Source organism: Pristis pectinata, chromosome 13, assembly GCF_009764475.1.
Source record: "Pristis pectinata isolate sPriPec2 chromosome 13, sPriPec2.1.pri, whole genome shotgun sequence".
NCBI lineage: Eukaryota > Metazoa > Chordata > Chondrichthyes > Rhinopristiformes > Pristidae > Pristis > Pristis pectinata.
The window spans coordinates 14,115,162-14,187,250 of NC_067417.1; the positions used below are offsets into that span (position 1 = coordinate 14,115,162).

At 39.6% G+C, this 72,089-nt stretch overlaps 1 protein-coding gene across 1 annotated transcript; it reads right to left on the reverse strand.

Annotated features, from left to right (window-relative positions):
* Positions 1-6,722: 6,722 nt before the first annotated feature.
* On the reverse strand, positions 6,723-46,699 carry mthfsd (methenyltetrahydrofolate synthetase domain containing). Its single transcript, XM_052028682.1, has 9 exons — positions 46,553-46,699; positions 37,239-37,342; positions 35,085-35,198; positions 34,941-35,054; positions 26,552-26,665; positions 19,274-19,364; positions 17,550-17,662; positions 9,570-9,695; positions 6,723-7,250 (listed from the first exon to the last, which is right to left on the reverse strand). Exons 1-9 carry the CDS (start codon positions 46,578-46,580, stop codon positions 6,723-6,725), a joined length of 1,332 nt encoding a protein of 443 aa, XP_051884642.1. The 5' UTR covers positions 46,581-46,699.
* Positions 46,700-72,089: the final 25,390 nt, after the last annotated feature.

The window sequence follows — 72,089 nt, forward strand, 5'->3', positions numbered from 1 at the left end:
TGGTATAAGAAGGTGAGGGGAGGGGTGGAACAAGAGCTGGCAAGTGATACGTGGATCCAGGTGAGGAGGGGTGATAGGCAGTTGGAGGAGGCAAGAGAAGGAGGGAATAAATCTGCATATGGTCAGACACCCAATACATTAGAACTTGCCTTGTTTCATTACAAGTGTACCCAACTTACTGTACATTTAAAAGTCAAAAAGTCAAGTTTACTGTCATAGGCACAAGTACGTGTGTGCACAGGTGCAATGAGAAACTTACTTGCAGCAGCATCACAGGCACATAGCATCAGTGACACAACATTCATAAAAAAATATAAATTAAACATAAATTATATAAAATTATACGAGAAAGAACACAATAAGAATAAAAAAAACAAGGCCCATTGTAGTGCAAAGTGGTGCTATTATTGAGGTAGTGATTAGGGGTGTGCAGGTTGGTTCAAGACCTGAATGGTTGAAGGGAAGTAGCTGTTCTTGTACCTGGTGGTGTGGGACTTCAGGCTTCTGTACCTCCTGCCTGATAGTAGCTGCGAAAAGGTAGCATGGCCCAGACGGTGGGGATCTTTGATGATGGGCGTTGCCGTGGGGCAATGCCTCATGTAGATACTTCCAACAGTGAGGAGGTATGTACCAGTGATATACTGGGCTGAGTTCACTTCTCCCTGCAGCCTCTTATGTTCCTGTGCATTCAAATTTCCATACCAGACCATGATGCAACCAGTCAGGATACTTTCAACAGTATACCTGTAGAAGTTTGTTGGAGTGTTCGGTGACATGTCGAACCTCCTTAACCTTCTAAGAAAATAAAGACGCTGACACACCTGCTTTGCAATTGCATCTATGTGCTGGGCCCAGGACAGGTCATCCGATATGTTAACACCCAGGAATGTAATGCTGCTGACTCTCTCCACTGCCGATTTTTCCCCCAATGCAGATGGCGTGTGTTCACCTACCTTCCCCTTCCTAAAGTCAACAATCAGTTCTTTAGTTTTTACTGATACTGCACAAGAGGTTGTTATTGTGGCACCACTCAACCAGGTGTCCTATCTCACACCTGTACACTAAGTCACCACCTGTGATTTGTCTAAGAACAGTTGTATCGTCAGCGAATTTATAAATGGCATTGGAGCTGTGCTTAGCGACAGTCATGTATGTATAGAGAGTAGAGCAGGGGGCTAAGCATGCAGCCCTGAGGTGCACCTGTGTTGATGGTCAGTGAGGAGGAGATGTTGTTACCAATCCTCACTGATTGAGGTCTGCAATGAGGCAGTTGAGGATTTGGTTATAGAGGGAGGTACAGCGGCCCAGGTCTTGAAGGTACATTTCCATCACATTCTGGTTTTATTTCAGATATCCAGTATTTTTTTTATTTTCCTCTTCCCTACCACCCAAATTGTGTATTGCAATGGTATCTATTCTCATATCCCGCACTAGGTCAGGCACTGTAGGGGAGGATTTCCCATTCTTCCTCGCACAATGCCAGGAAATCCCATACCTTATAGTGCTTGGCTTAGCTTACATCTCCAGAAACAGCTGCCAGTGCAGGACAAACAGGCAGAAGACTGTAAAACTGATGAAGGTCAAAGTGGTAACCAGGGTTGCCAAGGGTGGAAAAATATTCCCACAGCTTGTGTTTGGTAATATAGTAGTTATACATCGCTACATGACTTGGCTGGCCTAATCTCTTTCTGACTTTCAAACGCCTTCGGGCTGCTTGACTGAGATGAACTTTATACGTCATCCAACACCTTTTCATCACTTTGAAGCCTTTGTGAAAACTCATTCACAGGCCATTAAGCTCACTAGTTGCACTTCTGTGATAGCAATGAGCATAAAAAATTAGTGACATTTACCCACTGCCCTTCCCCTCCACTTCTGCTCACTTCTGTAAAAGTGGTGGGGTTACCTTTCAGTCCCAACAAAGGGCTTGTACCCAAGACGTTAATCTTTCTCTTAGTTGGTGATTATATTTCCACCATTAAAAGCTGCCTAGAAAACAGAGTCTGCGTCTACAATATCTGAAACCTTCTGTTCTCCTTTGGATAAAACATATTTATGTATAACATGAAAAATCTGTTCTTTATGAACACATAAACATAGAATGACTTTTTTCAGAAGCATTGGCATCATTTTAAGTGTCTGCAAAATTTAGCTGCAAATATAACAGTAAATTTTCTAATACTGATATCATTGTTTTGCAGCCTATTCTATAAATTGCCTCAAAGATAATTAAAATCATTTAATGTCTAGTTCTTTAGAAATTAATGCATTTACACAAACCATTGTAACATTAAACCATGACTCTGCCGTCAACATTGAAAATATTTCTGTTAAATGCACAATTTAATCTCATTTATGCAAAACCACTCAGAAAAATGTAAGAATTTATTTAAAATTATTAAAACATAAAAACACGAGGTTGTTATGGCTGTTTACTCATTTCACTAAGTTGGAGGAAAAATTATCTGTAGAAGCAAAACACTTCTTTCTTCATTCCTTTGTTATGAAATATTATATAATGCCCTTTGTAAGTGGTTATTATGGATCATTTAGAACATCAGGTGCCAGTTTATCCCTTGGGCACAGAGCATGGTACCACCACTGTGCTTTGGACTGGCACTTCACACTCTCTCTCTCTCTCTCCCTCTCTCTCTATGCCTTGCCCAATCACATTTATTGCTCTGTGGACCTGACCCAAGCCTCAGTTCGCCCCTCGCTCAAAAGGATTTGGGAACTGCAAGAAGAATTTTGTGACGGTGACAATGTAATTATTTTATATTAAACAGTAAAAACTGAGAAATGGGGCTGATTATATTGCTCTAATGGGGAGATGGCAGAGGTTCAATGGAGTGAATGACTTCTGTCCATGCTTTAATGATTCTATGTTTGTAATTAGAGAGTACAGCTTATCAGTCAATGCTTCAGGGGTCACCAAGGGCAGATAGTGTTAAGCTATCCTAAAATGGAAGTCAGCACCCACCTGAATATAAGTAGAATTTGGATAGGAAAGAGTTAGAGGGATATGGACCAAACATGGGCCAATGGGACTAGCTTAGATGGGCACCTTGGTCAGCATGGATGATTTGGGCTGAAGGGGCCTGTTTCCATTGCTGGATTACTCTTTATGACTCTAGAACTCAAGAAGAATCTCAAAACTCTTTGCCATATTGAGTTTGCCCCTCTAGATCTTTATTTCATTCATCTGGTATTCAGCTTTAAATCTCTTCTGTCCATTAGACAGGGATGGAATTAGTGTAGATGGGCCAATCAGTTGGCATGGATGTGGTGATCTGTAGGGGCCACTTCTGTGCTGCATAACTCTGGAACTCTACACAACTGCAAGAGGCTCTCTCTTGATCCACTGCTGTGAACTAGAGACTTCAAGTTGGTGAAACAGTGTTAATGGCTGTTTTTGGCATTAAGCAGACTACCATTTTTAAACTGTTTCTCTGGGGCATTTGCCAAAGTTGCAGCAGTAGAGAGGAAAACACAAGTGAAAATTTCAGACACAGACATAGCTCATTGCACTTGGGTAGGAAAGGATTTAATAGCAAGGTGATAAAATGGCTCCCAATGGAATTCACATTGATTTGATCTGAAGTTCGAGTGAGTGCTCTTAAAGAAGTTAGATGTTTTTTTTTGCATGATCTACCTTGTGTTCAGCTCCTGTACATTCCCACTTAATTACAATGATATCAAGTGAGTGTCTAGAACACGCACATTTCCTGATAGTTAACATTAGAATAAACAAAGTGATATAGCACTCAATTTCTTTTGCGAAGGGAGATTTCATACAACAGTAAATAAATCTGTTAAAGAAATGAAATCCTTTAAAAACTTAGAGCCATTGAGTAACCTTGACTCTTCCCTGTAACTTACTTCCCCCTGGTGGTAATATTTGGTAATGCTGTGGGGGGGAAAAAGAGATAAGTTGCATCTCTCAATATTTTAGCTAGCTAGAACAGAGATGACTGGATGTCAATGAGCTTGGTGACTACACTTATGTGAGCGACAGATTGAGCAATATCAATTTTGCTGTAGAAGATTTGCTTGCTGTCAGTCATACACCCTGTCCAACCTCCTATTCCTTGGCTGACACAGGTTTTGCAATAAGAAATGTTCTAAAAATAAAGCTCAGAAAGGGGAAAACTTTTTCACAAGAACAGCAGATAGTGAAAAACAAATCAAATGCTATCAAAATTATGGACATTTTTAAGATGGCAAAAAGAGGGGGATTATTTACACTGGTTGGCAAGTTAGTAAAAAGGGGCATAGATTCAGGATTTTCCAGAGAGCAAACACGAAGTTTGAAAATATTTTTTACAGAGTTATTAAAAAATGGAATGGTTTGCCACAAGTGACTATTGAGGCAGAGTCTAAACATTTTTTAATAGAGTCTGGATAAATATTTGAAATGGAAACGGGGAAAAAGACAGGTGTGTGAAATTAACTTCAACTCAAGCAAGTACTATCAGATCCGTGATGGACCAAATAGCCTCTTTCTGGGTTATAATTTCTATGTTAAAATTTCTCGTAAGCACACATTTTTCAAAGTTGGTGGAAGGAATTGTACTTCTTAAGTTCAATAGAACAGCTGACATTCTCAATATGATTATGAGAAATAGACTTCAATTTAATTTGTTTTGGGAATTTCAGACAAATTTTGTTTGCATGACACCTGTTCAGTAGTTATAACAGAAAAATATCTTCATTGTTTTGACAATGTGATTAATAGTTTGTATTTATGCTAATTGCAGTCAGTCCTGTCAATTAGCTGTTTAATATTCAATGCATTTGCTCATTGGTTTGTTGCCTAACAGAAGACAAACATTCACATTTGATTTAATATTTTGGGTTGCAGACAAAGCTAACTAGACTGTATTTGTTCTTCCTTCCTGTTTGCTTAAAGCATTAAGAATCAAACGTTGCAATATAGACTAGTGGACTGGGGTCATACATTAGCCCTTTATCATGGTACACTGGCTTTACTCTGATGAGCTGTCAAAGACTAGCAATTTCTATGCAAGTGCAATATGTATTGTTCAGCATTAGACTCACATCCCGAAACAACCTCAGTTCTTGGTCAGTGGAATGTTCAGGTGTTTGTCAGGGACCATCATGAAAATGCAAATCTTAGGCATAATTGGCATCTTAGTCTGACAATTACTGTATATCATTTTCTACCTAACATAAAACTTTTCTTAAACCTGATAAAACTATCCCTTCCCAAGGGTCACTTGCTGTGCTTAAAAAAAATTCAAGCTGTGGGTAAAACATGTTTATCATCATTCTGAAGTAGTTATCATTCTGAAGTGGTGGAGCACTCAATAGTTGCCAGAACATCTACCAAGAGAATTTTTACAATGCTGCAGTTTTGATAGTGATTTGATCCAGAGCCACCCATAAATGCAAAGATATTCCTGAGTTCAATTTCACAACTTGTCTTGGTGAAATCTGAACTCATGATCTCAGGTTACTAGTCCAGTAGCATAACCATTTCCTGACTCTTCCTACAGCAGTGCTTCAAGATCAGTCAATGAACTGTGACTTTCACTGGGCCCATTTTTTGCTGTATGCCATCCAACCGGGGTATAGAGTTCTGTGAAAAGCAAACAAAAACTATAGATGCTGGAAATCTGAAATAAAAACAGAAAATGCTAGAAATATTCAGTATGTCAGGTAGCATCTATGGAGATGTGTACTATTTCAGTTTGATAGCCTTTCATCAGAACTAGGAAAGTGGGGAAAATAGTGTCCAACTTTGTTTTTACGTAACAGTTAACATACAATGTTACTGAGTCCATTCCCCTACTGAATTCCCATTGGCTCATTTAACATATTCTTTCTAGTTCTTAAACTTTTCCTAACAACTGTGTCTGACCAGGGACCTTGTGCTCAAGGTGCATCTTTACTGTACTTTCCCAACATGATGGTATGAAGCCCATGTGACTATGATCCTGTGTGTCCCTTCTTACTTTTCAGGATTACGACAGTGAGCCTTCCCTGAGAAATAGAATTGATGGTATCTTTCCTGAGTCCTGTTTCCTTGGGGGGAAAAAAAGCTGCTGGAATGGTCCATGCCCAGTTCTTAAATTACTTACAAGTTTGTTGACTCCTTAAAATGTCAGAAACAAGTGTTACCACAATTAACTTCAAACGGACCAAATCTTGACTGTTAAAAATAAAGTTGACAAGTTCCATTAATTCTGATTACACAAAAAGACTTTGTAACAAAATGGAATTAATGCAGTTAAAAGTCCAAGAAAGAGAGAATTTAGTACAATCACTATCAAACGTAGAATATAAACCGGGTGTATGAATTAACCCTGTGAGTAGCCATGAATATTCACTCAATATTTTATAAAGGCCAATAAGGGGGAGAGATACAAAGCCTGCTGCAGTATTTTATATGGTATTTCCATTAGAGGGTCATTAGGTGAAAGACCACATATTATCAGAAGCATGCAGAATACCGAAGATATTATTTCTGCATATCAGAATAGCACCATGTTTATATAGACCAAGGTTTCTTATTCAATTAACTATTTGTGAATTGAAAATGTTCCTTGATGTTTTTCACCTGTTTGAATTCCATCTTTTTCAACAAGGTAATAAAAGCAAAGGCAATGTGTACAAGAGCTGATTCCACTCTAAGTATATATCTGAGTAAGAACAATAATTTTTTGGCATTTAGAGTTTGATATTAACATTTTATTATGTGATCATGTTAAAGACCGTCTGTTCACATATACATTTGTTTGACTTCTAAATCTGTTGTCACCCTGCTTGTTGGCAAGTTCAACTCTAACAACGCTCCCACTTAAATTTAACCCTGCGAGTGAAGTTACAACTGCTTCTGCAGTTACCTCATCCTTGTAGTCAAGAAAAGCTCGGTGTTGAGCACCCTGCCAATTCAGACGTAATGGAACTGCATTGTGATATCTCAGAATATTCTTCAATTCACTGACTCTCATACATTGAGGTATATTACCCATATATACTGTAGTAACTCTGCTTGGAGCATTAGACTGTGTTTTACAGTCATCACAATTTCCAGTCATTTCAAATGGATGATTTTCAATCCGTGTTGTAGTTGCACCTTTCCTTGACGTCCTTTCATCAGAGAACTTTTGCAGTTCTTTTGTATCGATGCATTTTTCATCCTTCAGCGTAACATCCTTGCCGCCTTGCTTTTCCCTGAAGCGAAAGCTTTTAAGGATAGGAATTTTTTTCATCGTCTCTGAATCCACCTGCCCCCAAGAGAAAAAGGTAAAGCAGAGAGCTGAAGTAATTGGTTACAGGATGTTTAGTGTGATCAAATTTTTTTCTTTGTTTGACGCAGGAGAGCTTTTGGTTCAAAGAGCTGAGAGGTCAGAGGTCTAACTCATGCTCAAGCCTCAGCACCATAATTCAGGTGACCGGTCACCGAGAATAGGACAGCAGATCCCAACATGGTGGCGGATAGGATTGGTGAACTAGCCAACGGCTCTGATGGGAGCTGTGACAGCAGCAAGCCAGGACATCAACCTACAGCAGCCTACTTTCTTCTCTGCATGTCCCTCCTTTTACATAAACAAAAGGTTGGAGGATGCTTTTGGAATAGCAGTCTTTTGAAAGACATTTGGCGAGGATGATCAACACCTGGTCCAAACTGAGAAAGAATGAGCTACATTCAACTTGCACTAGTAAGTTGGCAATTTCTGTCTACAGCTGGTGTTAAGTCCTTCATTTGCTGACCAATTCTGACAATCATTTAATGCTTCCATATACTTGACAATTATATAACACTAGCTCAGGGATCCAATAACATAGCTGATCATTTGCCTTTGTCTTAGATGGGTAAAGTCAAGCTTGTGGCTCAGTTGGGAGTGCCGAAGTATTGAGGCTGTTATGACTCCAAATTATTTCACAGCTGGAAATGCAAGTTCAATGGGTTAAAACTTACTCAGATGAAGCAAGTCAACTGTTTGCTGCCTTTCAATACACGATAATTAATCTGCTGAGTTTGCAGAGAAACATCCATGCTTGTTCACTGAAATAATAGTTCTTTTCCTCTATCCGCAGGGCCTGCAGTTAAACACTAATTTAAACACTGCCAGGACACTTACTTTTATGTAACTAGCCATCCTTGTCATAGGGTCATACAACACAGAAACAGGCCTTTCAGCTCACCTTGTCCATACCAACCATCAGGTACCCGTCTATACTAATCCCATTTGGTCAGTGGCTTTCAATGCCTTGGCAATTCAAGAGCTTGTCTAGATACTTGTTAAATGTTGTGAGAGTACCTCCATCTACCACCCACTTAGGGAGTGCTTTCTAGATTTCAACCACCTTCTGGGTGAAAAAGTTCTTCCTCGGATCCCCACCAAGTCTCCTACCCCTTACCCTAAACCTATTCCCTCTCGTTCCAGATACCACTCTTATGGGTTAGTTTTCTACTAACTACTCTATCTATAAGATATGAGATATTTTTATTAGTCACATGTACATTGAAACACACAGTGAAATGCATTTTTGCGTAGAGTGTTCTGGGGGCAGCCCGCAAGTGTTGTCACGCTTCCGGCACCAACATAGCACGCCCACAACTTCCTAACCCGTACGTCTTAGGAAAGTGGGAGGAAACCCACGCAGACATGGGAAGAACGTACAAACTTCTTACAGACAGCGGCCGGAATTGAACCCGGGTGACTGGTGCTGTAAAGTGTTACACTAAGTGCTACACTATCATGCCTGTCCAATGTTATGCACCTCATTATTATACACCTCTATCACGTACCCCCTCAACCTTCTCCATTCCAAGAAAAATAAACCTAGCCTATCCAGTCTCTCCTCATAACCTGCTTCATCCCAGGCAGCATCCTGGTGAATCTCCTCTGCACCCAATCAAATCCTTCCTATCGTGTGGTGACCAGAACTGCATACCATACTCCAGCTGAGGCCAAATTTACAAATGGTTTTATGCCATGATCCACACACAGTAGGAAGTTGTGCTGGATATTCCAAAATGATCATCTTCATTTCACTTACAGACATTTAATTTAGGTTGCCTGCAGACATCACAAGTCCATGAAGTATAGGAATAGGAGTAAGCCAATCAGTACCTATAGCCTGCCTCCCTGTTCAATAAGATCTCTCGTCTCGTTCACTTTTCCAATGTCTCCTCATAACGTTACTAAGGAGGCTTTTATTCCATTACAAAATTTCAATATTAATGCACACTGTAATAATGTTGCAATGATTCAATTCACAGAAGTGGGGGGCTGGAATACTTCACCACTCAACAGGAGCAGGGACATGCCTACATTGGAGAAACTCAGGGAGGGCTGGGATTGGAGTTGGTGGAGTGGCAATGAAAGTGAGGTTCCCTGTTCTCTGGTCCCTCTCAGTGACCGATTACAATAAGGCCAATTTGTAAATAGATGACAAACGTGGAGATTTGTACGTATGCAGAAAGACCAAAGACAGGGATGGCGAGAAAAGACAGAAACAGTGAACCTTCCCCTCCCCCCCCCCCCCCCACCCACCCCCAGAGAAAAAGGAACTGCATAGAAAAAAAGTTTTTAAACCTTTGACCATATAATTCCTTGAGGTTTGGAACACTTGCAATCTGTTCTGATCACTTGAGTAGGTGTAAGGATGTAATCTACAATTAGATCATGGTTGTCCATCAACTCTTCTGGGATGTCAAGCAACTAGAAAGATAAAAGTATAGAAACAGGTTAAAACTCTTCACAATCTTTGTCAGAATATCGCAGAATGTTCAAGTCAGTAGATGCTACTCAGTACTAAACACATTATGTCACTCATTGCACAGTGCCAAACTTGCTACTGTTGGCATTTGCTCTTCATAGCTGCAGAAAAAGCACCCTCTGGCACCTCCTCTGAATCAGGGAACTGCAGTGTAAGCAATGCCAAATGGCACCTTTAGCAGTGAATGAATTAAAGGAAATGTTTAAGGATCAGACTGCAAAGCGGCCTTATCCTCGTGTAAATATACATGCAGGTGTTTATTTTTTTTAAAACTTATTTAGAAATTAAACCCATGTTTAAATGTTTACCCTGCCAATGATTGGCTTCCTGATTGGGGCTGGAGCTTTTGCACTATCTTCCCATGCTAAGCCATGAAGCATGATACTTAATTCTCAGACCCACAGGGTTTTCCCTTCCACTAAAAAGGTATCTCCCCAAGCCACTAAGATGTTCACAGATGCTTTTTATATGTAACCACTTAAGCACCTGGAGGGAATAAACAAAATAGTCCAACTAGAACTTCTGAAATTTTTATTCTGAAGTCAAAAATGACCATTTTGAGTTCCATCAGCTTTCACTGTACAAAGCACTTCCACTGTACAAAGCACTTCTACCTCCTGGCTACACTTTGTTTACTTATTCATTTTTTGGGATGTGAATATCACTGGCAGGGCCAGCATTTATTGCTTGCCGCTAATTGCCCTTGAGAAGGTGTTTTTGGGCCACCTCCTCGAACCCCTGAAGTTCTTCTGGTGAAGATACTTCAGCCACAGAGTAGTTACAGGATTCAGCAACAATCAGGGTAGTGTGTGACTGGGGGGAATCCTACAGTTGATGGTGTTCCAGTGTACCCTTCTACCACTGCCCTGCTTGGTGGTAAAAATCACCGGTTCGGCAAGTGCTGTCAGAATGTTCAACTTGTTCAGGGCCAGAAGAATCACCTTCAACTGTACCTTCTGTGGGCTTGACTTTTCCTGAGTAAACCAATCTGTCCTATAAAAAGTCTCAGTCTATGGTGAACTGGGGAAGATTCACTTTATGCAAAGAGCAATTCAAAATTTCTACTTGAGAGTTTGGTCCTCTGCTTGGCTAATAAGTAAGCAAGCAGTGATTACTATTCTGGTTAAATAAAGGAAGCAGAGCTTTTGGGAAGGTTTTATACGAGCTTTATACACTGCTTGTATATTTGTTGCCCAATAAAGTTTTCTATTGGAAACTGAGCAGCCAAAATAAGAATTTCACAAACTAAAGCAACAGGTTTACCCGATCGTCCACCTGGGGATATTGAATGATCTTGTCGAAACAAGTGGGCAAGGGGGTATTCCTGAGAGAACCTGTCCAATTGTCAACTTACAAGAAATATATATTCACTGCTAAAGGTGCCATTTGGCATTGCTTACACTGCAGTTCCCTGATTCATATTCAAAGAAATATAATGAAAGAGAAGAGTTTGCAGTTACCTGCCAGGTTATGTTCTGATACAAACTCAGTAACATTCGATACTTCCTTGCTCAGCCAAGAACTATAGAGTCATAGAGTTATACAGCATGGAAATAGACCCTTCAGTCCAACTCGTCTGTGCCAACCAGGGGTAACTTCCTGTGCCAGTCGCATTTGCTTACATTTGGCCCATATCCCTCTAAACCTTTCCTATTCATGAGATGTCCAAATGACCACTGCTGTCTGTAGTCCTCTGTTAAGTCAACATCAATGCAAAAATTTTGATGGCTAGTTGAATTTTTTTGAAGAATTCCCATAACTGAAAGTAGCAAAAATATACAAAAAGTAATGCTCAAGAGCGAATGGATCAAAGAAATTGCTGGTGAATACAGATTCTTGTGATTGCTTCAATAATAGAGAAGTTGTTGTGCCTAACTGTTAAGTTCTTTGCAAATGAATGAAAGAAGAGCGAAAAAAAACAGGAAAAAGGCTGGAGTTGGAGTATTTGATAATTTCTTATTTGGAAATGGTTCCAAAAGCTGCTTTCGCCAGCTATTCTGCATATAAAATTACACAGAAGAGTGTGGACTAGCAGAGCTGCCTCAGGTTTAAGAAAAATTGCACTGCTAAACAATGATAGAATTCTAATATTTTTGAATGGTGCCTTGGAAAATGCTTTGTCTTTATACACTCTACTAAGTTTAAGGTTTGTATCATGTTCAAATCCCCATGCCTTCCCTACCTCTGATCCAACTACACTTTGATCTTTCCACACCTCTCAACTCTCCTCCACTCACTCGCTTTCCCCTTTTCCCACTTCCTTTCTCCCAATCTTTCTCTTGCCTTCTCCTCTCTCCAGCAAGTTCCACGTCAGGGTGGTACAGCTGTGCAGTAGGTGGTGCTGCTGCCTCACAGTTTCAGGGACCCAGGTTCAACCCTGACGTCCTGCTGTGCTTGTGAAGTTGCACGTTCTCCCTGTGACCATGAGGGGTTTCCCTGGATGCTCCAGTTTCCTCTGACATTTCAAAGTGCTTGTTGAAAGGTTAATTTGTTACTATAAATTACCCCTAGTGCAAGCAGATTGTAGGAGAATCACGCTGGATTTTATGGACATGCAAAAGAAACACAGGGGCAAGAGTATGCCATTTATCCCTGCTCCACTATTCAATTTGATCATGTCCGATCATCCAAATTCACAAGTTCACCACTCTCCGGGTGAAGAAATTTCACATCCCAGCCCTACCTGGGCGACTCTTATTCTTAGACCTCACAATCTAACTTGTTTAACCTTGCACCTTATTGTCTACCTGCAATGCATTTCCCTGTAGCTGTGACACTTCACTCTGTATTCTGTTATCATTTTCACCCTATACTACCTCAATGCACTGTGTAATGAATTGATCTGTATGAACGGTACGCAAGACAAGTTTTTCACTGTACCTAGATACAGGTGACAATAATAAACCAAAACCAATAGACTGATTTCTGGTTCTGGATTCCCCCACCAGCAGTAATGTCCTTCCTGCACCAGGTCTGTCTAGACTGGTTTGAATTTTTGTTTTTTATTTCTGTTACATCCCCTTTTATTCCTTCAAATCCTAGTGAATATAGGCCTAATCATACTGACCTCTCCTCATAAGGCAGACCTGCCATTCCAGGAATCAGTCTAATGAACCTTTGCTGCACTCCCTCTAGAGCAAGAACATCTTCCTCCAGATAAGGAAACGAAAATTGAACACAATACTCAAGGTGTGATCTCACCACGACCCTATATATTTCCACCAAAACATTTCTGCTTCTATAATCAAAGCCCCTGACCATGAAGGCCAATATACCATTTGCCTTCTTAAATACCTGCTGCACCTGCATGTTTACCTTTAGCAACTGGTGCACAGGACACCTAGGTCTTGATACACCACCCCTCTCCCAATTCACTGTCATTCAGAAAATAATCTGCCTTGCTGTTTTTGCCAACAAAATGGATAACCTCACATTTATCCTCGTTATACTACATCTACCATTGTATTTGTCAATTCCCTCAACCTGTCCAAATCACACCAGGGGTTGACTGCATCCTCTTCTCAGCTTAAGTTCCCATCCAGCTTAGTCATCTGCAAACATTTAATTTTCTCATCTAAATCAACAGGTAAGGCAATGAGGCTGATGGGGTTGGTCCATTCCCGATTTAGCTACAACTATTAAATTGTCAATCAACCCAATTCTTTCTTCAAAACATAACATTCAAAAACATACAAAATCTACAAGTTATGATAAATATTCTGAATATTTTTTAAATGTAGAGTATGTTTAAAAGTATTAAATATATTAAATCACTTTGAAATATTTAACCTTTAAAAACAAACAATTAAAAAAATTCAAAATTATACTCATTAAACCCTTGTAGTTCCTCCCCAATAAAGTGAATGAGAAGCATCAGGTCTATCCGGGCTCAGGATGTTCATGCACATTGCCCACTTGCAGCAACTTTACACTCCCACAGGGCTGGCAACACAGTGGTAATCCACTGTCTGCAACCTTAACAGTTCTGCATCCAATAATAGCTGTGTTCAGTGTTTTGTACGGAAATGTCTGCAATTGTGGATAAGTGGATATATCCCCCACCAAAATCTGGGCCAATGTTTTGAATGTCCTTTGGTACATTATAAATCTTCCAATCATTTATTGAAATAAATAAACCAGGGATCAAATCTGAAGTGATCATCATGCTGTAATTCAGAATTTCTCACTGGTGCCAAATGTTCTTATATAATAGTTGTGTTAATGGTCATAACTGGTGAACAAAACTGTTCGAGCATCAAGTTAGTGTGTAGACCTGGACTAAGAAATATTGACCACAGATTTTTCAGTTGAATGATTTCACTGTCTGAGTAGGCAATCAATGCGAGACCATGAAGATAGCAATGTTGGAGGGATATATGTGAAAGTACCATGAAAAATTACATTCTTTTGCTCTAGAAAATCTGTCCATATAACTTAATTTATGGTAGTGTTTTAACTGCTCTGAAGTCATTTAGTATTGAACACAAATGAATCTACATTGGCTTGTAATCAAGAACAAGAAAGTCAACAGAAGGGTCAATGTTCTCTTGAAAGTACTCAGTGATGGCCTTTCAGTGTTCTTGTTGCATATTTTTACTGATAAATAATGCTCATTAAATATACTTCAGGAAGGAAAAACCAGTGAATAAGAAGCAATAAACAGACTTGCGCTTCGTGAGTTTTGAGAATCAGTTGCCATAGTTTAAGATGTAGCCTTTACTGTGATTCAAGGATTGCAGTTTGGAATCCTGGGATGGGGACAGTTTGTACAAAGACCATGGAGGGAGCAGACATTATCTCGTTGCAACTGCACCATGTGCAAGTAAAAAGTCCCTTTAGATGCCCAGATTCTGCTGCTATTATAGCAAAGATTTGAAATATTTATTTAAAATCCAATGTTTTAAAGGTTCAAACAGAAGACGGGGAAATACATATGAATGCCAAGTAATCTCCTGTGACATTCCATACAGCAAGTCAAGAGTGTGTGAATTTCAAATGAAGAAATTTTAGAAGAACAATGATAATTGGATTACGGTACAGAATCAACTGAAACTGCATTTTGAAGTTATACCTACGGTTCTCATTTGTAGGTAATAGTTTGGTTTTATTTCTCTTTCAGATGAGATGTTAAGCCATTTGACAAAGATCCTAGACTAATATTGAAACAGTGTCATCCGAAGTAACTTTTTTTTAAACCAAGTACACCACTACAACAAAATGTTATTTAAAACTCAATCATGTGAGTAATGCATATTTTCAAATTAGACCTGGATCCTCCATGCGCCATGATGTCAAGCTTTGTGCAAAGCTATTTTGCCATCACTTGCGCAAAATTCTTTTGTGCCTTCTGGGATCTCAAACAGCAATGGCTCAGTCAGACAAAGTGGGCTTTGACAGGAGACTGGAACGTTGCTCTGATATTAAAGAGAACCACCCTTACTAGGTCCTCCTCGGTGGAGCCAGAGATGTCCATCAACTTGAAGGTAAGTCTTCCTCTAATTGTATTGCTTTTAACAATCATTCCCACCAACCTTCACCTTGCAGCTGACGTCCCTAGGGCCCCCACTAGCATATCCCATCAGCAGCACCATCTTAGATACAAGCCAACCTTCCCCCAGATCCTGGCACAATAGTGTGTCTAGCACCATCGGCACACCCATCCTGCCTTCTTGGTCCTAGGATTTCAATATATGCCTTGGAACCTTTAATCTTTATGAGAGTTCACAGAACTTTAATTTAGCATCTCACCCAAGGAGAAACCTTTCCTATTATGTGACAATCCACCATTTGCTCACTGGAGCATCAGTCATGATTACACAATCATAACCTATTGTAACTCCGAAGAATGCAACAATTAATATGGCTAACAAGCAATCTATTGGAGGAACTCAGGGGGTCAAGCAACATCTGTGGGAGGAAACAAATCGTCGATGTTTCGGGTCAAAACCCTGCAGCAGGACAGAGTGGAGAGGGAAGATGGCCAATCTAGGGGAGAAGGGAAGTGGTAAAACAGAAGTCCGAGATGACTGGTGGACTGAGGAGGGGTGTAAGATGCCAGGTAGGGGAGCGGAGGAGGTGGAGTTGGGAGACATTGGCAGGTGAATGATATCTGGAGCTCTCTTTGCCTCCATCTTCTAGCATCCACAGTTTCTTGTGCCTCCAATTAACATGGCTACTTTAGTGTTGATTGACTCTTTAATTATCCAATTAATGTAGACATCTAATTAATGGAATAAAATGTGAGTATCTTTTCAGATATCCCCCTGTATATTGCATCCATTTGTGTATTTTAGCAATTCTGCCCAATCCTATAGCAGCCTAAAATGGACAGGAGTTTGTGGTTGAAAGCAATCTGGATTATTTAAACAACAGGTACACTTTCTTAAGTGTTGGCGGTTGAAATTACTGTGGGTTGAATAATACAAGGCCATTCAGCTCATCATTTAGTTTGCTGGCTCACTGAGAGACCCGTTAAATGAGAGCCACTTCTATGCCCTTTTCCCATGCCCTCAAATCTATTTCCTTTTGCCACATATATTTGTTTCTCGTCTTAAAGTGATGATAGAATCTGCTTCCATTTGTGGTCTATGATTATGGATCTTCCTTCCGCTGGAAGAACTTTATCATTTGCTCAATTAAAATTTAATTTTGAAGGCCTCTACCAAATTACTCCTTGAACTCTGTTCCAATGACAATATTCCCAGCTTCGATCGCCTTTCCACGTAATCCTTCGTCATTTTACTCAGCCATTATCATGAAATCATTCTGCCTTTGTAATGCAGGATAGATTATATTCCTTTCTGAACCTTGTGGACGAATCCTGTGATATTAAAGTATAGATTTTGAAATGAAAGACATTACTCACAGAAATGTCAGAAAATGCCAGAAGTGCATAGAGGGTTGATCAACAACCAAAACAGGCAGGTTAATGTTCTGAGTGTAACATTTCAATAGAACAGAATGTCCCGCTGTCCATTTGCAGTATTTTCAGTTTTTATTTCAAATTTCACCATTTGCGGTTTTCTTTTTCCTCTGCAGTAGCTCATATTTATTTTTCCAAGTTGAAAAGAAAATATTCTATTGATGGCCTCAGTCACAACACAGTTTTCAGCACTGCCCATTTGCAAAAGTTGATTCACACAGTACTCCAAATTGGATTGGGTGCCAATTGATGGAATATTTCTGTATGACACACCGGGGAAAACTAGGCTACATACATTTAAACTGTATACAAGTAGGAATGGGCTGGATGCTTTTTCAAAAGCGTATTGAAGGGTCTGGAAAGCATTGCTGGTTCATGTGGTGGTTTCCGAATCTCTGCGTGCCTTTAAGAGGAAGCTGGAGGAGTGTTTGGCTGGGCAATGGATTGCATCATGTTGAAGGTGAATGGATTAACAGTTAATGCACATTTGGTCAATGTGATCTTCTGGACTGGTTTCAATTGCCTTAGGGGGTTGCACAGAAATTTTCCAGATTCCACCCCCTGCCTCTCCCCCTTTATTAGTTTTGGTCTTTTGTGGTTTCAGGTCTTTCCCAGGAGAATACATGGCTGTGGGTGTGAACTGGAATGAGTACAAGGCCAGCTTAATGAACCAGCCATTTTTTTTTGCCATTTTCATACGATCATATATTTGAGACCCTTCCACTTAGTTACAGATTATAGGATTTATATTAATGGCATGGTTCACCTTTTTGCTCCCAAAGCAAAATATATTTGGCTTTTTGTTTTACATGACAAAACAAAATAATGCCTTTATGTTTCACTTCACATTTCATTATGGTTAATTTCAACAAACCTGGCAGTCATGTACTGTGGTAACAACAACTGTATCCTCATCAATGCTTCCCATCGATACCATCATGGAGTATTCCAAGTCAGCAAAGCCTTCTCCTTTTCCAATTCTCCAGCCTTGAGATTCAATGCAAATTGCATGTTAAGAGTGCAACAAATAAGTTAAAAAAGATGAACTTTATTTTAAAATTAAATGTAAAAAGTCAAGGGTAAAATGCATGGTACTTCCTCTAAAGAAAATTAGATAAAGATGACAAGATAAGTTGCTTATTTCGAAACCCTAGTTCCATGTATAGCTATTAGGCTTTAGCTCTTCGCTCTATAAATTTGAGCTCCATCAAATTCTATCTTGTGTACTAATTCACATCAACTCCAATTCATGAGGTACTACTGAGCGTGAAGGCAAGCATGGAGACACAAGAGACTGCAGATGCTGGAATCTGGAGCAACACAAGATACTGAATGACCTGAAACACAACTGTCCATTTCCCTTCATGGCTGCTTCCTGACCCGCTGAGTTCATTCAATATCTTGTGTGTCAATAATGGTAAACATGTCATTTACCGCCTTCACAATGCTATCTACCTGTGTTGTCACTTTCAGGGAACTATGATCTTGAATACCAAAGTCCTTGAACCCCAATGTCCTTGTCCATCAACATTCCTTAGTGCCCCAACACTTACTGAGTGTGTCTGACCCATATACAACTTCCCAAAATGCATTCACCTCACATTTGTTGGGATTACATTTTATCTGCCAACACCCTGCCCAACTTTCCAGCTGATCTATATCCTGCTGGAGCCTTACGTATCCTTTCTTGCTTTCCACAACACCACCAATTTTTGTGTCATCCACATACTTATCATTCCTCCCACTTGGAGGCAATCCAGAGAAGGTTCACTTGACCAATTCTTGGGATTAAGTAAGACTTGCTTTATGAGGAAAGATGCAAGTAAACTGGACCCATACTCTGGCGTTTGCAAGAATGAGGGTGACTTTAATCAAAACATGTAACATTTTGATGGGATCTATAGGATAGATGCTGTAAGGGTGTTTCAACAGTAGTTGAATCTAGAAATAGTGAGTAGAGTCTCAGGATAAAGATTTTACCTATCATTTCAATGAGGTGACTTCTGAATCATTTGAATTCTCTAATCCCAGAGAGTTGTGGATGCTGAGTCACTCAAGGTCACCAAATATAGATTTTTGGGGATTCAAGGATTATAAGCAACGGGCAAGAAAGTAGAACTAAGGCCACAATCTTACTGAATGGCAGACCATGCTTAAGTGGCTAGATAACCTGCTCCTTTACAATGTATTAAGTTCTTGAACTCATCTTCCTAACTTCCTCCAGCTGTACAAATCAGCAAGTTCTCTGTGCACCTCCAATGCTCCACCACAGGTGACCACACTCTCAGCTGCCAAGGAGAGCAAGCAGTAGAACTTGCTCCCCAGATCTCTGCACATCTCTACTTTTCTCTTCTCCTTCAAGGTGCTTCACAAAACCAACTTCTTTCACCAAGCTTTTGATCATCTATCTTAATACTTCGTGGTTCACTGTTAAATATTGTCTGGTAATTTCCCAGTGAAGCTCCTCAAGGTATTTTGTTTTGTGAATTATGCTAAATAACTGCAATTTATTGATACTAAAAAATCTTTCAGTGGTACCGTACAACTTAACACTTAAAATTACAGGTGTATATTTTAAACTTACATTCTAAATGTTACCTTTCTTAGATACAGCCACGGAGCCCACCACAACCAGGTCTATGTGAACTTTCGCATCAAGTCCCACAGGTACACTGAAATCCTTCACACCCTGAAGTGATTAACAGGAAATATAATATCATACAGATTAGATTGCTCACCAACTTGCCAAATATGAATAGAAAATTTTACATCATGTCCCTGGTTATATTGAAAAAGTTATCCACAGTGACTACACTTCAAAAACAAAACCATGAAAATGGCTTTTCTCCACAGATGCTGCCTGACCTACTGAGTTCCTCCAGCAGCATCTTGATTTTTCATCTAGATTCCAGCATCTGTTGTCCTTTGTTTCTCAGGATAGGCAGGGAGTGCAGGATTCCCCTGTGGCCATTCCCCTGAGTAACAAGTATATTGCTTTCACACAAAGCACTGGAGGAACTCAGAGGGTCAGGCAGCATCTATGGAGGGAAATGGATAGTCGACGTTTTGGGTTGAGGCCCTTTGGATTTTCTCGGAGGGATGGCCTTTCAGAGGAGAGCAGCAGCAGCCAGGTCTGTGGTACAATGATGGACAGAAGGGGAGGGTGCAGACAAGGAGAGCTGGAGTGAGAGAAGACTTGATAGTTAGCGGGATAGACAGGAGATTCCATGGCCGCAAATGAGACTGCAGGAGTTAGAAGAACAAATAAGCAGGGAGATTGCAGATAGCTGAAGGAATAACAGGGTTGTAATTGTAGGTGATTTTAACTTCCCTGATGTTGACTGGAACTGCTGTAGTGCTAATAGTTTGGATAGGGGTCAAAATTTTATAAGTGTGTCCAGGAAAGTTTGCTCAAGCAATATGTAGATAGTCCTACTAGAGAGGGGGCAACACTCGACCTCCTGCTGAGAAATGAGGCTGGGCAAGTAGCTGAAATGTCAGTGGGACAGTACTTTGGGACCTGTGACCATAATTCTATTAGTCTTAAAATAGCTATGGAAACAGATAGGATAGGTCCACACGTTAAAGTCATAAATGGGGACAAAGCTAATTTTCATGGCTTTAGACTGAAAGTTGCAAAGGTTGATTGGAAGAGGCTGTTGGCAGGTAAAGGGATGTCTGGCAAGTGGCTTTTAAAGAGAGGGAGAGTTCAGGGTCAGTATTGAGGGAAGGGCAAGGCTGGCAGGATTAGGGACCCCTGGCTGATGAGGGATAATGCAGCTCTGTTCAGGAAAAAGGAGGCATATATCAGGTATAGGCAGCTGTGATCAAGGGTATGCCTTGAGGTGGATAGGGATGTAGGAGTACACTTGAGGAAGAAATTAGGAGGGCAAAAAGGTAAGGGAGAATCCTCAGATCCTATAAGTATGTCAAGAGCAAAGGGGTAACTAGGGAGAGAACAGGTTCACTTTAGGATTGGTGCGGTAATTGGCTTATCATTGTCACAGGTACCGAAATGCAGCAAAAAGCTATTGTTTGCATACCATTCAGACAAATCATTCCATACATAAGTACAATGAGGTAGTAAAAAGGAAAACAGAATGCAGAATATAGTGTTACAGAGAAAGTGCAATGTAGGTAGACAAATAAGGTGCTATGGCCATGACGAGGAGATTGAGAAAGAGTTCATCTTTACACAGAAGTCTTAAATGAATACTTCTCATCTATATTTACTGTGGCAGCTAAGGAATTCAGGAAAGAGAATGGTGATGTCCTGAAACATATCAATATCACACAAGAGAAGCTGCTGGTGGTGTTAAGGTGCATAATGGTGAATAAATTCCCAGAGCTTGACCAAGTGTGTCCCAGGACATTGTGGGAAGCAAGGGAAGAAACCGTAGGGGCCCTGGCAGAGAATTTTGTATCTTCCTTAGCCACAAGTGAAGTACTGGAAAGACTGGAGGGTGGCTAATGTCATGCCTTTATTTAAGGAGGGCTGCAAAGACAAACCAGGAAACTATAGGCCGGCGAGCCTAATATCAGTGGTGGGAAAGTTACTGAAGGAGATTCTGAGAGACAGGATCATTCTGCATTTGGAAATACAATGACTGATTAATGATAGTCAGCATGGCTTTGTGTGTGGGAAATCATGTTTCACGAATTTGACTGAGTTTTTTTTTTGAAGAGGAGACCAAGAGGATTGACAAGGCCAGGGTAGTAGACATTGTCTACATGGACTTTCGCAAGGCTTATAACAAGGTCCCACGTGATAGGTTGCTCCAAAAGGTTAGATCACATGGGATCCAGGATGAGCTAGCCAAATGGATACAAAATTGGCTTTGTGGAAGATTAAGAGGGTGATAGTGAAGGGTTGTTTTTCAGATTGTAGGCCTGTGGCCAGTGGTGTACCGAGAGATGTATGTTGGGTCACTTGTGGTTTGTCATAATATATTAACAATTTGGATGGAAATGTAAGTGGTAATGGTTAATAAGTTTGTGGATGACACCAAAATTGGTGGTGGTGGACAGTGAAGAAGGTTGTCTAAGGCTACAACAGGATCTAGGTTAACTGGGAAAATGGGCCAAGGAATGGCAGATGGAACTTGGACAAGTGTGAAGTGATACATTTTGGAAAGTAAAAGCAGGACAGGACATACACAGTAAATAATAGGGCACTGGAGAGTATTGCAAGACAGGGAGACCTAAGGATAAATAGATCCCTGAAAGCCAGCAACATACGAAAGAAAGTGGCGAAGAAGGCACATGGCATGCTTGCCTTCATCAGATGGGGTACTGTGTACAGGAGTTGGGACATCATATTACAGCTGTACAATGGTGAGACTGCACCTGAAATATTGTGTGCAGTTCTGGTTGCCACACTATAGGAAGGATGTGATTTAGAGAGGGTGCAGAAATGATTCACAAAGGATGTTGCCAGGACTGGAGCTATAAGGAGAGACCTGACAGGCGGGGGCTGTTTTCCCTGGAGTGAAGGAGACTGAGGGGTGACCTTATAGAAGTTTATAATATCATGAGGGGCATAGAAAAGTTGGATTGTCACAGTCTTTATTCCAGGGTGAGGGAGTCTAAAACTAAGAGGGTATAGGTTTGAGGGGGGAAATATTTAAGGGAACCTGAGGGGCAAGTTTATCGCACAGAGGGTGCTGAGTATATGGAACAAGCTGACAGAGGAAGTGGGAGAGGCAGGTACAATTACAGTGTTAAAAAGACAGGTATATGAATAGGAAAGGTATGGAGGGATGTGGGCCAAATGCAGGCAAATGAGACTAGCTCACAAAGACACCTTGGTTGGCACGGACGAATTGGGCCATGGGGCCTGTTTCTGTGCTGTATACCTCTGTCTCTACAACTCTACTCCCAGGAAAGTGTGTGCATGTACAGAGAACTTTACAGTACAGAAGCACATCGATCAACAAACTGTCCTTTGCTGGTGTCTATATGCTATACTAGCCCCCTCTTACCACTAATCCTATCAACATATCCTCCTATTACTTTCAATATTTGTGGAGCTTCCCCTTAATTAGATTTATGTTGTTCATCTCTGATCCTTTTGTGAACCGATATCAATGTCAAATTAATCTTTTGATGCTTCTCTTCAATTTTCAACAGGAATTAATATCAAACTTATGGTCCTACCTGGCTTGGAAATAATAGCCTAGCGAATTGAACTGCACCCTGAAAGGACTGTTTTGGTCATAGGACTGTCACGGCAGACCACTTTTTACACGTTCTCTATCATGGGCTGTGGAACATGAAAAGTATGGTGTCCAAGTCCAGGACAAGACAGAGGCAGTGGTTGGGGTTCTGAACAGAGGGAACAGCAGAGTAGACATGGACAACTTCTGTGTGTGTGGGATAAGGATGGGATGCGAAGTTTGGAAAATCTATGCAAGTAGGGAGTCGGGGTGAGATCATTCAGTTTAGTTACCATGGGGAGGGGATAGTCTCTTATCTGAGGGCATTGCAGCTGAGAGCACCTTCTTTATTTAAGATGGAGACCAGGACTGTGCATAATATTGGGTGTAATCTAACCATCACTGTTTTCTACACAAATGTAACCCATGGGCCAGATCAGGCTTGCCACAGTTGATGAAGTTTGCTGTTAATTGTAAATTGTAGCTGAGTGGGGAGAAGAATGAAAACAGTTTGGAACCCTGCAGGCAGAAAAAATGCAGAAAAATATGGCAAATTAAAAAAGAGGTGGCAAGAAAGTGAATACAAGTGATGATGAACATGTCACATATCCAGGGAAATATGTTTCCCATGCCTGTCAAAGATGTTGGGGTAAGATGTTAAAAGTTCTAACAGCATTATTTTGAAGACAGTTCCGTAGCCTCCAAGTCAATATTTATCCCTAAACTAACAACACAAAGAACACTTTACAAAACAACTCTCTTCATTGATACTTTGCTGTCAATGGGACTTGCTATGCACAGAGTGGCTGCCATTTTTCAGCATTACTAAAAATATTTAAATGGATATAGAGTATATAATACTGTTGTCCTGATATCATGAAGTTTAATCATTTTTTAAAATATTTTTTATACACACACACACACACACACACAAATACACACATGCAGGTCTTTCTTTACACAAATATAAAAAATCATTTTCCTGTTGAGACCTTGTACATCATTAGGGCTTGAATTTTTGATTTGGTTCAGGGTTTTTCATTCAGTTTTAATTAGTACTTAAGAAAAACAGGTATTTTTGTTTATAAAAATCTTCGTCAAGAAACCTATTAATTATCAGTCTATAAAATGCAAGTAAATTGAAATTGGTAATAATAGCAACATATAAATATTCAAAGTATACAGTTATTAAAATTTACCATCATCTACTTGCACACCATTGCATGCCAATGATCAGAGACTTCCAAAAACAAAGGGATTGGTCAGTGGCCTACATGTGTAATTTAAAAGCCACATGCAGTATTCTTGCAACAGAAAGAAAGAAAGAGTAAATTCTGCATGGCTGACTTTATTACTGGCATAGAGTTTCACAGGTGAAATAAACATTTTTTTTCCAAATAGCCCTTCTTAAGTGATTTTGTTTTTTTTAATTGTTTCAAACTGAAAAATTCAATGCCTAACAACAGTTCCAATCTATACTGAGCTTTCTATTACTAATTATCTTCCTCTGGCTGATGTGAAGGGATGGGGTGGAAATTGAAAGAAATGTCAGCAATATAGCATTCATAGATTATTCCACGAACAACACTGATACAATAGCCAGTTGAAAGCCATTCTAAATATTCGGTGCACCTGTTAGGTAAATGTGTAACCATGTTAAAATGCACTGAAAATTGATTGTTCACCCTTAAAACAAATGAAATCTATTTCAGTAACCCTTCTGATAATTGCAAATGCTCCTTGTAAACTTGTAAACAGCCAGAGTCAACCCCGTTTCAGTTTCTCAACAGTCCTATTCATCAGATAAACAAAAAAACTTAAATATTAACTTCACAACATCCAGTTTTGATCAAAAAGTTCAGTTTCCTTTTACACATGGTGCTAGACCAAGGAGTTAACCTTTTATAATGAAACCCTTGTGATACAGTCACCAGTATCGTTCCACCAAGATGTGTGACCATAATACTGAAGCTAATTGTTTGCTGTAGATTCTCTGCACGTTTTTTCCATGTCCACTTCTCAGTTAATTCATTAACAGTTCATATCCTGTCACAGCGACAATTTTAAATGGCTGGTGACCTTGTTAATGGAAGTCCTATCGTTACCCCTTAACTTCTTCCTCCGTTAAAGGCAACTGTGTTTGTGTCCTCTCATTTATTCTCTACCAGATCTTGAATCAATGCAACTACTATTTCAGCCTCTCCTCTGTTCCAAATCACTTAAGGTGCCAATCTTTAACTAGCTGTTAATATTTGCAGGCTTGAATGGATTGCCCACTTCCAAGCAGTAGCAATCGATGCACTGGAAAGAAACACTAGATGGTGCTCCAGCACCTGTAGAGCCTTTTGCTGTTAGCCATGAGCAGAAATATCCCACCAAATCAAAAGGCAACAATTGCATGGTTTACTGGCCATGAAAAGTCTTTAGAGTTCAGTTATCATAACATAGCCAACGGTTATCGAATGAAGATATCTCAGAAAAATATAAAAAATTAGAAGACAGAAAGGACCGCCTAGAGTTTTCACGCAGCCTCCTCTTTGGAACAGTCAGGTCATGTTTACCCAAAGTTCATAACTTTGATTTCGTAGTTGGGTACATTGAAAAATGGGAACGGTTGTTACTTTAGTCAATTTAGAATCCTGTGAAAGAGCTCCAGGTATGATGTGTTTTCTTGGCAAAGGAAAAAGGTCAGTTTTCAAACTTTTCCATGTGTATATTTGTATGATGGCTAAACTATGGACTAAACCAAGGAACTAGTGCAAGCATCAACTTAACAACTTAAGTCCAAACCTGATCAATGGTCTCCTTATCTTAAAACTTAATAGGCCATTTTCTGCCGTAACATTTGGAAATTTTTGATCAAAAAACGGGTTTCCAAAACTTACAACACTCAAGACATGCCAACCCACTAACACATCCTCACACCAACACAGATGTGTTTAAGAGCACTTGTGGCAAATGGAGAAATTTGTAGAATTTGTTGCAGGAATATAAGAAATAGGAAAATGAGAAAGTCATGCTATAAATTGAGCCTGCTAGCTCTTCACTAAAATTGCAACTAATTCATTTTGATTCCTGATTCCATCCTCTCACTTAATGTCTTAAAAAACCATTGATCCCAGTTGTGTAATACTGTGACAAACAAATCACTTGTCCTGTTCATAACTGGTAGAGAATTTGAGTACAAAAGATGTTTTATTATATATGGTCATGGTGAGACTTGGAATATTACATATCATTCCCGTACCTATGAAAGCAAATACTTGTTATAGAGGAAATGCAGCAAAGATTCACCAGAGGACAGACTGAGTACGCCAGCCTTCTACTCTCTCAAGATGAGAAGAACGAGAGCTGCCCTCATTGAAACAAAATTCTTAGATGGCTTCTCAGGGCAGATACAGAAAGGATGTTTCCTCTGGCCAAGGAGTCCAGAATAATGTGTCGCAGTCTCAAAGATTCAAGATTGGAAATCTCCACTCCAGAGAGCTATGGAGTCTCAATTATTGACTGAATTCAGAACTACAATTGATTGATTTTTGTGTAACTGAGGAATCATGGATTCTGGGGTTAGGGCAAGAAAATCATTGAAGTATAAGATCTTGTATAACAGTGGACCAAGCTCAAAGGGCTGAATATCCTACTCTTGCTCCTATTTCTAATCTTCTTATAAACCAGTGTGCTTAAAACAAGAAAAGGATTTGTTCATTAGCAGTGTACGCACCTGAGCAGTAGAACATACTCTTAATATTTCCTTTGAGGCCCTAGGAGGTGGAACAATTTTGTTGAACAGTCCTGTTCTCAGCCGAGGTGTTGGGACCAACAATGTTTTCCTTGCCTAGAGAAGTAAAGAGGACACTATTTACATCCTGACACAAGTGCCTTGATGAATGCCATGTCTTGTCATGATGCCCACAAGCATTACATGACATTACCACATGTTTTACGTTAACATTAAAAATCTGTGGGATCTTCAACATTTCTACCAATTTTTCCAAAGAGTCTCTCTTTGCAGCTCTCCGCCAATAAAACATTTCCACACATGACAATAACAATCGTTTTTCTTTGTTTGTGAGCATTTCACCTTTTTATTACATTTTCTATTCTCATGCAAGTGCATAGTTATAATTCCAAAACCTCCAGTATCCTCCTGGTCAATTCAGCAAATGGTAATCACTTTAAGCTTGGACTTTATAAGCATCAATGGACTACTCAACTGGCCCTTGTCCTCAAGGGCCACTGAATGATTATAAGGACAGTGCCATAACTGCGGGGGAGGACATAACTTCAGCTGTCTGCCAAACACTTTTAATTTGACTTTGGGTAAAGTTAATTCTCATTTATTTAAAAAGGTAAATGGTAACACTAGTTTAAAGGAATGAAGGCAGCTGCCAGACAAATGGAAACTGTAGAAACAACACAGTCATGAATGTTGATTAAGATAAAAGGACAAGTGCAAAGTAATGCATTTTGGGAAGTTAAACCAGGCCCGGACAGTGAATTACAGAGCGCTGGAGAGTGTTATTGAACAGCAAGATCTTGGGGTATGTAGTTACATAGTTCCCTGAAAGTGATGCCACAGGTAGACAGAGCGATAAAGGTGGTCGTCATTGGCCGAGGCAATGAGTATAGGAGTTAGGACGTCATGTTTCAGTTGTGCAAATTATTGGTTAGGCCACAGTTGGAAATATCATGTGCAGTTCTAGTCACCACGCTAAAGGAAGAGGGCACAGAAAAGATTCACAGGAATGTTGCTTGAACAGGAGGGCTTGAGTTATAAGGAGAAGCTGGAAAGGCTAGGACTATTTTCCCTGGAGTGAAGGAGGCTGAGGGATTACCTTATAAAGATTTATAAAATTATGAGAGACATAGATAGTCATTCTTTTTCCCAGGGTAGGGGAGTTCAAAACTAGAGAGCATAGTTTAAGAGGAGAAAGATTTAAAGGGGACTGAGGGGCAACATTTTCCACAGTGGGTGGTGGGTATATGAAACAAGCTGCCAGAGAAAGTGAGAGATGGGTACAATTACTATGTTTAAAAGACATTTGGATAGGTACATGAATAGGAAAAGTTTAGAGGGATACAGGGCCAATGCAGACAAATGGGACTAGCATAGATAGGCATCATGGTTAGTATGGCCAAGTTGGGCTGAAGGGCCTGTTTCCATGCTGTTTAATAATCTATAATCCATGTTAATATCTTAATTGTATTTAAATTGCTGAAACTAGCTAATTATTTGGATATTCTAATGGATCATGGTTCTAATAGATTGAAGTAGAACAGAGCGCTTAAAGCTTCCATTAAGTGATCTTTTGACCTTGAGCATGCCCTCAGTGGAAAAGTGGTTCCCCAAAGAAAACAAGGAAACTTGGGGTACTTGTTCAGGAAAGGCCCTTGATCAGATTCATAAATGAGGACAAGTCCATCTCTTTACCCAACGGAAATTTGCTCCTGAAGGAAATGAGCAATCAAAAGTGTACTTCAGGTGTGTGAGTCTTGCTTGCGTGTTGCTGGTTGGGTTTGCAAGAATATTTGTGGGTATACTGGTATTTGCCATTGTAATGGTGTGGGCATGAGCATATATGGAGAATGGGGGGGGGGGGGTGTGTGTGTGTGTGTGTGTGAACACGTTGCTATGTGCAATTATGTATGCTAGTGTGAACAACATAGTTGGTATGTGTACTGGGTCTTGAACTCACTAACATGGCCACCTGCACAGACCAAGATATTGCTATGTGCAGTTGAATGTATTGGTGTTTTACCATGAAGGGCCATGGTGGTTACAAATCTAAATAAGAACAACAATTTTTAAAAACAGGAACAAAATAGACTGCTAGCTTAAGTTATTATAACTCGTTTCACTAACTGCACTTAAGAAGCAATGGGAAAGCTCACTGGAAAACAATTAACACAAAATAATTTACAAGTCAACAAGCGTTAAACTCAAACCATGCGTGCAGTTATTTTGGAAGCAAGGAAACTTCAGGAAGGTTCCAAAGGACGAGTTCAAATCTTGTGATGATTGGTGACGTCATAACATGATTATTTAGAATAATCCTTTAATGCCCTCAAAAGCTGCAGGTAACTTAAACCAGCAATGCTGTAGTAACATGAGACAGTGTTAACACGTTAATCTTTTGCATTGAAATAAACATTGCAAATGCATTTGTACCTCAAGGCGAAAGGTTATTAAAATATTGATAGTATCTTACACGTACTTTAAAATACGTACACATGGATTTTGTATATTCTGTTTTACCAGAGGAATTTTTGATTTCACCATGTCCAACCAATGCATTGTAATGCTCTGTGGAATTTGGGACTTATAGGATAAGACTGCTAAATTCACTTTAACCTTGGGTCTGTGATGCAGGAAATCTACAAGAAGTGACGGGGAGTAAAATCTGGCTTTGGAATATGGTGGAATGTAATTGTTTAAGCAGAATTGCAAAAAGAATAGTAAGATTTTTGAGGACATATAGGCAAAGCAATTAAGTGCCTTGGTAATTGGTAACAAGAGATGATGCCATCCACAAGTAGCTTATTTTACATAATGCAAGATTGACATAAACTTGACATGCTACCTGTGTTTCTGGAAATGTCTTCAGGATGTGAGGTGGGGATAGATTGAAGCGATATTCTATTCTTTTAAGTCCTTGTTCCATTTGATAAGGGTAACCATATATTGCAGCTGATTAACATTAATGCCTCAGTGATGTCCATAAAAATGTCCAGTGTGCAGAGGCTTGAGGCTCTCCTTCTGACGTTCTTTACCTCCTCTTTTGTCACCATTTAACAAAGTAGAGGTGAAGCACTTCCCACAATGATATATGCAAATTTGTGACCCTTTACTCCCCTTGGAATTTGATGGTGTCATATTCTTGTGTTTAATATCAGAGTAAATCAGACCTTCCAAAAGGAAAAAAGGATGGGCAGAAAAGAAACAGGAATAAGACAAGTGCATTGCGCTACAAAGAGCTGACATGGACTCAATGAATGAAAGAGCCTCTCCTTCGCTAGTGTAACAGCTCTATGCTGTCTGAATTTTCTTGTGGTATCACAGAGATGACGTGGTAATCATTACTACTTCATTCTACAGTCAAGTCTATGTTCAGGGTTCCCTTAAACAGGCCTGAAAATTAGAACCGAGATGGTGTGGCAGGAGTAACTAAAAACCATCAAACAACTGGATGTTGTTTGGAATTCGGGTACCCTTAAGAAGGAAAATGGAGAAGGGGTGTAGTTGATCAGGGTTTGTGGCCATCTCGCATAAGCGTTTCATGAAAATCAAAAAAAAACTACAGGCGCTGGAAATCTGAAATAAAAGCAGAAAATGTTGGAGACAGTCAGCAGGTCAAGCAGCATTTGTGGAGAGAGAAGCGAGTTAATGTTTTAGGTTGATGACCTTTCAGCATAACTGGAAAAAAAACAGAATACAAATTAGTATTAAGTTACAGAGAAGGTTAGTGGAGGGATGGAAAGGACAAATAGGATAGGACAGGATGTGATAGGATGAGATCATGGTTGCTGTGGAGATACCTAGTATAGATCTCCAGTCAACTGGGCAATTAGAGGGCAATCATGTGGACAAAGTGTACTGTGTTGCAACTTACAGGGCTATGGGACATGCCCAGCAGGTCAGGCTATGCTAATGGAGAGAGTAAACCTGACCCAACATCACAGATGGATGAAAAACACTATGATGCTGGAGGAACTCAGTAGGCCAGGCAGCATCCATGGAGAAAAGCAAGTGGTCAATATTTCGAGTTAGGACCCTTCTTCAGGACTTGACCCAAAATGTTGACCGCCTGCTTTTCTCCACGGACGTTGCCTGGCCTGCTGAGTTCCTCCAGCATCACGGTGTTTTTCATCTAGGTTCCAGCATCTGCAGTCCTTTGTTTCTATAGCATTATGGATGAGTTAAAGCAGAAATGGCCAATTCTGGTACAGGCAATGAAAGCAAATTACCTGAGGTTGAAGAATTTGATATAGAGTCTGTGAGGTTGCAACATGCCCAGATGGAACACGAGGTGCTGTTCCTCAAGCTTGAGTTGGGCCTCAACATTATAGTGCAGAATGTCACAGACAGATAACGAGTGGCAGTGTGATGGAGAATTAAATTGGCAGGTGACATGGAGTTCAGGATCCCCCCTTTGCACTGACGTAGGTACTCCACACAGCATTCGACCAATCTGTGTTTGGTTTCTCCAATGTTCAGGAGACCACATTGTGAACACTGAACAGGCCTTTGCTGCTGTAGGTCATCCATCCGTGAAATTGCTCCAGTTTTTCTCTCTCCATTAGCACAACCTGACCTTCCGACCATGTCCCACTGCCCCACTATTTGAAACACATTATACTTCTTTGCCTGTACTTTCATCCTCCAACTGCCCCATTAATTGATTTGGCCAAAAGACCCATACAGCACACCCCCAGAGGATTCCTGGCCACTGCCTAATCCAGCCCAGCCCCAACCGCCCCTGCTGCTTGATAATAACTTGTTTACTTTCTTTCCCAATTTTGATTAATGGATCGCAGACCTGAAACGTTAACACTGTTTCTCTTTCCACAGATGTGGCGTGATCTGCTAAACGTTTCCAGCATTTTTATGTTTGCACAAGCATTTACTGCAGGCTGACAGTCCAATGCAAGACCAATGGAGGGCAGTCCTTCAGATGAGCCATCAACCCCTAATTCATTTCCATGTAGAAATTAATGATTTAATGACTATTGTGAAGAAGAGAAACTATTTCTGCAAAAAAAAGTTTTTTCATTTCTTATATCACAACAGTGGCCACACTGCTTTGGCACTTGCATAGGCCTGAGATTGTGGAAGTGCTTTGAGAATACAAATTTATCTACCTCTCTCTGATCAGTAGTTTGGCTACAAGGAAAAGCCAGTGCCTGCACTTGATGATTGAAAACATAGATTGATGACTGAAAACATAGAATGATGACACAACGTGGCGCAAGTTAATCACAAGCCTCACAGCTTACGTCCAAACATTTCCTCCTGCTTCAGAGAAAAATATTCATGCTGTCTTTTTGTCTGCTATTCTTTATGATGTAATATAACATAATGATTAATAAAACAAAAAAAATCAGGAGATGAATTTTTGGCTCACCTGAATATTACTTTCCTTTCAAAGTACACACCAAGGTATTAGAAGGGTCAAAATGACTCACAGCAAACAAACAACAGGAGTTGTATTGTTATATGATAAAATTCAATAGAATATAATATGAAGGTATCTCAATACTGCTAGAAATAACAATGTTTTTAAGAAATATTTTATACTTTATGGATCATGAACATTTCATAGACCCTATCAAAAACAACAACCATAATGATGTGGGTGCATTCAGAGCGTATTGAACTCTGGAGAGTTCCTTTTTTAATATCATATGGATAATGTAAGAATGTTATTTGCTATTTAAATGTTGCAATGCTCCATAACTACATTCACCTTAATACACACAGAAGCATGCTTTTTATGCAATTGACCTAGACACTACACATTACCAGCAAACAGCCTCTCTGTTACACTTGGGCATAATAAATTGCAAATGTGAACTGCTCGCACTGCTTTATCAGTCAGAGTGAGTTACTCCCATCAGATTTAATTCAGCATATTCTACATCCCATTTATATAAACATCTTAGGTTTAAATTTTTTGGCATGTTAAAAGCACACTGTAATACTCCTTATATCCTGACTAACCAACTAATTTAATACCAATGGTACTCCTTCCTCTAAACAATTCCCCAAGACCAATTCATAGCATGTACTTTATAGGTTACTGGTCCCCAGATAACGTGCACTGAAATTTTCCATGATAATCATGTTAGTGAACTGTGAGGTGATTCTCTGCACAATACCTATACATGCACACATATATTACCATGGCATTAGGATGGCCTGGACCCCAAGGACAAAGCAAAAACTCTCTGCAAGCAATTTGGAAGAATGAGTCCAGGCTGTAAACAACTAGTATGGGGTCTCTGTAAGTTCATACTGAAATACTTCCCTTGTCTGAGCCCATTTTTATTACGAGGTCAAATCATCACGTATCAAGTCTTGCAGTAGTCAAACTGTTGATGGCAATAAACCACCGCATATAACCACCCAAGTTGTAACACTGGTGTGCTTTGATGGATTATTTTCACTTGTGGAAGTGCACACTAACTGGTTGTTACCATTTATCCTCAATTATGCTTCCAAGATATCTTGCAGGAGAAAGGTATCACCTGACATATTACCAGTGTATAAAAAGCAGACTGCAATATGAACACAAACATTTTTCATTCCCTGCTGTAACAGTACAATGGATTCCAAAGGAAAATGAAACTTGATGATATAGCATTTCATAAAATATTTTAAAGTACATCACTTTATAACCAAGCTTCAGAGATGTGGTGACAATTATCATGCAAGGAAACAAAGTAGTCATTCCGAACTGCTCAGAAACAGCATTGCAATCAGGAGCCAGTAAATTTGTTCCCTATTAGAACTCTTGCTCTTGTTCCAATAGTGCCACATTTCCATTGTCCATCAGGCAGACTGGAGGCTAGGTCAATGTCTTAACCAATGGACGGGTCCTTGATCAACACAGCGCTAACTCAATTCTGCACTAGAGCATCAGCAAAGTTTATGTGCTGAAGTCCAAGTGCGAATCTTGAACCAACAACATGTCCAGAAACTCTAGTTCAAATGGGGTGCGTTTGACCAGTGTTGTTTTAGGGTGCGAACAACCATTTTAGTTGTGAGCCTCTGACTGCAAATTTCAGTTCTGCCCATGGGTGAAAAATTACCAAACAGGATAGAGGTCAGGTTCAGGGAGGTGGTGGGAGGAAGCAATGAGCTCAGTGCAAGGATGAAATGTAACTGAGACTTAACCTGCAGGGATTCCAATCTGGTGCTGTGCTACTAAAACATGGCTACATAGCTGTCCTAGTAAAGTTCAAAAGAAGTGTGGCTTGAAGAATGATACCATTCTATCCATGATTCTTAAGGAAATCAGGTCCCGGTGATGTTTAACTTATGTCCATAAGTACCAGGTCAAATATCTAGAGTAGCGTGAAATGACACTCTGGAGAGAAAAATTGCAAAACACCGGGGGGGGGGGGGGGGGGGGGGGGGAGTCAGTGTGTGCAACTGAATTTCTAGGCTACAATCTTTACAGCCAAATATGCCAACAACTGAGGCAAAACCAAATTATTACACTTGGAAAGTTTATAGTTTCTTTCAAGATATATCTGAAATTTGCAAAATGACTTTGAATTATTGTTTGTATCCGATCACCACAACCTGCCCAAACCACACAATTATCTCCCCTGGAGATATTGATTTGATTTCAACTTATCAATATCTCACTCAGGAAGATGCTAATGATGCACGAGTCTTCTGAATAGTGATCATTTGCTGAGTCATGATAGACATCATGCCCATGCCTAACCTTAGCTCATCCGTACAATGCACTTTTCCAGGAAAACTCATTGGACGAGTCCAGGAAATGTTTTTCCATTCCAGTTGGGGCCACAATAATGTGATCCCCAACAACAATCTCCAACCTTGAACTGTACTTTACTGATAACCAAACTAAAATATCTTTGACTAGTGATTCGCCCCCAACCTTCTTCATATATATAGCACAATTTTATATTTTAAATAAACTGAGGCCTTGAAAGCACAAGGCGGCTGCTCATGTATTTCTAAAGATGTAGCACAGGATTTATTAAAAATTGGAATTACTGTTTTTTTTAAAAAGAGGTTACATCGTGGTATCACATAAAATCATACACACAATCATGGAACAATCATTATACATTTTCAAATGCCTTAGTTTGTGCTCATGAAATCCTGTATTATGAATTTCCAATTTCATGCACATCCTTTCCTGATGAAGAACTATCAAACATCCATGATTTAGATCTATTTTTAAGGGGTAGCAGTCAATAGTGTTGAGTTGTAAAATAGCTATTGGACATTGGGGCATCTATAGGTGTGTCCATGATGGGAATTTTTATAATAAATCTGTCTCCTGAACCAAAAAAGATCTTTTCAATTAAGGAGCATTAGTTAAAACTGCTGTGTTTAAGTACTTGACTATTACCTGGAGAGTGGCTAAACGGACTCCTTCAAGTGGTTTGTCAGGATCCACCTTCAGCTCTCTTGCCTTGATGAAACAATCTAGGCTTTTGATTTTATTACAGGCTTCGTATGCACCCTGCAGTGACAATAAGAAACAAAGACTTACTTCTAGAACGAGCAAACGGACATTTTCCTGTGGCTTGTCGGGATTTACTTTGACAATCCGTGCGTTTTTGAACTCTTGGAGACTTGGCAAGTTCTCTGCAGCCTGAGCAGCCCCCTGTTTCCAGAAGATGTGACGAATTACAATTAACAACAACCGGAAACGTGGATGCTTTATTATATCTCCCACATTTTCAACTCTTTGTGCTCCCTTGCAGTACATTAACCTTTTTACCCACATAAATCTCCTATCCCATTACATCTTAAAAAATCTGGATTACACAAGGGATTATGTTTCACTGTGGTATTTTGAACACTGAGGTTGAAGCAATAAAATTGGAGTACACAGGCACTTAATTTTTCCATCTGCAGCAAGCAATATTAATTACTTGAAAAAGCACACTCAAAAAGTGCATACTCTAGAAATTAATATTGATAAAATAAAATCTTTTCTGTAAGAAAAGATGATCTATAATACCAGATGGTATAGTAGATTAGATAATGAATAGCTGATTTCTGGGACTTCAAGTCCAGTCTAGATGTACATGCTAAGGGACTTCTCTATTTATTGCTGGTAAAGACCCCATGGTGATGAGTTGATGTATATTCATCTGAACATAACACAGCAATGGCACTTTTAATTCAGCCCTGATTAATCAGGTAACTCAAAAGACCATTGGATAGTTGGTCTACATCATACTAATTACAATAGTATTGCAGTAGGAGTGCTAGTTTTGAGCCACAATGTTAGGGCAAAGTAGAACTAGCTTTCAAGGCCTACCTATATTATAACAAGGGTCTTGAAAGGCTTCCATACAGCACATAATCTAGAGAATTACATTAGGAAATTTATTTGTAGTTGTCACACAGACACCAAATGAGCTCTGGCCCTCTATGTGTTTTTGCATGTAAACACTCAATCACAATGGTATCAAATGGTGTTCAACACGTTTGGACATTACTCACTTAAAGCTCCTTTGTACACGCATTGCCTCAGCATACACAAGCATAAGCAGGCCTTAAGACATACAAGCCCGTATTTCTACATTACTTAATTAGGAGCTGGTTTACCTGGTCCATCATCATGGAGTTTGATGCCTGTCACCTCTTACTGGTATGCCCCCTTTAAGATTTTAACACAGGGTTCACATTCTACCTAACCCAACCACCACCCTGCTATAGGTCTCCTTTAAGTCCCCTACCAAATCAAGGTCCAAATCTATCCCCAAACCCCCATTTTTCCATCCAAAAATCTCAAATGCTATCACCCTCCCGACATCCTGACCTGATGGATGTAGTCTCTATTTCCACCCCCCGACCCACCCCTGCAACCCCCCCCCCCCCACTGAATAGAATTTCGAACTTCACCCTGCCTACAGACATGATGCCTCCTGAGGCCCTTTCTAATGCAATCCCCAGCCCACCACTTGCAACATACCTACATTTCTCTGCTCACTTCATTAAGGCAGAGCTAGTGCGGGAAAGGCTTTTGTCTAAGTTTAGTTTACGGGACCATTTCTAATAGACTCAATGACATAAGCATCTTAGTCAAGATCAATTTCTAGGCAGTCATCTGCAAATCCTTAGTAAATGGCATACTTCTTCTCGAAAGCAAAGGTCTCCTTCTATATTGTAAATATTTAAGATTCTGTAAAGATAATGGTGGCCCAAATATTCAACCTTTGTATCCTGGACATTAACGATGTTTGAAACAAAAGTTAAGTCAAAAAGCAGATGTGACATTGTAAGCAATCGGTACAAAGACAGGATAGCTTTAAGTAATACTTGAAACTGGCTACTTGCACATGTAAGTGACCAAGACACTCAGATGTAAATATATGAAATCTTCAATTACTGTGTAAAGGTTTTTAAATAGAAAAACTTTTCTTTTAGTGTTTATTTTTTTGTTGAAATTGTTTGGGTTAACAGACAGCACTCTACTAATCCAGGAAACTTAATGAATCAGCTTACTGACATCATCGACTTTGACCATTTTACACAAGCTTATGATTATTTATTCATAGTAGCGTATTGCCAACAGATTCACATTCAGTCTGTCTGAATTACCGAGCAAAACAAAAGCAGCTTGCTAATAATTTGTCTCAGTCAAAATTGCCTATTCTGAACCTAAGGAGAGAACTTCAGCCTCCAGCTTTACCTTGAAATTAGGAATTCTGTGATGAACTGGTCTTGGGAAGTTTGCCAAATTGTTTTCCTCCATATAATCCCAAACCTTCTGCCGAATGTCCCACTTGGTGACTCCTAGGAAGGATTAAAAAAACAATTAGGCTCTTAGATGGGTACATGAATGTGCAGAGAATGAGGGCTCTGGACGTTGTGTAAGCAGAAGGGATTAGTTAGGCATTTAATTAGTTTGGTGCAACATCGTGGGCCAAGGGGCCTGTTCCTGTGCTGTACTGTTCTATGTTCCACTTTAAATCTTGGCCCAAGATATCATTCTAAATTTACAATTGGCTTATTTTTTTAATCAACTTAATGAACAAAATGATCAAAATTTGTTACACGAAGAACTCACATATATTCCTTCAGCGGAGAGGCAGAATGTCAATATTGACAAGAGGCAAATTTTCATGATCCACATAATTAATTTATTATCTGCTTGAAAAATGAACTTAATTATTTGCTTTTACTTCTGAAACTGGCATTTTTTTTTATTTGACCATGAAAGCCAATCAACCCATGACTAATGCAGCTTGTTGAACCCAGTCATAATCTTTCGAATTTTCTTGCCAATTAGAAATAAAATCTTAAATAAAATACCCTTTTATATACCCACTGCTTAGGTTTTTCCTCAGCCCTGTAGATGTGACAATTATGCATTTATATCTTTACATTACCAATGCACTCTTTCCCTGCACCATTCCAACCACAATGGTATTTCTGAGTTTCAGTTTTTTTTTTAAAAACTTCTTTCATCACACATTTAATATAAAAATCACAGTCCTCTGAATGCCGCTAAAGGCTGCAAATCAATAGCAGAATCTGCTACCAATCTGCTACCGTCCACACCATTTGACTGAGGACCTAGTAATGCACTTGTGCATAACATTCAGCTATTAGAAACATATAGTTTGACAAGTTGTTGTTGAAGCATTAGAAATACTTATCTTTTTCCTACAGGTAATTCCATTTCTCTTTTACTTAAACATGCCACTACTTTTTGTTACTGACTGATCATTTCACTATCCCCTTTCACCTGGCTCCACCATCATTTTTGTTATTTGCTCTCTCCAGATGTCTTATCAGACCTTTTTTGTTTCCTTCTGTCCTCACCACTTCCTTTATAGCTTAAAATCTGTTTTTCTTTGAATCAGTTCTGATAAATGGCCATTGACCTGAAACATTAACTCTGTTTCTCTCTACACAGATTCTGCCCAAACTTATGAATATTTCTAATGATTTATTTCAGATTTAAAACTTCTATATTACTTTGCTTTAAGTTTCTTAAGTCAGTAAGTTTATACCACATTTTTCACATCTGTATACTGGTAAACAAATTAAATATGAGAGCAGAATCTTTTGTTCTTTATTAATTAGTAATTTAAAGTCAGCAATAAAATATATATTATCTGGAGCTATTATTAAAGATGTTGAAGTTTCTGAGAAAAACATAAACTAATCAGGGAAAGTCAACATAGTTTTGTGAAATGATTATATTCGAGTTCTTTGAAGTAACGAGCATGGGAGATAAACAGGAACCTGTGGATGAACAAAACTTGGATTTCCACAAGGCATTTGATAAGCTGCCGCATCAATATCACGATGTGGGAGTTATCATATTGGTTTAGATAGAAGATTGGCTGGTTAACAGGAAACAGTAAATGGGTCCAACTCAGGAGATGCAAAACCTGTTCTTCACCTCCTCCCTTCCCACCATCCAGGGATCCAAACAGTCCTTTAAGGTAAAAAAATTGATTACCTTGCAATTCTCAATCTAGTGCACTGTATTTGGCGCTTACAACATGGTCTCTTCTACATTGAAGAAAACAAATACAGATTAAGTGACCGCTTTTCAGAGCACCTGCGTTCATTCTGCAGGGGCGATCGTGAATGTCTATTTCCCTTTCATTTTGATTCTCCATCGACTCTATCGCTGACATCCTACACTATTCCAGCAAGGCCCAAAGCTTGAGAAACAGCACCTCATCTTCCATCTGGATACATTGCAGCCCACAGGACTCAATGTAAAATTTGATAATTTCAGGTAATTCGCTTTCTCTCTATGTTTCAGAACTGCTGTAAGGTTATCCATTTATAATGTTCATTCAATTTTGGCTCTCCCCACATACACTGCTCAATCTCCTGGCATTTCCAACATGTCCCTTTTGGTTTCAATTCTCTCCAACAGCTCCGAAATGCATTTTGCAGCTCTTACATGTCCCTTTGCTTGTTCTTTCTCCCTCTAACTGCTCTATTTATCAACCAGACAGCTTTGTAAACAACACATCACCATGGCAAACCTGCAGATATTCCCTTTATCCCATCCATCCCTTCCCAACCAACCTTTTGACAACTTGTTTTCTCACTTTTCTAGTTCTGATGGTCTTCAATGCAAAAAGTTTCACTGTTTCCCTTTCCATGGATACTTTCTGACCTGCTGAGCATTTCAAGTGTTTTCTGTTTTATTTAGTTTTAGATTTCCACCATCTGCAGCTTATTTGATTTTCCATAATTTTTTTTAAAAATCTGCTTGACAAGATGTAACGACAGGTATGCCACAGAAAACTGCGCTGGGGCCCCAACATTTTACAAATTATATAACTGAATTGGAGGAAGGGTCAGTTCCTTGGTCCAAGATTCACAAAAGGCTGGTTTGCTACTACAGCAATTAGATATGCTAACAGAATGTTATCATGTATTACAAAGACAATGGAATACAATAAGAAGATTATACTTCAATTGCATAAGGCATTGTTGAGATCACATCTGGAGTACTGTGTACAGTATTGGTCTGCTTATTTAAGCATGTAATGCACTGAAGCAGTTCAGAGAACATTTACTACATTAATACCCGTAATGGGTGGGTTGTCTTTGAGAAATGATTGGACAGACTAGGCTTGCACCTACTGCATTTAGAGGAGAGAGGACGACTGATAGGATGCAAAATCCTGAGGGGTCTTGAAAGTGTGGACGTGGAGTGGATGTTTCCTCTTTCGGGAGTTTCTAGAAACAGGTGGTCACTCTTCAAAAATATTGGGTCACCCATTTAAGGTGAATATTTTTCTGAGGGTTGTGAGCCTTTGGAACTCCCGTCCTCAAAGGGCAGTGGAAGCAGAGTCGCTGAATATCCTCAAGGGGTGAATAGATTTGTGATAAACAAGGGGATGAAAGGTTACCCTGTATAGATAAGAATGCAGAGTTGAGGTTAAAAAAATTATGACCTATTTCAATGGTAAAGCAAGCTTGTGATCTACTCCTACTCCATTGTTTGTATGATCCATAGCTGCAGCATCTCTTTCCAACCTTGTATCTTAATGTCCCTGATCTTCAGATACTTCATTGGTTCAAGTTGCAAGTCTGGGAGTCTTTATTTTATCCACACATGTGGTGAAAACTTCTTAGAATACTTCAACCTTCCATATCAAAAACATGCATTTATTACCTCTTTCTGCATTCCAAATTGTTTTGGCAAGATTTCTTGCAGTAAATTGCTCAAAGTAGTTCTTAATAAGAAGTACGAATTCAGACCGTTGTCTGCAACACGCAGCCATAATCCCTGCGTTTAAAAAATGTCCAGTGTAGCCAATGCTTTGATTTACCATTAATATTCAGCACTTTTATTGCTGTACATAAATATTTTAAAGTATCGTATTGCTCAACAAAGCTATCATACATCAAGAAAACAAAACACAACAAATGAGGCAGAAGACATGTCTGACTTTAATAAGGTTGCATACTTAAGACTATGCCTCATAAAAACAGGGCTATCTTAAAAAAGCTAAACAGAAATAGCACTGGAAATAGAATGTATTGGCAGGTAAAATGTTTTGTTCTTTTCTGATGTCCAGTGTTTACAACTCAATTTAAATTCACCAAACCAACGTCTTAAATGGACAGCTTCCCATAACCCTGGTGCTAGCTAAGTGTACCTTGTAAACCCTGCTGCAAAATAGTAAAGTTTAAAAGGGAACTGGATTTATAACTGAAAAACAAAAACAGCAGGCCTGTGGACAAAGAGCAGGGGATTTTGTTTTTGGTGAAAGAGGATGTGGGACTAATTGCAATAGTCTTTAAAGACTGTTGAGATGGACAAAAAGCCTCCTTCTGTGCGACATAATTTTATGCTGGGTGCCTGTCAAATACATGAGGTCACCAAATTGTTCCTTACACTTCTTCTAATCTCCACTTTGGGTGATATTCTTAACATTTTATATTTTCAGTTATTAGACTTAAGTTTCCAAAGTTCAGTTTAACAGCTTTCAGTAACCTTGCTGCTGCCTTGTAAGCATTGCTGGCAAATTGTTCAAAAGATAAATTTATTTTTCTATCTGGATTTTACCTCTATCAAGAGACAAGTGACTTGAGCAAACTAATATAATAACGACTACACCTTAAATAAAAACTGAAAATACCAGAAACATTTCGCAGGTCAGGCAGCATCTGTGGAAAGAGAAACAGCCAACGTTTCAAATCAAAGACCCTTTATCAGAACTGAAAAAGAGTGAAAAGATGTCGTAAGTTATGCAAATAGGTTGTTTTGTACAAGCTGTTGAAAGAGTCTTTATCCCTGCATTTTACTTAAGGGTTAAAATGATCGGCAAAGTGTGATACATAGATATAATATGAAATGAGTTTAAAATCAGAACTGTTGATTCTCTACATCTTTGATACTAGATCTTGAGGTATTGCTTATGGGTTGTATTGTCATCTTTCTTCCCTCCTGAGAATATCAAAGCATAAACAAAATGGCACTTACATTTCAATGACAACTAATTTCTGTCATGTACTAGATATTGTTTTATGATTTTTTTAAACTGCAAATATTAAGTGCTGCTGTGGTATTTATTTCAGCTGAAGGTGGTTGGCAGCAGCAATACGACTTGGCTGGTGATGAGAGGCATCTGTTGAAATTTAAGATAGACCGCCCCTATGCAGTAAACAGAATAGATTCTCAACGCAATTTAGCAGGACAATAACTATGAAGCTGAAACAACTTATTGGACTAGCATGTAGGTGGCTCTAGAGTAGGGAAATGTTAGTTAGTTCCAGTGCTAATGGTTGTGTGCACAACAGAACAAATCAGATTATCTCTGTTAACAAAAACTGCTGGAAGCACTCAAAAAATCAAACAGCAACCGTGGGGACAGAAACAGAGTTCACCATTCAGGTCAAGGTTCCTTCATGAGAACTGGACATGTTCTGAATCAGCACATTTTGAACCCATACCCACGCATTGGTTTATTATTGTCACATGTACCGAGGTACAGTGAAAAACTTTGTTTTGCATGCCATCCATACAGATCATTTCATTACAATACTGAGGTTGTAATTATTGAGATCGTACAAGGGAAAACAACGGAATGCAGAATAAGGTGTTACAGTTACAGAGAAAAGGCAGTGCAGGCAGACAGTAAGGTGCAAGGCCATAACGAGGTAGATGGTGAGGTCAAGTGCATTGATCATCAAAGGCATTGAGAAAAAGGCTTTTGACAACACCACCTGAGAAAACTACGGCAGTAGCCTCAGCTTATAATATCCTAGGCCTAAATTCCACTTTGCAGAATGGCTCAAAGCTGTTGAGAGCCACATGACTAGAGGTTAGTAATGATTCCAGGACTAGCACAGGGAAACTCTAAGGTGGAGGTCAGGCCCAGCACCATCCGGTCCTTTGGGGCACAGGATTAGTATACTGGAAACACAGGAGACTGCAGATGCTAGAATCTGGAGCAAAAAACAAACTGCTGGAGGAACTCAGCAGATCTACAGCATCTGTGGAGGGAAATGGAAAGTCAACATTTCAGGTCAAGACCCTTCATCTGGACTCAGATTAGTACATTCACAGGAATCTTAAAGAAACACAAATTTAAAAAGTGATTTAATCTTTAACAAATTTTGTTGACATGCACTGTCTATAAAAGATATCTTTATTAGTCACAAGTACATTGAAAAACACAGTGAAATGCATCTTTTGCGTAGAGTGTTCTGGGGGCAGCCCGCAAGTGTCACCACGCTTCCGGCGCCAACACAGCATGCCCACAACTTCCTAACCCGTACATCTTTGGAATATGGGAAGAAACCAGAGCACCCGGAGGAAACCTACGCAGACACGGGGAGAACGTAAAAACTCCTTACGGACAGAATTGAATTCGTGTCACCGACGCTGTAAAGCGTTACGCTAACCGCTTTACTACTATGCCTGCCCGATATAACAACCCTGAAGTAAGAGGCGCAGATGATAAATGAGTTTTAATATCTTATATGAAACAAACTATCTGCTGAAATATAAATTTGTTTCTCTCACCACAGATGCTGTCTGACATGCTGAGCAATTTCCACTTTTATTTTGGATTTCCATCATTTTCAGTTTTTATGATTCTGCTTAGCCTACTAATGAAGTGTTCAGGCAGAAGATATGTATGCTGAAACATTATCTTTGTGTCTCTTCCCACAGATGCAGATGGCCTATTCAGGATTTCCAGCACTTACTCCACAGCTGCTGTCTGATCTGCTCTGTTTATCCAGAAAATCATTTTATTTTAGCTGTATTTTGCTTTCGTACAACAGCTACTGTTTGTGGGCTGAAGCTGTACAAGTCATCTTTCTCCCACAAATATTTTCTTCATACAGTTACAGGTATAGACAGAAAAAATATTTCCTTTCAATAATTTAAAAAGATAAAACAATCAAACCCCGTGATTCCTGAAAGCTTTGAACTGTCCTTGGGAGAAATAAGCTTGATGACTGAAAGGATAAAATTCCAAAATTACCCAGCTATGGAGTGTATAAACAGTGAAGTGACAACTGCAGGGTAGCTCATGGAACAGGTCTACTTTCTAATGATGATTGCCAAACAGGCAACAGGGAATTGAGAGGCCCTTCTACCCACCACCTCCCCCCCCCCCCCCCACCCACCAAATGCCAGCTCAAAAGTACTATTAACTGGTTCCAGTCCCCTGCTCTTTGCCCTCCATTTTTGTTTTTATCCAAGTACACATGCGCTTCCATTTTGAACACTGCATTTGAAAATGCTTCCACTAGTCATTAACCAAACATCTTCAAGACCTTGACAATTCACTTCATCAAGACACATCCACATCTTCTTATCTAACTCCTCATTCATCTTCCAATCTAATCACTAACTGGTGTCTTCTAGTTACTTATCTTTTTGTCAGTTTCTCCTTACTTAGGTCATCAAAACACATTGTAAGTAACTTTCCCGTTTACTTTCGCTGCTTTAAAGTGATCATTTCCAATATTTCCTTACAACACAGCAGTCCATCGTCCATCAATCTACGCTGCTCTCAGAGCAATCCTATTCCCATGTAATCATTTCTCTCAGGCCCTTCAACCAACTCCACACTGATTTTCCTACCAGCCACCACTAGCGATAATTCATAGTCACTAATTAATGAAACAACCAGCACATCTTTGAGATGCACGAGGAAGCTCCCACAAATGGAACAAGGTTATTGAAGCAGTGAGGCAGCAGCATCATCTGTTGCACCACCGTGCCACCCTTCCACTTCAGGAAGATGAATTAAAAGGCACTCATTATAGAGTAGAGAGGGAACTAGGTGTTCTTGTACATGAAACACGAAAAGTTGGCATGCAGATGCAGTAAGTAGTCATGAACCAAATGGCATATTGACATTTATTGCAATAGGGTTGGAGTTTAAAAGTAGAGAGATATTGTTACAGTTGTACAGGATGTCAGTGAGGCACACCTGGAATACTGTGCAGTTTTGACTGCTTTATTTAATAAAGAATGCACTAGGATTGCAAGTGTTCCCATGAGAAGGACTGTACTGCTTTTAAGACAATCAGTTCCAGCAGTCTCTGATCAATACTTTGATATCAGCAGCATAAAACATATGGTTGAGCAAAGCAGTATACAAGTTTGGGGAAAGTTATAGAGCTAACAGACTTTTAACCCTAGTTCAAGAAAGTCCACTGAGTCTGCATATGCTGTCTTGAAATAATAACAAAGGTGAATTTCTGTCAGCTGGGCTTGTTAAAGGTGTTTCTTTAAACTGCATGTGTATAGGCAGGTTTTCTTAAATTCCATAAGTATTGTTTATTAAGATGGTTAGTAATAAAAAAAATTAAACTGGAACATGGTTCAGTGTACTCAATGCTCATTTCAGTAATTTAAAACAGAACAAGACATGCATTAAAATGCTCAAAGCATTGTGATAAATTCATTTTCAGCTGTTAATAAAACTGGTGATATGTTTTTAAATAATATAAAAATAAATATTATTATATAGCTTTGGACACCGATTCATGTAAAATTTCAAGCTTGCTTTTACAAATACATTGAACAGTAACTAAGCTTTGTAATTTGTTTTGTGCAATTTGCACACATTTTCTGAATTATGGCCAAAGGCCAAGGTCTACAACTTATTTATAGTGCACGTTTAATAACAGAGCACAATATACTTCATGAGAGTGACATCTGACATAGATTTAGACCATGCTCTATAAAGGAGATACTGGGACACTGCTCTGAGGATTGTCTTGGGGGGGAGGGGGGCGAAGAGGCAGAGGCAGAGGAATAATTCCAGATACCAGAACTGAAACAGCTAAGTGGCACATCTGCCAAAGGAGTTGTAAAAATTGAGATAGGCATTTACTCAGAAATAGAATAACGGAACAATATTGCTAGGATAAGCGTTAAAAGGCCCCTATTATTTCAAGGACTTTTAAAACTTCTGCAACTTCCTTGTACTGTGTTTGCAGCTTCAGTCATTATTTGAATGTTCAAATAACCAGCCCTAACAAACAACCTGCAGAGCAATAGGACACAACGTAGCACCAGGGAAACACAATGCAAGAACCCACAATTTCAGAGTGGTTGTGCACTCTCCAGACTTAATCTGGGACCCAGGACAACGTGTTAAAATCACCCAAAGTCCAGAAAGATCCAACTGCAATTTCCCAATCACCGAAGAGCCCCCGCAGCCCATGTGCCCACCGGTCATTGTGCCCACGGGCGTCTACGGCCCAGGAGGGATCAGGGTCGGCTCAGTCCTTTACTGGGAATCCTCCCGGTTAAGACTTCTCCCCTGCAAACAACGCAAGTGGCAAAGGTGGAAGTTAACATACACAGCCACACGGAGTCTTGCTTAAAACAGTCTGGGCCAGTTCAATGGAAAGGTTCCTAAATAGACAGGGAGATCATTTGCAAAGTGTGATGCAAAACGATGGGGCTTTTCAAGAGATGATTTTGTTCAATGCACGAAGGTAAACAATACAAACTTTGCAAAGCCCCAACACACAGTGGCCCCATACCAGGCTTTAACTTGATTGCAGACTCCATGGGTCTGGGGACTGAGCTCCCGGGACGGCTGCGTGTTCCTGAACAGGGACCGTGCCGGCCGAAGGGTGCCGCGGACACACGGCAGCCGAGAGGGAAGGAAGCAATGGGGTGCGACCCGGTTGCAACCTCCAGCCCCTCCCCGGGCTCTGCCTGTACTACGGTGCAGCGGAGAGCCACGACTCGCTGCTCTTTCTCGTCCCGCCCCTCGCTGCAAGGTTTGCTCAAAGCGAAACCGCACTCTCTCCCTATATAATACGAGCCGTTGCGAGCTGCAGCCTCTAAACACTAAGCCCCACACTATTTATGAACCATGCTGGCATTTTATTAAACAATTACAAGCCAGTTACGGCGCAGTGGTTAATTGGACCTCTTTACTGTGAGCTGCATACAGCACCACCATGTACTTTTGTATTGGAAACCCTGTCGTCCTTTCCAAGTCCGCTCTATATGTGACTCCAGGTTCCTGGGAAGCGCTAGATCAATTATAGAGTCATAGAGCAGGGAAGCGGGCTCTTCCGTCCAACTGGTCCACGCCAACTAAGTTGCCTATCTGAGCTTATCACATTTGCCTGCCTTTGGCCCATCTCCCTCTAAACCTTTTCTATCAATGAACCCATCCGAAAACCTTTTAAATGTTGTTAATGTACCTGCCTCCACCACTTACTCTGGCAGCTTATTCCATATATGGACTACGCTCTCGGGTTCCTATTAAACCTCTCCCTTCTCACCTTAAATCTCTGCCCAATTGGGTCATACTCGACTCTACGAGAGCCATGACTCGCTGCTTGTCCCACCCCTTAATCATTGCGCCTATGCAAAGCTTTATAATGTGTGTCTGTTTCACATGCTCTTCCAAAATATGTAAGATTTAAATTTCTGTGCACACCTACATACATGGATAGGAAAGGTTTAGAGGGATACGGGCCAGACACAGGCAAATGGGTCTAGCTCAGGTAGGCAACTTGGTCAGCATGGACGAGTTGGGCTGAAGGGCCTGTTTCCGTGCTGTATAACTCTATGAGTCTAAGACACTATGTCACATCTGATTGATTTGGAATTGCCATGAAATAGTCTGAAAAGCCACCCTTTCTCAGGTACATACATAGATGTACAAAGAACAGTTCAACACAGGATAAGATATCTTTATTAGTCACATGTACATTGAAACACACAGTGAAATGGATCTTTTTGCATGGAGTGTTCTGGGGGGCAGCCCGCAAGTGTTCCCACACTTCAGCCCACAATGTCTGTGCCAAACATGATTCCGAATTAAACTAAATCTCTTGTGCCTGCACATGATCCATATCCCTCCATTCCTTGTATATTCATGCATCTAATCAAAAGCCTCTTAAACTGTATTATCTTATCTGCTTCCACCACCACCCCTGGCAGCCCATTCCAGGCAACTACCACTCTCTGTGTAAAAAACCTTGCCCCATACATCTCCTTTAAACTTTCCCGCTCTCACCTTAAATGCATGCCCTCCAGTATTTGATATTTCTACCCTGGGAAAAAGATTCTGCCTGTCTACCCTATCTATGCCTCTCATAATTTTATAAACTTCTGTCAGGTCTCCCCTCAGCTTCAGATGCTCCAGCGAAAACAACCCCAGTTTGTCCAACGTCTCATTATAACTCACACCCTCTAATCCAGGCAGCAGCCTGGTAAACCTCTTCTGTACCCTTTCCAAAGCCTCCACATCCTTCCTGTAATGGAGCAACCAGGTAGTTAGCAATGGGCAATAAATGCTGGTCTTGGCAGTGATATCCACAACCCACGTATCAGCATAAATATAAAAGGCAAAGGTTGACTTCAAAAAATAAATCTTTAGTAGTAGTGCCAGTAATCCTGGCAGACTGTCCTGAATCTAGACATAAAATTTAGAGTATATAAGCATCATGGCTAATATTTATTCCTCAAGTCAACATTACTTAAACATTCCTAAATGTTTTGGCTCTCTTTAAATGTTGAAGTCTCTTTAGTTCTCTGTCCCATGCAAATCTGCCTTTTTTGTCCTTTTGGCCTTTTGCACTGTTCCAAATAGTTCAACATAAGCTTGAGGAACAGTCTCCAACTTAGCACAATACAGCCTCCTAGTCTCAATGCTGAATTCAACAACTTCAGATGACGAGCTTCTCCAAACACTCACCAATCTTGTATTGATTGTATCCATCTGTGATAATTTCAAATAATGGGTTGAAAAGTACTCACCTTTTGCTGGTAGTTTGATACCAGTAAGGTGCTCCACACAGACCAGCATATTCGGTACTTATAGTGTCTGACCTTGGACTCACTGCACAATCCAGGGCAGGTTCCCGATTATATCAAGCTGACAAGCCTGGTATGGATGATGTTGGGTCCCTCACACATAAGGCACTGATGGCTCTCATATTGAATTTGGCCCATTCTTTTGATCTTCCTGGAAAATGTTAAATGAAGGGAAGTAGTTTGTTTTTTTTTACTTTGATTGATATAAATGCTTCCAATTGTTTAGCACCAGATAACATTCATTTTTAATTATTTTTGTAATTTTTTTAGATTTCTTTAAGTTAATCTATTTTAATTGCTTTTAAGTGTCGATAATCACAGGGACATTTAGAAACAATAATAAAACATCTTTGACAACACAAGCTATCTTAAGATAACTGTGGCTAATGGAGCAGTGTGCTCAAAATGAAGGTCAGATCAAGCACAATCTGGCCCACTGCTTCTGTTTGTTCCATTTGTGCCTCCTGCAGACCTACCTTTAGTTTCTTGCACTCTCTTTTTCCTTGCACTGTCATCCCCTTTTGATGTTTAATCTCATGCAATCACACCTTCCCTTTTGTTCTTCCCTCCCCTTCCCCATTCTCTCTCCGCATCTTATAACTGTCTTTTCCCAGTCCTCATGAAATATCATTATCTTCAAATGTTGGCTCCTTTCCTCCACAGGTGTTGCCTATCCAGTCGAACACTCCCAGCCTTCACTGCTTTCATTTCTAAAACAGATATTACGTACATATTTCTATTTATGGGAGCTTATTGTGTGCAAAGTGGCTGCCATGTCCCTTTACATAACATGTTTTACACTTCAAAATGTACTTATTCAGCTATAAAATAGTTCAGTATATTCTGAAAAGATATATGTCATTCTCTACATTTCTTCCTTCCTGAGGCAGTTCCTCAGGTAAAGAGTGATTTACTTCCATTCCAGCTTGTTGTGTATGTGTTTCTGGGGTGGCTAATGAGGCCTGTGTGTCATCCACACTCTCAGGAACAGCTCAATGGGCAATTGGGTGAGTTGATATGCTCCTTCCATCATTTATGCTGGGCTTCTGTGTACTCTCAGCAAAGAGGCTGGAGGTTCTCAAGGTCATTTCAGATGCTCCTCCATTTTGAACATTCATGTGGTGGGGATTCCCACAAGTCAGTGAGAATGTTACATGTTTTCAGGAAGGCTTTGAAAGTATCCTTGAATTTTTTTTTCCTTTTATTCTTCAGTAATCTTTTGTCATGATGGTGTCAGAGCAGAATGCTCATTTTGGGAGTCTGATGTTGAGTAATAATATGGTGGTGTGAGTAATATGGTTTGGCCGTAGGAGCTGGCTGAATATAATCAGAGCCTCAGTGCTGAGAATGTTGATCTGGAAGGTATTGGTATTGGTACTGGTTTATTATTGTCACTTATACCGAGGTACAGTGAAAAACTTGTCTTGCATTCCGATCGTACAGGTCAATTTATTACACAGTGCAGTTACATTGAGTTAGTACAGAGTGCATTGATGTAGTACAGGTAAAAACAATAACCGTACAGAGTAAGGTGCCACAGCTACAGAGAAAGTGCAGTGCAATAAGGTGCAAGGTCACAACAAGGTACAGCTTTGTGGGCCGAAGGGCCTGAATTGTGCTGTAATTGTTCTATGTTCTATGTTCTAAGGTAGATCATGAGGTCATAGTCCATCTCATTGTATAAGGGAACTGTTCAATAGTCTTATCACAGTGAGGTAGAAGCTGTCCTTAAGTCTGGTGGTACGTGCCCTCAGGCTCCTGTATCTTCTGCCTGATGGAAGAGGAGAGAAGAGCGAATGACCCGGGTGGAAACCATTGTTGTTTCTCTGACCCTGACAGCATTGGTGGTACCTCTCTAGATGCCTGGTGTAGGTAACCCACATCTCTGAAGCATACATTAGTGCAGGGACGTGATTTCTGATAAACTATGAGCTTTTTATTGGATTTGAGGCCTTAATTTAGAACATAGAACAGTACAGCACAGGAACAGGCCCTTCAGCCTACGATGTTGTGCCGAACTAATTAAGCCAATGGTGCCTAATTAAACTAATCCCTCTGCCTCCTCATGGTCCATATCTCTCCATTCTCTACAATATTCATGTCCCTATCTATGAACCTCTTAAACACCTCCATTGTATCTGCCTCCAGCACCACCCCCGGCAGTGCACCCACCACTCTCTCTGTGTAAAAAAACTTGCCCCGCACATTTCCTTTGAAATTTCCCCCTCTCACCTTAAATGGATCCCCTTTAGCATGCAACACTTCGACCCTAGGAAAAAGATACTGGCTATCTACTCTATCTATGCCTTTCATAATTTTATAAACTTTTGAACACTCTTTTCATCAGATGGCCAATAGTTGTACTGGGGCATTGAAGGCAATAGTGAATTTCTTCCTCAATATCTGCATGCACACAGAGGTGGTTCCTGCGCAATAGAAAGTGGTCCACGTTTTCTTATGTCTTGACATTAACCTTTATTGTCCGAGGGTCGTGCTGTGCAGCAGGGGCAGGTTGATAGAAGATTTTTGTGGGTGATTAGTGCACTTACAACATTGAGAGTAACTTTATTATCTGTAAAATGATAAAGTTGTTTCACTGAACACATAACCTTATAGTCAGTGCATATCTTCCTTTTATGAGGCTGGACAGAGTGGAAATGGAGAAGGTGTTTCCTCTTGTGGGATAATTTGGAATATAAAAGCCTTTGAAGCTGTGGATTCCCATTTAAGTCAAATATGATGTGATTTTTCTTCTCTCCAGAGTATTGTGAGTCTTTGGACTCTCTTCATCACAGAATAGTGGAAGCAGTCTTAAAATATCTTTAAGGCAGAGGTACATAGACACCTGATGAGGAAGGGAGTGAAAGGTTATTGTAGATGGATGGGAACGTGGAAATTTATTTCCAATCAGACTAGCCACAATGTTATTGAATGGCGGAGCAGGCTTGGCTTATTCCAGCTCCTAATTCCAAGGTTTGTATGTACATACGTTATGTCCAAAAACCCTTGGATCAGGCAATTCTCATACCTCCCCACCTCAGTTGCTCAAATTTGGAGGTTAGCAGGATGACAACATCCACCAGAGATTCTACAAGGGTTCCATATCCTTCAAGTTGGCAAGTATGCATCAGTTTCCTGGTTTGTGTACTAATAGAAATGGACTGATCATTTCCATTTCAGGAATAAAAAATTGCCATTCAGAAGCAAAGATTTGTTAAAAGGAAATCCGCATCTGGGAAGCCCTGTTTCTCCTGTCCTATGGTAGCAATAGAGAGAGTGCAGAAGAGATTCACCAGGATGCTGCCTGGAATGGAGGCTGTAGTTATAAGGAGAGATTGGATCGGCTGGGTTTATTCTCACCGGGACATAGCAGGATGAGGGGTGACCTTCTAGAGGTTTATAAAATGATGAGGGGAATAGATAGGATAGTCAGAGTCTTTCTCGAAGGGCAGGGGAGTGTAGAACTAGAGGCCCCAGGTTTAAGGTGAGAGGTGAGAAATTCAAAGGACACCTGGGGGGTAAGTTTCTCACACAGGGGGTGGTGGTTATCTGAAAAGCTGCCAGAGGAGGTAGGAGAGGCGGATACAATTACAATATTTAAAAGACATTTAGACAGGTACTTGGAGAAGAAGGGCAGAGAGGGATATGGGCCTAATACAGGCATATGGGATTAGCATAGATTAACATGACAGTTGGCGTGAAAGAGCCCATTCCTGTGCTGTATGATTCTATGGAATGGTAGGTATCACTGCAAAATTGTTTCATATCATCTCCACCGGCACTCCTTTCCACCTTTTACCCCACACACTGCAGATATCCACCCACCCAGTTGCCCTTGTCGGAGATAATGCAGATACCTGATCCTTTTGCACTCACAGTGACAGGCACACTCATGGGCACAGCTCCTCTGAACTTCTTCCACTGCAGTGGCTTAATAGGAATTTCCACAGGCTTTGCAGTATTCAGAAACAGATGATTTCTAAATGGAGTAAATGTCACCAGATAGTACACAGCAGAGTCCATTTCTCAGACATATGAGAAACAGACATTTTTTCATGTTTGTGTGGATGGAGTTGATGAGTCACGCAAGATCAGCATTCCAAAGACTGAAGAATGTAATTAATTTGTACCACAGAAATAAGATAGATGATTTCAAGGCTTTACGTCAAGCTGTTGTTCATCAGCTTGAATGAGGAAATGATTGAACTGGTTGATCCTGCAGTGCACGTGATGCAGAAGTTCAGTGCTGAGTGATATTACGAAATGAAAAAAACAACGGCAAGATAATTTGAAAAGAAACATTAAAGAGTGATTTTCCTTACCTACTCATACCATGCCTAATGAAGTTAATTCTTGCAAAGATAATAGTTGAAAACACATTTAAGTAGTTGAAGGAAAGATGGAAACAATTAGCCAGAGAAATTTAATATGGTATTATTTGCATGCAAAGTTTAATTGCTACCTGCTGCAAAGTGTGCAATATAAGGATAGACAAACTCCAGGTTCTCACTCCACAATAATATGCTCAATTATTTTTATACCAGTGCACAAGTGCCATTCTAAAGAAGGGATGCATACAATGGGGAATTGAGAAAGTTGCTGGGATGCTAGATGATGCCAATTTAGGTGCACTAGTTATTCGAGCAAATGTTACAGAAGGCTGGATTTCTGTTGTCACTGGTATCCCAAAGTCAAGTCCAGAGGCACAGGACAACTTTGAAGTAGACTAGGCTGTGCTGTCCAAGGTATACTAAGTCATGAATAGAGTCCTCCTGAGACTATCTACCACACCTGCACTTTGCACCGGTGAGTAAAAACCCCTCTAAGTGGATTTGTCCTGATTTTTCCTTTTAGGTTGTCTTTCCAAGGAGCTGATGTCTCTTGTTGGTCATATGACACTGGGTCAGTAAGAGCAGCAGGTGATCATAACTCTGTAGATTTCTCCCTACAAATATACAGGGCCTTGGTGTGGCCCCACCTGAAGTACTGTGTATGACTTTGGTCTCCTTACCTAAGAAACAACTGACCTGCCCTAAGGGAGTACAAGAAAGGTTCAACAGCTTAATGGGAAGGTGGGATTGTCCTATGTGGAGTCCTCTGTTCTTCAGAGTTTAGAAGAATGAAATGTGACCTCATTGAAACATACAAAATGTCTCAACAGGGTAGTTTCAGCAGGGTGGTTCCTGGGCTGAGGAGTCTTAAACTAACAGTCACAGTTTTAAATTAAGTGGTTGGTCATTTAGGTCTGAAATAAGAAGTTTCTTCATGCAAATGGAGACGCACCTTTGAAATTCTCTGGAGAGGTGAGCTGGCAAGTGATAATAGGTGGATCCAGGTGAGGAGGGATTGATTGGCATTTGGGTTCATTATCCTCTCTTGCTATCTTCACCCTTCCCTCCCCCCCCCGACCATCTGCCAATCAACCCCTCCTCACCTGGATCCACCAATTGTTTGCCAGCTCTTGCCCCTCCCCTCCCCTTCACCTTTTTTTATATTGGACATCTCCCCTCTACTCTTTTCAGTGCATGTGAAGGATCCTGGCCTGAAACACCAATTTGTCCATTTCCCTCCACAGATGCTGCCTGACCCGACGAGTTCCTCCAGCAACTTGTTTTTTGCTCCAGTCCCCTGTGCCTCCAGCCAATGAAGTATTCTTGAAGTCGCTGCTATAATGGAGGCAACATGGCTGCCAACTTCCTCACAGCAAGTTCCCACATGTAGCAATGAGATTATGAGCAGATCATCTTAGAAAGATTGCTTGAGGAATAAATTTTGTCCAAAACACAAAGGAATGCTTCTTCTCTTTATTAATATTTTACCATCTGACCTTTTGCATCAATTTGCGGAGTCCAATTTCATTCAAAAGGGAGCATCTCTGACAGCGCTGAATTCTCGCAGTGTTGCGTCTTCTGATTCAGAGAACAAGAGTATTGCCAACTGAGCCACAGCTAATGCCCAATCCTGGGAATACCACACATATAAATGACACCAGCAGGAAATTTTGTCCCCAGTGTTCAATATCCAAGTGATTTGTGTATCACTCTTTAATCCTTATAATGTGCATGTCCTTCAGGATAAGGAAACCAAATGCATACAGATAGTGTTAGCCTAGTGACTACCAAAATAGGAATGTTTAAGCTAAGGTAGTAACCAATGAACTTGTTTCTTTCAAGAAGTTAGCTTGTCAAAAGATTCCTTCAGTATGTCTATATCTCAGTGCCAAGTATCCATTTGCCCCTTTTCTATGTTAGGATCATTTCATAATTTAATATTTCAATTGTAAACCATTTTGCAGATTTCAAAGTATTGGCCTTGAAAGTATTATTTTGGTTCCAGTATGCTTCAGCCTTAAAACTGGAACTTCTTTTCAATATTAAAATTAAACTTGGAAGGAAAACTACAAATGAGTGGAAGATATCTAACCTCCTTTAGCTAGCTGTGTGTGATATTTGGCTTCTAGTTATAACAACTGATGTTGCACATTCATTACTTACCCATGGCAGACTTTCAAATAACACAGAAAGTAACCTGATAAAAGCCAATGTCGAGTTGTTTATAATGATGAGATTTAATGGGGATTATTTAATCACTAAACCAAAGTAAGAAATGCAAGCAAATTTGTTGACTTCTAAAGACATTGCTTATTTAATAAACTAGCTTCATGTTGCTTTTAATGCTTCCCTGTGCTGTAATAGTAGATGGCATATCGTACATAAATTTTATTGGTGGGGGAATATGCTTCACGAAGAAATAGTGTACACATTTGGTAAAATAACTCAGTCTTTTTTATAATAACCTAATCATGTTGGTATTGTGGTATACAACTGTCTTTTCACCTTTGTAATTTCATCATCTGAATTTTTATTCATTTTAATTATTCATTCATGTGATGTGGCATTTCAGGCCTGACCAGCATTTATAGTCCATCCCAAGTTACCATTGAGGAAGTTAAGAGCAAGGAGTTACAAATAGGCTAAACCAGGTATAGGAAGTAGATTTCCTTCACTGAAGGATACCAGTGAACCAGATGGGATTTTACAACAATTTAATTGCCACCACTAGTGTTTTAATTCCAGAATTATTTCATTTATTGAAGTTAACTTTCCTAACTGCCATGGTGGGAATCAAACTCATATTTCCGGTCATTAGTCCAGGACTTTAGAACTTATCTAGTAACTTAACTACTATGTTTCTAGACCCCCTAATAAAACTTTTCTTCTCAGTCATATTACACCAAATAAATGTTCTAATGACAGCTGGCTTCTTTATCCTAAAAGCCTCTAAATTAAAAGTGACCACAAAAATTTACAAGAAATTATAATTTGGCTTCAATGCCTGTGCTACATCCTCCATAATGAGCATACCAGATGACTGAATGTGGCGCAACTTATTGAACTTAATTTGGTTATTACTCACTTATAAACTGGAAGCAGGAATTTTATAAAGCCAAATCTGTATGCATTCTGGTAAAATTATATCAAATCAAAAACATATCGGCCATTCTTTGATATGCAGCAGTTTAAATCAATGGAGGGAACTTTGGAAAAGCTATTCACGGATCTAGCTCCAAGATTAAAAATTATTTGTATAATCTGTTGAGAAAAAAAAGATAAATGAAGCCATCCCAGTCATTTACACACGCTAGTGCAGCATTATAAGCTAGTGTGGTCACACTAATAATTGACAAGGAGCAAAACAGTTAAACTGTTGGTGATGAAGGTCAAAGACTTAACATTGTCTGATACTGGAAGTATTCTGCTTTCTTTTGAATAATTCCATACCATAGTTGATGATCTCACTTTAGTAACTCAATCAAAATACAGCCTCTTCTGTCAATAGGGCAGTCACTCATTATGGCACTGAAATATTAGCCCAGGTTAAATACTCAAAGAAGGCAAATGACACAATCTTTGGTCACATTAAAGGTTCAGTTTTGAGCACTGTATTGTGTAAATAATGAAGGCATTTTCAAGTTGGGAGGCCGAAATAATGATGGGGAATGGCAACTTGTCAATTCCTATAAGTGCAAGTGTATATGAGTAATACAAATTCTACATCAGTGATTCTCAAGATCATTCATCTTATCTCCAGTTATTAGAATGCATGTACAAACTGAATGATTTGCTCAAAATTCTGTGTTTAATAACAATCAGATCTTGTAAATGAAAAATAATTGTAACTCACCCTTCATGACCTTAGGATGTTCCAAAACACTTTCCAGCAATCAAAGTACTTTTGAAGTCTAGTCACTGTTGTAGTATAGGAAACTTGGCAGCTACTCTGGGCACATCATTGTCCCACAGACAGTGAAGAAAATTAGAAAATCGTCTGTTTTAATGATGTTGGATGAGGGGTAATTGTTCCCAGGGCAGTGAAAAAAATTCTCCTCCGCTTCTTTGAAATAGTGCCTTGGATCTTTGACATCCTTCTCAGAGAGTAAAGGGAGATTCTGTTCAACATCTCATCTTTTCTGACTCAGTGAGTGTTTTAGCCTAGATGTTTGTACCAATTTGTCTGAAGCAAGCCTTGAACCACAACCTTCTGACTCAGAGCATTGTAAGCAATATACTGTTCTTTAATTTACTTTATTTAATTGCAGTGATAAATTAATTGATATAACTTTGGTGGTATTGGACAGAAATTAATTTTCTAATTTTCCACCTGAAAAGAACAGTATTTAAAAACTTCACCCTTTTTAAAAAAATCTGGTACATAATAGAAGATCCACTGGGTGGTGAATAAAAAGGATAACATTTGTGTTATCCTGTAATTTGCTAAAAATCATTTGGTTATCATATCCCATAAGCAAATACAAATAAGGCCAGGCAATTTTATATTTGGATTTGGATTCAGTCAGAATCTCTAGTGATTACAAATAAGCCAGCCGATTTCTCCTGGCTACTTTGCTATTTATTGAACAAACCAAATAAAAATGAAAGGAGAAAATATTTGTTTTTAAGAAGTCTCTCTCACACGGAATAGATACAGACTCTGAAACTATGAATCTCCTCTCTTGTTCACTCTGGGTAAACACTTAGCCTTCCCTATACATGCCTGATGCCTTTTCCAAAGATTCCTGGGGACTGCTAGCAGCAATATAGCTAAGGTAGTTAGCAGGCAGTATATATTTTGATTTAATTTTACTTTCTTTGTGAACTTTCTAACTGTATTACCTCAGTATTATTGCAGTCTTGGGATCCTCTGTAATGTTTCCCCTCCCCTCACCCAATTACGTATCTCAAGTTGGCAACCACTGCTTCAGAACATACAGTTTATTTAAATAAAATCTCGCAATGGATTGTTCATTTGATGTACCAAGGATTAGAGACCTGATAGATAAGGAGCATTTTAAGCATGGAAAAGAATTCTTGTTAGAGCAAGAATTTTCAACAATTGAAATTAATTCTAAGCTTAAAAAGCATGCAGTTGCATTTGATAACCAATAGCTATATCCTTTTAAAAGGAACGTATTAAGTAATGAAGTACATGAATTTTTAGCATTAGTATACAGTATGTGCTACCATGCTGAAAAATAGTCAGCTGGAAAAAGATTCACTCTCAAAATTGAAAGAAACTCTATTTGTTTAATAACAGACTTTCTCCCTGGATGAATTCTCTACAGAGTCTTTCATCGTTAATCCTACTTCTCACTTTTCAACAGATACTTTAAATTATTCCTTTCAAATTGAAATTCATCCTTCCACCGTGTGGTCAAACCTTGTGTCAATAATGATTTTTTTTAAAAAATGAAGTACATAAAAAAGCTCTTGTGGACTGCATGAATTTAAAGCCAGTTCTGGGTGGATTGCAATATTTTAGCCACTTTGGCATCAGGATGACAGAAATTCATGTCACAAGATACACATTAAGCAAAGTACACTTTTTATAAAATCAACATGCTTTTAGTAAACTCCACTTGGATGCTTGATCTTAAAAGTATTAATGTGAAGCACCAGCCCTTGATAGGACTGAATGGAGTTATTTTAGTTTTGACTTATCAAAGAGACTTGCTCAGTGAATTGTAATATTAAATGGTGATTACATGTTAGCAGGAATGTCAGAAAAGATTATATGTAAGCTCTGTCCCCTTACAGGGGAATGAGGAGAGGGATTACTAATTAAAACTCATTTGTTCCACTTGCAATTGCTACGGAGGGAGAACATTGTCTTCATCATGAAGAAGGGTGAAGCACAGTAAACACAGTTAATGGATAACCATATGTCCAGTATAATAGTTGGCTAGATTCAGCACATTTTTCCTCCCATATCAAACCAAATTTGCTTATAAGCTGAATCCATGCAGCATCTTCAGTTGCTTATAAACTCTTGGATTTATTGAGTTATTCAGACTTCTATAGTTGAAAGTGTTGCCTTTAACAAGAACCTGTTTTTGTTTTGTGGACTTTGTGAATGAGCCTTCAGAAGCGAGCGTGACAGCTTGTTTTAAAATAAAACAACCCTGGCATGGTATGTAAGGAGAAAAAAGAAAGAACCAGCTTTAGCCACAGAAGAATGTTCCTGTACATCTTGTTATATTTCGTCTCAATAATTTGTCATTTAGTCTGAAAACAAATGTTTGGATAGAGACCAAAACCACTGAAATCAAGTCGAAATATTCTGTATGATTTGTACAACGTTTGATAGGCAGATCCTGTTGAATTAGTAACTACTTAAATTCACAAATATCTATCCTGCGCCTAACATATTGATGCAATCATAAAGAAGGCATGCCAGCAGCTCTAATTCATTGGAGTTTGAGGAGATTTGGTACGTCACCAAAGACTCTTGCAAATTTATATAGATGTATGGCAGAGAGCATTCTGACTGGTTGCATCACTGCCTGGTATGGAGGCTCCAATGTGCAGGATCGAAAGAGGCTGCAGAGGGTTGTAGACTCAGCCAGCTCCATCATGGGCACAACCCTCCCCAGCATCGAGGACATCTTCAAGAGGCGGTGCCTTAAGAAGGTGGCATCCATCACTAAGGACCCTCACCATCTGGGACATGCCCTCTTCATGTTACTACCATCAGAGAGGAGGTACAGGAGCCTGAAGACCAACACTCAATATTTCAGGAACAGTTTCTTTCCCTCTGCCATCAAATTTCTGAACAGTCCATGAACACTAACTCTTTATTCCTCTTTTGCACAATGTATTCATTTATTTTTTGGTAACTTATAGTAATTTTTATGTCTTGCACTGTACTACTGCCACAAAAACAACAAATTTCGTGAAGTCAGTGATAATAAACCTGATTTTGATTCCAAAATAGCTTGTCATATTTTATAAGGCAAATTTGAAGATCATTGTTTGGTAACTGACTTGGATATCAACCAACGTTTCAATTATTGAGATCATGTAACATCAAAGTTTCTAAATGGTACTAAAAACAGAAATTTAGTAAGCAGTAAAGAATATAATAACAGAGCATAGACAGAATGTGAAACGTAGAGAGACTTGTCAGAAAAAATTTGACACAGTTGCCCAGAACTTGCTGAGTGGTTCTCATCGTTTTCGCTTGCCACTGAGCTGTGTATAAGTCACACTTGATTTGTCCCCCAGAAAGCTAAGGTTCCTGAAAGGTGAACCCAGATCTAGAAAAACAAGACCAGATCTTGTGCATGTAACTGCTGCTATGTATGGCTCCTGACTATGAAATGATGAAAGGCAACTGACAGCTAGCAAAGTCACACCAACACTGCTTGTATAAGATGTTGTTTCTTGACATTAAAAAACTATTAAAAATCTGGTAAAAATGAATAATTTATTTTTAAAAGATTTCTCTACATACCCCTACAGATGCTTCAATGATGAGGCACTTCTGAGGAAGCCGCTGAAAGCAATCCTGCTCTGCACAACATAATTTGCTTTATGTAAAAAAAAAGTACCTTTATTAGTTTAAATTACTGGCTCTCCTCCAGTATCATAGAGAGTGAATGACAGTAAATATTAAGACATATGCCATAGAGATATCCAGAAAGGCTAATCACAACAGAAGGATTACATCACGGTAGGCACAGATTAGGTGCACCCAAAGCTCTTTGTATACCATTCTAAGGAGGTGCCAAGAAATAGGAAATGAATGCAGGGCTTTCCAAAGACGGGAAATAAATAATTACGAAAAAAAGTAACCTCAGAGAGTTTCTTCTTACTGCTTAGACCATTTTTTCTATTCTATGTTGTCCATTGTCTGCTTGCCTGAATTAATTGTTCAACAACACTCAAGATGCTTACCACTTTTCAAAAAAAAGCAAAATGTTTGTCTTCCACTACCCTGAACATTCACTCCCTCCATCACTGCTCCACTGTGGCCATGGACTGTTGTGGTTCAAAACGCAGCTCACCACCACCAGCTGAGGGACGATTAGGGATGGCAATAAATTCTGATCATGCCAGTGACACCAACATCTCATAAATAAATTTCAAACAAAATCTCACACAAGCCATCCTCTTAGTCCAAGTGTGACCAACAATTTGTAGTCAGTTTTGTGCTTAGGCCTTTGGCCTTAAAATTAGAAGGGGACTGTTCCCATTGTTCTGTTGCAGAGCATTTCATTATTTCACAGAAGAGTATTCCATTCCATCAATTTGAGGCCATGCCAATCCCAGGTGAAATGAAAGCTGTACTAACTGCCACTTCTACCAAGTTAGAGATATACAGCACAGAAAAATTCCATTTGGCCTACCTCATCCATGCTGAGCAAAGTGCCTTCCTGAGCTGGTACCATTTGCCTGCACTTGGCCCATATCCCTCTAAACCTTTCCTATCCATGAACCTGTCTACATGTCTTTTAAACGTTGTAATTGTACTCGCCTCTTCCACTTCCTCTGGCAGGTCGTTCCACAAAACCACCACTCTCTGCATGAAAAACTTGCCCCTCAGGTCCCCTATAAATCATTCCCCTCTCACTTTAAACCTATGCCCTTGACTTTGAGACTCCCCTACTCTGGGAAAAAGACTGTGACCATCCACCTTATCTGTGCCTCTCATGATTTAAAAAACCTCTATAAGGTCACCCTTCAGCCTCCTTTGCTTCAAGGAAAACAGTCCCAGCCTATCCAGTGTATCCTTATAACTCAAGCCCTACAGTCTTGGCAACATCATTGTGAATTATTTCTGCACCCTCTCTAGCTTAATCACATCCTTCCTATAGTATTACAACCAGATCTGCACACGATATTCCAGGTGCAGATTCGTCGCATCTTGTGCAGCTGTAACCTGACATCCCAGCCCTGGTTCTCTTAATGCCCCATCTGAACGAATGGAGCATTAAGGATTCATCAAAATGTACATGCGATGAGGTGCTCTCAATGAACCACATTGTCAACTCAAGCTCTGAACATGAAGCAGGAGACACAAGAGACTGCAGAAGCTGGAATCCGGAGCAACAAACAAGATGCAGGAGGAACCCAGCAAGTCAGGCACCATCTGTGGAGGGAAGTGGACAGTCAACGTTTCAGGTCGAGACCCTTCATCTGGACTGAATTGAAGCAATCCACTTTACTGGCCTGGAAATTGCCAATTGATTATGTCGCCTCAGCACACACTGTTTTAACCTGCACCACTTGTGCTATTGCTTGCTTTAGCCACACAAAAGATGAAGAAAAAGTAAACTACATGCATTCTGCCATACCAATTGAGATCTTATTAATGCTTTGCACAACAAATAAAAATAGAATGATGGGTTGCACTGTAAGGTTAGAAACTACAGACTTGTGACAGTGAAGCTTCAAATACTAAATTCATTTCTACAGATGTGATTGAATGCTGGAATTCAGGCTTTAGCAATGTGTTTCATGCCATTAAACTGGAAAGACAAAAATCCAAAAGCAAATAATAAAAGAACATGCTGGAAATACCGAGCAGATCTGGAAGCATCTGCAGTAAGAGAAGCAAAGTTAGCTTTTTATGTCAATAATCTTTCATCAGTTCTATTAATTTGTGATGAACACTATACTGGATGGCATGTATACATGAAATATGAAGATTATTCTGCTACTAACTGGGTTAAAAGCATTAAGTCCTTAATAGTGTTCAATAGTGTGAATTTATGGAATTATTTTTCATATGATATTCATAACCTTACAATAAACAAGTAAAAAGCGCAAGGAAGAATAAAAGATAAACCCACAATCTTCAGAAATTCCCTGTTCTGCTGCTCTTCCAGCATTCCTATCATCATTATTTTAGTTAGGTTTTGCCTATTATCATTAGACTGTACCTGATGAATTGAAAAGCGTAAATAACAGTGGAACCAATAGAGTTAATGGAGGGAAACGATTTACACTGGTTGGAGATAAAAGGTCTGGTCTACCAATTGAAAAATGCAGATGCTGGAAATCTAAAGTAAAAACAAAAAATGCTGGAAGTAATCAGCAGGTCAGGCCACATCTCTGGGAAGAGAAACAGAGTTAATGTTTCAGGTCAAAGACCCTTCATCACAACTGGAAAGGAGACAAAAGAAGCTCGTTAAACTGCAGGGAGGGTGGGGGATATCTCTGATATGGGAAAACCTGGGTGACCATGGGGATAAGGTGTAAACAAGGCTATCTGGTCAATGAGTCATCTTCAGGAATGATGTCAGGAAACACTTCTACATGTAAAGAACACAGAAATCTCTACTACAAATGGGGATTGCTTTAGGCCAATGGATCATTTTATATTTGAGGCTGATAGACTTTCGACTAACCAAGGCTATTAAAAGATATGGATGAATGTGATTTGGTGTTAGTTTGTAAATCAGCTACGATCTCAATGAAGGACCGAGCAGGTTCAAGGCAATAAATTGCCCTTTTCTATTCCTGTGTCTGTTGATAACATGCACTGTAGATACAGTTTAAAAATGATTTGATTTTGAACCAGGAAAATTAAATCTACTTCATCTTCTTTGGAAGTCCTTTGGGATCAACGATGACGTTTCCACTCTGGTTTCTAAGGTAACTAATAAAGCCAATATGGGAAGTGCAGACTCTTCCACAGCTTGGGACAAGGTGGCTGGTGGGGCTGGTGGTCTGTAGGTTGTGAGATGGTGTGTTCCTTCCGCTGCTTACACAGGACTTCTGTCTGCTCCCTATACACAACCTTGAGGTTTTCAATACCATCCCGAATGCTACTTTTCCACTTTGAAGGGTCCAAGTTTCCCAGGAGTCAGGGCAGATGTTGTACCATGACAACATCACTGAATCTTTTTCTCTGCCACTTAGTAATCTCCTCCTATGGTAGAACTCAGAATAGACTGTCCTCTTGGGGAGTTTGTGATCTGATATGTGAGCAATGTGGTCAACGCAATGTAGCCAACTGAGAGTGACTAGGTCCTCAGTGATGGTTGGGAGAGGATGCTGATGTTAGGTCTTTTATCTTTCCAATGAATTTGGGGAATATTTCAGAGACAACATTGGTGGTGTTTTTTCAGTGCCTTGAGATGCCTGCTGTAGGTATATCAGAAGAATATGGAAGAGCAGGGATTACTGCTACCCTGTAGACCATGGGTTTTATGCCAGGTCTAACGTCTTAACCTTCAAATACCCTTTTTTCTCAATTGGCCATTGAAGGCAGTGGTGAATTTCTTCCCCAATGTCTGCCTTCAAGAGATAGCTCCTGAGAAATGGGAAGTGGTCCATGTTTTCCAGAGTCTCATCATGAGTCATTATTGTCAGAGGGCAGTGTGGTGTGTAGGGGCAGGTTGGCAGAGAATGTTGGTCTTGCAGGTGTTGAGTGTATGATTCAGTGAATAAATCAATCATGTCTTGGAACTCAGCATCCAAGCCTGCAGAAACACCAGTATCATCTGAAGCTTGGCTCTTCAGGTTGGGTGACATTGATTCTGGAGCGTAAGCAGTTTTTCATTAGACCTGAATCTCCACTTCCAGTGGAAATTCGTCAGAGGTCAGATGCAACATTGCAATGAAAGTGGTTGAGAGAAGCATTGAGGCAATGACACAGCCTTTTTTGACACCATTCTTCACCGAAGTTGGTTTGCATTGTGGCTTACCTGCAGTTGTGGAGCAAATACAAGTTGGAGACTTATTTCTATTGGTAGGTGAATTAGAGGAGATTGTTCCTCAGTCCCTCCCAATTAATAGAGTGGGAAGCTTTAGTAAGGACACAGAGAGTGGCCGGTGCTGTTCCCTGCACTTTTCTTGGAGTTGTTGTGAGTGAAGATTGTGTCCACTGTGCCTCAAAATCCATGATCTCGTTGCTCACACCCGGGAAGAGGATAATATAGATGAGACATCAGAGATGTTGTAATCATAACCATCTTCAAGAAAGAAGATAAGTCTAACTGTGGTATCCACAGATGGGTCTCCCTGCTCTCTCCACAGAAAAGTCATCTCCAGAGCCCTCCTGAACTGCTTCTTCCGGATTACAAAATGAAGCAATTTAAAGGCCTCAATGCATTTCCTATCTTAAAGCAACAATTTTTTCCACTAAGATATTAGTGGAAATTGCTAATAGAGGTAGCATTTTCCCACTATTGCACTGAATATGACAGAATAGCACAGATGAATGATATGGCAATTTTATCCAGACAGAAGTCATCTTACACTGAAAACAGTTCTCCTTATTCCACTATTGTGACCAGTGTCTGTGAGCAGTTCTTCTTGAGACTTAATTCAGTTTGCCATTTTCTGAAAGCAGTAAACTGGAGATGGTGTAAATCCAAAATATAAACAGAAAATGCTGGTAATACTTAACCAGTCAGACAGCATCTATGGAGAGATAAGCAGAGTTAACATTTCAGGTTAATGAACCTTTACTAGTTCTGTGCAGCACTGCAATCTCATGCCCTGAACCTGAATATCTGATGAATTGTTAATAACCTGAAACATTAAATCTGTTTCACTCTCCACGGATACTGCCTGACCGGCTGTGTATGTCCATTCCCTTCTGATTGATGGAGTTGAAGGCTGTGTGCACTCAACAGTAGGATAGTGGCAGAGAGGGGTATATATCTTCGAGTGAGAAATTTTATCGTGTTAACATTTCTGCAGGAGGAGAGCATGTGAATTATGAGGAGAGTAGCTAGTTTGCATTTGTTTTCTTTGGAACAAATAAGGCTAAGAGGAGATTTTTTCATATATAAAAGTATGGGAGATCTATGCATAATGCAAGGGAAAGATCTATTTCTGTAAGTAAAACCTATGTGACAGATGTATTGTAATTAGTAGAAGGGAATTAAAGAAAAGTGGTTTCACCCAAAAAATGACGGAGGGCTAGTCCTCACTATCTGTAAGAATAGTGGGGACAGAAAACCGCAACCCATTTCAAAAGTTCCTGAGTGACCACTTGAAGAGTGGTAACCTCCAGGGCTATAGACCAAGTGCTGGGCTGTGGGAATAGCCTTACTTGGTTTTGGAGAGCAATGAATTAATGGGTTGAATGCCCTCCTCCTGCATCATAAATGTTAATATCTGACCCCTTCGAGGTTTGGGCTAGGAAGTTATTCCTCATAATTTCCTATGAATGATGCAAAATGATAAAAACTGATGTCTGAAAGCATGGATCCATCCTTTGTGGCTGTTCCTATAAAAATGGTTTATTTTGAAGACCCAGTAAAAGTGTCTGTCCAATGAAGTATACGACTCACCACAAGGATTTGAATGTGATTTCTGAACCACTTCAGATCCTTATCTTCTGACTGAAGTAGTTGCCAAAAATGAAGAAACTTTGATGCAATTATACTGTAGCTAATGATCTGAGACCAGTATCTGCTGCTTTCAGTGTGCAATTAGTAAACTCTCGCTGTGGTGCATTCTGACCCAGGTCTAATAACAAAGACCAGTGATAACAGACCTCCACAGCATGTATCCTTTGATGCATTCATGAAGCTCCACTCCCAGTCTTTCAAATTAGGGAGCCATAATGCGATCATTCACTTTCTCCTGATCCATAAAAAAATTGCTTTTAGGTTTTGTAAGTTTTTTAATCTAAGGGATATACTTAGAAATTTTGCAATGTTGCTTTATGCTGGGCTGGAGCTAGACCACAGACTGTGCATAAATTTAAGCATCTGTCTGGTGTGGCAAACAAATTGGATCCAATGGATATTTTTCATGCACAAACCAAGCATGAAAGCAATCACTTCTGGGTGAAATCAGGCAGTTGGCAAGAAGCTGTTCACTATTCACCTTAGAATGTCAAATTTGTTTTGGCATCCATCACCTAATGACATCGCAAGTTGAACAACCACATTTTCTTCGTCACTGACATAAATTGGAGCTTTAGGGTGCAGCCTACAACCTCTGTTGAATAGTCACAAAAAAGTTGCAGTGAGGTGTCTACAGAAGGATCACCATTCAGGTATCACACAGTGTCTGCTGAGCCCCAGTTTTCAATGGTCAGAAAGCCTGACACCTCACCATTAGTTGTTCCATCACTGATTGCAGCCAGTGTATGCAACGCACACCTCTGCCTGGTTTTTTTGCCTCAATGGTCTGGGAAACACTCACAGTGCAGGGCTTGATCAGGGCAGACAATCACTAGGAGTGTGATGGATATTCACTTTCGAGGCCTCAAGAAGGTTTATTGCTAACCTCAGCTTTTAAGCACAGCAGCATGACTTGTCCAAAGGTCAAGAAGTGGTTGCTCATTAAGCTAAAATCCCTGTTGCAAAAACAGCAGAAATTGTCCAAGGCTCAAGATATTTGTTGTTTGCTAAGTTAAACTTCTAACCAATATTCCCTGCTCAACCTCTTAACATAAACAAGAGAACAATGGGATCCATATTTACTTAATTAAACACTCCAGTCACCTGGGCTGAAAATGTGGTTGAAAAAACATCACATGCCAATGGTGTCAACTAAGTGAAAAAAAAGGGTAGTGGGGAATGACAGAGAGAAGGGGTTACAGAAAGAAGACCCAGAAGTCATTCATTAGCCTTTGGTTTTTGCAACTGATGACTTGTTCATCTGCAAATTGTTGGTATGACTTTTTAGCTTGTAAGAATTGTACTTGTGTTTGGAAATCCTTTGTAAGTTGCAAGTTGTTCTTAAGAATTACTTATTAGAATTAAACATGTCTCACGTAAAATAAAATAAACTGTGTTTAAACTACTTTTTTAGCTGGAAGATCTTCTCCTTGGTTGGGAAGAGGGACCCACTGCTTGAAATAGTGATTATTGACAGCTAGACCTTTCTGTAAAGACTAAAGTAGTGAAGTAAACTAGTCCTTGAAGTGTAGGTTGATACAGTATAATCTCCCTATAGTGGGGGTACTCGTGGACACTTATGCCAGATAGAACTTAAAGTCTTGACTTAAGTTTAGAGCTCTCGTTTGGTACATTCAATATCATCACAGGAAGTGCCCATGGAATTGAAAGTTTACCATGTCACCACATTTCCCTCAACTTCTCCCAGATTCTACCGCTCATCTACCCACTTGGGGCAACTTACGGTGGGCAACTAACATACCAACTTGCAACTTTTTGTGATGTGGGATGAAACTAGAGCATCTGAAGCACACCTAGATGGTCACAGGGAGAACATGCAAACTCCACACAGAACATACAACATCGAACAATACAGAGGAACAGGCCCTTTGGTCCACATCGTCTGCGCAACCATGATGCCAGTGTAAACTAATCAATTCCCTCGATTTGCTGACTGTTCATATGTCTATCTGAATGCTTCTTAAATGCTTGCGATCACATGCGCTTCTATCGCTTCCCCTGGCAGTGCATTCCAGACACACACAACTGTTTATGTAAAAAAACTTAGCTTGTAAATCTCCTTTAATTTTTCCCCCCCTCAGCTTAAACCTATGCCCTCTAGTATTTGACATTTCTAATCTAGGAAAAAGATTCTGGCTATCTACCCTATCTATGCCTCTTGTAATTTTCAGACATAATTCTAAATAATAAGTTACTGATCTCAGTACCAGCAATCAGGATTGAACCTAGGTCACTGGAGCTGTGAGGCAGCAGCTCTATCAGCTATGCCACTGTGCTGCCCTCAATAGCTGGACTGAATACTGAATTGCTCAGTGCTCAGTTGCTACTGAATCTCTCCCACATTCCTCGAAGTTAACAAAATCTCTTTTCCGATGGAAGGATAATTTCATTGTTACATTATTTGTGAATCGCTGCCTTTCCATTACTATAGCACTGCTAAAGGGTAATGTGTGCAATAGAAGAAGTCAAGAATCTGCATACAGTCTGATAGCATGGGTATGGAGAGATTTCAATGTTAGAAGGCACAGCAGTTTAGTCTGAATGGAATCAGCTGTTCCTTCTCTAGTTACTTGTTTATTGAAGTTTAGAGATATTTTGCAACACTCATAATCCTTAAAGAGGATGCTCAAGAGAGTAAATAATTGTTAAAAAAATATACATTCTGTGTAATAATTGGAAACCATGACAAGAGGAAAATACTAATGTCCCATTCACTTTGCTGACAGCTGTATATTTCCATGGAAATTGCTTACATCACTGAGTGGAAACTGACAAATTGAAACCTTGGAATCAGACTGCAAAGAGCCTAAAAACAATTCTATGTATTTGTATCAGCTGGAGGGGAAGGCTGGTATTGAAAAATATTTTATATGAATGTAGCCCAAAATGTCACTGCTTGTCTTACAAAATGCAGAAACCTTAGATACCTTTCTAAAACAAAATCATCTGAGTAACTGAGTTCAGATCCATATATTCTCCCTCCCTACATTGTGATTTACCTTACTAAAAATCAAGGGACAGAAGTAATTTTAGATTGGAGGAAAAAGAGTTTGATTTTTGAAGCAATAGGATTCAATGTGCTTTACACAAAGTCATTTAGGGCATAAATATGTAATTGTTCCCTTATTAGCCATTTCCTGCATCCTCTATAGTAATTGGAACTCAACAAGTCAAACACATAAATTCAATCCAAGATTTTATTTCTTTGTCCATAAATTCTGCATAGTTCTTTTGAAAGAGACATTATGAAAATATATTAGAATTTGTTGTCCAGTTTTATAATTGGTTTTATGATGTTAATGTCACATTGACCAACTTTAAGAGCTGGGAAGTCTATTAAATAAATAGCATTTTATTTTACAAATAGTGTTTTATTTTACATTAATTATCATTGAATTGTAATATTAAGAGTGATGATGGATATTTGGAATTAAACTAATGCTACAGCTTTTGCTATTTTGCTGCAAAAATAGATTTTGCTTATACCTAAACCAATAATACTGTGTTATTCAGCCAAGATCATGAAGAAAAACAGTTTATTTGGTCATTTTCACATTGCTCTTTCTGGGAGCTTGCTATGCACAATATGGCTGCTGTATTTCCTACACTTTAATAGCCACTGTTCTTCAGAAACACTTAAAGGGTTGTAAACTGCTTTGGGACAACATAGAGAATTATGAAACATGTTATATAAATGCAAGTTCTTTCTATTAATATATACTATACAATGTACCTGTGATAGCAACACGTGACTTACTTGATTTCTTGGTTCTCAGAATTCTGGGAAATACTTTACATAATATTTGATCAATAAAGCAGCATGAATTGCTCATTTAATAACTTGCATCTATTCACTTTCATTCGTTGTGTTATATTGTTTTGCTAAATGTTCAAGACCTAAATTGCAGTGTCTCAATTATCTGACAATGTTTTATTATGCTCCAAGGCCCAGTCAAGATTCTGTTTTATGATAGAAAAAAACAGATTTTGCCATATCCAACAAACATCACTAAGGAAATCACTTTATCTGGTCATCTTCATCTGAGTCTGCACAAGTTGGCTGCTGACTTTCCTGCATTACAACAGTTACTAAACTTCAGAAATATTTGGGTATTATATCCAGATGAAGGATCTCGACCCAAAACATTGACTGTCCGTTTCCCTCCATTGATGCTGCCTGACCCACTGAGTTCCTCCAGCGCCTTGTGTGTTGCTCCAGATTCCAGCATCTGCAGTCTCGTCTCTTCAGAAATATTTGATTGGTTGTAAATTACTTTGGGACATCCTGGAATCCTGAAATGTGCTCCATGAATACATTCTTTCTGTTTGATGAACCTTCACATTATTGTTAAATCAACAAATCAACATGAAAATGCTTTCACATCAGTTTCTGACCTTTGTTTTACCAATCATTCTTTATATAAATCCACAAAAATAAACTCAGAAAAGGATTGAGATTTCTCTGTTGGTGCCTGACTTTAATATAGAAACAAATAATATTTACACTGGTAAAGTCGAAAGTACATGTAATTTACCAGAACTACAATGGAGTCAAGGAATATGGGGAGAAAAGTGGTGTGGAGACCATGATTGCATCAGCCATCATCGTATTGAATTGCAGAGCAGACTCAAAGGGCCAACTGGCCTAATTCTGCTCCTGTTTGTTAGAGAGTATCATTGGGTAAAATTGGCATTGACCAAAGGCTTCTCAGATTGAAGGCTTGAAGGCTGTTTGTCTTTTGAATTGGCTTGGACTTGAATTTGTAAGAAGCTTGCACTTATTCAACACTTCATCATATCCTTGGGATGTTCTAAAGCACTTTGCAATCAATGAATTACTGTTTGGAATATAATCACTGTTGTATAGTTAATGGCTCAGCAAATATTCCTCCTTCTAGGAATGTAGCTTAAGAAGAGAAACAAAAGTAGCATTGTTGCATGAATCCTAACGGACAGAAAAAGAAAACAGTCAAAATGACTTTAAATAAATGCCACGTAAAAATAACTGGAATTATTGAATATCATTCATATTTTTCTGAAAACCCGATAAGTTATTGGCATCCTTCAGGTCTGCTGCTTCTAAAAGGAGTTTTGATGGTGTGTCAAAAAAACAATGTAGTTTCTCTGTCAAGATGCAAGTTATAAGCATAAGTACCCCACCCCCATTCACAGCCTCCCCTCCAAGACGGTGGAAAGGAAAATATATAAAGTTTTGACTGCATAGCTGGAGGCAAAAGGATACTCCGAGCAAGTGGGCAGCTTCCTGCTGAGCTATTCTTGCCCTCTGTGTACTTGAAAATCGCTATCTCCTAATCAGTGGCTCCATCCTTTTCTTTTTTTATGATTAGGCTATTTCAAAAATCCTTTTCACCTTAGCGCAGTAAATCTTTTCTCTCCTTCCTGCTGTGCGGTCATAAATTTTCTTTACAATGGAATCTGCAATTAGAGATTATTATTCTGCAATCTGAAGATTAATGTTACCATTTCCTTTTGAGGAGAAGTAGGGTCTCTTCAAAACAAAACGATTATGGACAAGTTTATTAGGAAATATGAAAATGCTTGCAAATCTCATT

Bases quoted from the DNA above. Each gene is read 5' to 3' on its own strand.
- mthfsd (XM_052028682.1), bottom strand. From the start codon at position 46,580: ATGGAGTCTGCAATCAAGTTAAAGCCTG. The intron at 35,199-37,238 runs GTAAAGCTGGAG...TTCTGGAAACAG, and splicing joins ACAGAATTCCTAATTTCAAG to GGGGCTGCTCAGGCTGCAGA. The intron at 7,251-9,569 runs GTTTAAAAACTT...TCTTGGGGGCAG, and splicing joins AAGGAATTATATGGTCAAAG to GTGGATTCAGAGACGATGAA.